This window comes from Argiope bruennichi, chromosome 5, assembly GCF_947563725.1.
Source record: "Argiope bruennichi chromosome 5, qqArgBrue1.1, whole genome shotgun sequence".
Taxonomy (NCBI): Eukaryota; Metazoa; Arthropoda; class Arachnida; order Araneae; family Araneidae; genus Argiope; species Argiope bruennichi.
The window spans coordinates 22,015,591-22,071,055 of NC_079155.1; the positions used below are offsets into that span (position 1 = coordinate 22,015,591).

The 55,465-nt window shown below is 31.6% G+C and overlaps 1 protein-coding gene across 2 annotated transcripts; it reads left to right on the forward strand.

Moving 5' to 3' along the window:
• Positions 1–1,546: 1,546 nt before the first annotated feature.
• LOC129969380 (retinal-binding protein-like) lies at positions 1,547–52,334 on the forward strand. Of its 2 annotated transcripts, none has more exons than XM_056083934.1 (13): positions 1,547–2,187; positions 19,596–19,639; positions 22,056–22,131; positions 22,258–22,301; positions 27,617–27,679; positions 30,090–30,183; positions 31,672–31,772; positions 33,905–33,989; positions 36,457–36,537; positions 39,969–40,055; positions 45,232–45,338; positions 47,712–48,024; positions 52,140–52,334. In XM_056083934.1, the coding sequence occupies exons 2-13, from the start codon at positions 19,598–19,600 to the stop codon at positions 52,235–52,237; spliced, it is 1,191 nt and encodes a 396-aa protein (XP_055939909.1). In that variant the 5' UTR covers positions 1,547–2,187; positions 19,596–19,597; the 3' UTR covers positions 52,238–52,334. The 2 variants fall into 2 exon arrangements, with proteins under 2 accessions (XP_055939909.1, XP_055939908.1); XM_056083933.1 differs by having other exon boundaries at positions 1,548–2,187; positions 19,571–19,639.
• The last annotated feature ends 3,131 nt before the right edge of the window (positions 52,335–55,465 follow it).

The window sequence follows — 55,465 nt, forward strand, 5'->3', positions numbered from 1 at the left end:
ATTTCGAAAGTATTCATAAAATTCTTTTAAAATAATGTTCATAACCTTGTACATCCTTGAGTAAAACTTGCCACCAAATTATTTATATTGTCATTTGTATAATATTAATAAATTGGGACGCAAGAACTTGGACTAAAAGCTTCCCGAAAAGTCAAAATTTCAATGTTTCTCAGCATGCGTAAAGTGCTTTTCAAAAATTTCACAAATTCAGTAAACCTTTTGCAAGACTCAACTTAAATATTTCAATGATATTTCTCGAATTACGAATTACTTGGCATGTATATTTCAAATTTATTTCAGCAATGAAAGTATTTGTATTTCACACGAAGATGCAGAATTTGAATATTTCGGAATTTGTCAAAAAAAAAAAATAATAAATAAAGCACCTATTAAAGAAGTAAAACCATTAAGTCTGTTTTCTAAAATTGCAACAGGCAGAAATCCGCCATTTCCAAATACCTCCAAAATAGTTCGCATGTCATGTTTTTTCGAATTGGCAGTATTTGTCACAGCTTATAATTACAATAATCATGGTCCATATATGGTCATGAAATCTTCATGTCTCATAAAAATTAAAAGTATTGATATTTCAATGTTTAAACTCAAACTACACTTATCTGACATTATATCATAAGCTGATTTGGTATTACATGTTAGGTAAAAAAAGAACTTTAAAAACTGCAGAAATGAATGCAGAACAATGAGATTTGTATCAGCCATTCTGAAGCACATTGACAAGAAAAGGTGAAGTTCGATTGTCCTTTTGCTACATTTATCAGTAAATTACTTATCAGGGAGAATAATTTTTTCCTTCTCTTTCTAGTTTTTTTACTTTTTTATCCGGATGTTCAAGCATCCGTGATGACAATCAGTATTGATGACATCAGGAACAGAAACTATTCAATTTTATTTTACATTTTTTATTTGTTTCACTACATTTTTCATCTGTTTTCTTTCATATTTTATTTATTATTATTATCGTTATTTCCTTCTTTATCAACTTTTATTATAAACTTTTGTGCAACATTTGTAATGAAGTCAATAGCATTTCCCATACTCTGTTTAAAATGAGCAAAATATTCAGCCTGTAAAGATACGCTATAGAAAAAAAAAAAGAATTAAAAATTGACCAATTCCTACATTTCGTTTCTTTTCTTGTGTCACAAACTCTTGGCAAAAATTATCATTTTTAACCATACTCTCAAATACTTTGATATTTATTTACTTTCAATTTTATTCCATTCCAATTCCCATAATATATAACTGTGAATTCAAATAATTTATTAATTAAAATAATTCTTTTTTGTGAAAAAATTTAATATGTTTTACACATCGCTTCATAATACTGATTGGGTTAAATATATAACACCAATTACATCTACAGCCTCGTCATTTTTTATCTTACAGCTCATATCTTGTTTTTTACTTATTTTTTTCATTTATTTATTTGGCGTCAATGAGTTGGCATCAATTCGTGACACGAAGAGATAACGCATAGTAAATTTCCATCTAATAAATTTTTGATTCATAATATTTTGCATTTTCGATGACGATAATGGCGATATAATATATGCGCTGAAATCTACTTTAATGTGCCACTTGAATTTGCTATCAATATGGATTACCCAAACAAAAAAGCGAAATAATTCTAGCAACCATAAGCATAACGTTGTTTACCTTGTCAGCCATCTTGATTTTTGCTTTTGGCGATCTGAACTTTTCAATATTCTTGGCGATTTGAAGGAACACATTAAAATAGATTTCAACTGATTTATATTGTTTATTTCCGGTACATGGCAAAATATGCTTTGAGGTTTATAAGTCCCTGTATCATAACTAATTTCAAATAAATACACTTTGACGACTTTCAGTTAAAAGCTGAGACAAGATATCTTAGTTTTTATCAAACTTTTGCACTCTTATCGAAAAAAACATACTTTAATCTTTTATTGTGAAGTTTATGTTTAAGATAAAATCCTACCTCAACTCTTTCAAAAGTACTTCAGTACAAACACAGCTATTCTTGCCAAGATAAGTAATTGTGCTACGCAAGGAAAAAAGTGACCTGGTTTGAACTATTTCATCAATTTCTTATTCAAATCAGAGGGATCATTTTGAAAAAAGTAACTGCCCTGTTGTTACCCTACAGATGCACTGAAGAACTATTGTTTTCTGAAGACCTCTTTGGTATGCTTTTTTTTATCATATTTAAACTTTTAAAAATTGATTTAGTAAATATTTTTGCAGTACATCTTACTTAATATTGGTACTTTTTGGTTGTAAAAGTGACCACAAAGTACCAAGAAATTTTTTTGCCAATTTGGTGATTTCAATCGTTAAATTATATAGCATGTGATTCGCACGTTCAAAGGATTTCATAATAATTAATAATAAACTTGAGTATATTTTTAGAATTTGACGAAATTTTTTCTTGGCTATTTTTTGTCACCGTTAAAACCGAATTGCACCTTAATATTTAATGTAAAACTTTAAAAAATAAATAAGAACTTCTTAATTATCCTTTTACATTGATCATTTAGTATTTACATATTAAAAGTGTACATTGACGAATTTTAAAGGTAACCACTTGGCATCTGGAATATTGTTAAATTTTAATTAATAAAGAACTTGATAATGTTTTGCGTCTGGCGATTTATCCCTGGCATGTAAATACCGAATATGATATAGTAATGTTTTTGTTACAATCTTTATATAGTATTCTAGTGAAAACTTGTTTTTAAACAATTCTTACTGAAATTGTTCATTAACAGTTAAGTAAATTTAACTGTTAACTTCTTTTTCTGTGGGGTTGTTTAAACATCACAATTCGCTTGGAGTTATTTTTTAAATTATTTATTGGAAATAATATTTTTTACAGATTTTTGATAAAAACAATTATTCTGAATTGAATTAAATTATTTGTAAACAAAATTGGTGAAATCAGTTGTTTAAGGTTTTCATAGCAAAGTCAAAACACACACACACACACAAATGACATAAATTTTTTTGGTAAAATTATATGAGGTTCAGACTGTGTTGTTATAAAATCAAAATTCTTTGTTTCAGGTACGAACTTCATATAATGCAGAGACAATTTATTGTTGTTTAATGTAACTTCAATTTACCTAGATAATTTTTTATGCTAAGGAGTAAATTGAAAAAAAAAAAAAAAAGGCTTTGACTGTAAAATTTCTGTACTCATTTTGATTTTCATCAACCGAAAAAGTAAAATACATTTGTCATCTTATAATAATTTACTAATGCGTTTCTTCTCAAGCGTGTGTCGAATGTATACTGTCGAAATGATCACGTAATTGACATCATTGAATATCTCAAAAATATTCAATTATATCAAGTGAATAACTTACTAAGAAAAAAAAAGTACATTATTTTTTAAAAATCTAACTCTACACTATACAGTTTGTGTGTGTGTGTGTGTGTGTGTGTGTGTGTGTGTGTGTGTGTGTGTGTGTGTGTGTGTGTGTGTGTGTGTGTGTGTGTGTGTGCGTGTGAGTGTGTGTGTGTGTGTGTGTGTGTGCTAGTGTGCTATAACATCTTTAGAAGTAAAAATCGCCAAAATCGAGCTTAACTTTTAATTAATTAAAATTTCATTAAACTCTCTCTGAGATGCAAACCATCCATATATTTATGGGCTTAATTTGTTGGCTTTAGGTCTAATCGTCTAACCTGTAGAATTCTAACTCACACACACAAACACACATTCAATTTTATTTTTAGTAGATACACTTTATTATTCTCTCTATTTTGTCTGTATTTATTGCATTACTGTAACGAATTAATGTTTCCTTTTATTTACTTACACATTTTTATATTATTATATTTTGTCATTAGTATTTTCACATGCTTCAGTTAAACAGGATTCTCATTGACATATCTGTAATGAACGAACGAATCTGTAATGTTGTTTCCCAGAACAGTTAATTCCTTCTTAGGAGAGATAGTTTCATTGACTAACCGTGTATTGTGAAATAATAATAGATATTTAATAAAGAAGGTTTTTAGTTCACAAAATTCAGGAAGTCTATTTTATATTTATATCTTAAGTGTACTACAAATAATAATATTTTCATTTCTTAAGCATTATGTCAATGTACTTCAGATTTTTTGAGATAACTGTTGTTAGTAATCTCTAACAGTCACATCTGAGATACTGATAACATCCTGTCTGTCTGTTAAGAGCCTGTCTAGCATATTATATAATCTAGTTTAACTATTTGTAGTGGAAAGATGTCACGCGCATATTGAGATGATTTAGTTTAACTACTTGTAGTGGAAAGATATCACGCGGTTATTGAGATGATTTTTCCACAGAACACTAAAGATGTTCTACAGACATCAGTAGCCAATTGTCACGGAAGTAAAAATGATATTCACCATCTTTCGATTCAGCTTACTTAATGACATATAATTTATGGCATCACGTTCTCAGCTGGAAAATTAATTTAATTAGACGAAACAAATCTTTTTTCTTTCGATATTTTGTAATGCCTCACGTAATTATAATGAACTGTTTTGACAAGCTGATCTGTGAATTTTTGCCACTGCAAGTGGTAGAAAGAAAAGATTCGGATAGTTCGAATCTGAAAATAAATTTACAGACAAAGAGAATTCGAATGATTATCTTAGAAAGGGTACATTGATCTGGATTTGTGGTTAGATACTAAATTAAATGCAATAAAACGGTGATTTTAGCAAAGAAATGCTTAAGATATCAACCGACTATTACAGTTTAATTGAATATGTCATAGTTCAGTCGAATATGTTATAGTTCAGTCGAATATGTCATAGCTCAGTCGAATATGTCATAGTTCAGTCGAATATGTCATAGTTCAGTCGAATATGTCATAGTTCAGTCGAATATGTCATAGTTCAGTCGAATATGTCATAGCTCAGTCGAATATGTCATAGTTCAGTCGAATATGTCATAGTTCAGTCGAATATGTCATAGCTCAGTCGAATATGTCATAGCTCAGTCGAATATGTCATAGTTCAGTCGAATATGTCATAGTTCAGTCGAATATGTCATAGCTCAGTCGAATATGTCATAGCTCAGTCGAATATGTCATAGTTCAGTCGAATATGTCATAGCTCAGTCGAATATGTCATAGTTCAGTCGAATATGTCATAGTACAGTCGAATATGTCATAGCTCAGTCGAATATGTCATAGCTCAGTCGAATATGTCATAGTTCAGTCGAATATGTCATAGTTCGGTCGAATATGTGTTCTCCCTAAAACTTTCCTGCATATTCTCTAATAAACATGTCATGCCACAGAATGCCTTAAATAGTATTGTCATACAATAGTTACAAATTATTATCTTCGAATTAATGTGAATTTAGCATTTTTAATGAATCTACTGTTATCTTTGGAATGTTTTTCGAAGATTATTCCCTGTCATGTCGTTAACAATATCCGAAAAATCGAATTTGTGACTTAGACACATTTTTTTCAAACGATTAAAACAAAGATTTGACACAGAATTACACTTGTAGTCACAAAATAAAAAATCACGACAAATTTGATATATTTAAGTCATTGCGTTTTTGAATCATCGTATTTATATGTTTCTGAAGATACAGACAGACAGATGGTCAACCCATTGTTGGATTTTGAATCGAAATTCACTAGGGGTTTGTACTATAGATGTTAAATCTGCCTGCTGAATCTCATCTATCTAGCTTTCTTAGTTTTTTACTTATCGTGTTGCCTATATTCGAACAGCCAGAGAGCCTAACATAAAGTTTACTCAAAATTTGATAGAAATCTGAAATTGTGGGGTTAAAACCCTATTAAATTTCAACTGTCTAGCTTAAACCGGTTTTGAGTTATCTTTGTCGCAGACAGAGAGACGGACATTTTCAAAAAATGTGGTTTCAAAACTCAGGGATGTCTAAAACGCTGAGATTTATCAAAATCTCAAGTTCGAATTTTTTGACGATTACTGTACTTTCTCTATACTACATATACTAGACAGTAACAACCAAGTAAGAAAAGACACAACAAAATTATAATATTTCTCAAGCGTAAATAACACGCATTGATTGGTTGCTCGGATGCAAAAAAAGAAATCAAGTAGATTCGAAGAGAAATTCTACTGAATGAGAGGATTGGATTTAATCCTATCTGGGGGCACGGCAGTGCCCCCGCCAAATCGAGCAAAAACAAGCGGCACGGCCGTATCATCCTTTTCTCGAAGCAGTTCAGGCCATTTTCGACTCCCTATAACTTCGTTGTGAATAAAACTAGAAGCCTGAATTTTCAGTAACCAAGCAGGCATTATATAAACACGGTATATTTCAAATTTCATTAAATTTGAACCAGTAGTTTAAGAATTATAACTAGTCAAAGTTTGTGAATTTTGTCACTGACTGACTGACTGATTGATTGACTGACCGATCATCAAAACTCTAAGGCACTTCTAGCAGACATAGAAGCTTCAAATTTAGAATACAATTAGTGTTTAGTGTATAAATCAAGGAAAAACTAAAATATGCGTGTAATAATGGACGGATCGATAAATTTCTCGAAGTTTCGAGCACTATCCATTTTGTCGGCAAATTCACCGCCAAGTCGCCAAATGGTCGCGAAGTTTGTCACCAAGCTCTGGCTCGTCATCCGACAGCATCCAGTAGAGATTACTGTAAAACGGTCTTTCTTATGATGACACTATTCGCTGCTGGGAAGCAAAATTACAGGTTTGTAATAATATCTAATTTGAAATAATTCAATTTGAAGCTTTGGAAGCTGCAAACGCAATGGGTGACTTTCAGAGAATCAATCTGGTAGAAGAAGAGCAAACTGATCTTCAAAGTATCATAGCAAAACTTAATGCCGATCAAAAAATGTGTTTTCGATATGATCACAAATAAACTGATAATAACGCTGACGTTTTACGCTGTTTTGTGAGTGGAACTGGTGGCACTGGAAAGAGCTTTTTAATAAAATACTCTGAAAGTTTGGGTTAAGACGTATTTAAACAAAAAAGTGGCAGTTAGTGCTCCGACAGGAATAGCTGCATTCAATGTGAATGCATTGACTATACATAGACTATTGCAGCTGCCTGTAGAACACAAACAAACCCCGAAGTACAAGCGGCGATCAGAATAGGCGGTTTGGAAAAAAAACATCTTGTAGTTTTCGGAGATCTCTTACAGCTTCCACCGCTAAGAGAAAAGTCACCTTTTGAAAAACTATCAACTGCTGAAACTAACAAGTTGTTAGGTTCCCTCGGTATACCGTATCTGTGGATTGAACTGTTCATATACAATGAACTTACAATTAACATGCGGCAGCTCAAGGATTCTGACTTTGTTGAAATGCTAAAGAGAATAAGATTAGGTGTGACTACACAAAAAGACCGCGACTTTCTCTCGACTAGATTAAGAACTCACAAATCCAATTCAAATGAAAACAGATTAATTGAAATAATTGAACACCTCTCGAAACTTCCTGATGATACCGTTTGCTTATTACCTACAAAAACCCTGTGTCAACAATTAAATACTGCAATGCTTAAATCTCTTCCACATCCCGAAATAAAACTTACAGCTGTTGATAGCATAGATTGCCCCAGATACCTAACAAAAAGAGCTCGTGAATGCATAAAAAAATATGAAGACGATGCTTCTATGACTGCAGGCCTGGAAGATAACATGATTATAAAAATAGGAGCAAAAGTCATGTTAAGGCGAAATATTGACGTGAGTCTTAGTTTAGTTAATGGTTCTATCGGTATAGTTCAAAGAGTAAAAGTTGATCCGGAAAATACAAAAGTAATTAAGAAAATATACATTACATTTAATAAAGAACATGTTTACGAGCTTAGTCAGGTCAAAACTAAATTTGAAATTATTAATAGAGCTTATGTTCATCGCGAACAGTTTCCCATATGTATATCCTATGTTATAACTATACACAAAAGTCAGAGCCTAAGTCTAAGTAGTGCAATGATGGATATCGGTTCTGCAGTATTCACATCCGGTCAAGCTTACGTGGCACTTTCGAGAGCTATAAGTCTGGACGGCTTACATCTAATTAATGTCGACTTTGGAAGTATTAAAACGCATTAATCCTTAATTTGTGAATCCAACAGACTAAGAAGCATTTACCGTCCAGACTTGTCAAAAATTGTAACATCAAAGCTTGCGAGAAAAACCCATAGAGACAGGGAGTGGACTTTGAGAAAAACTGCAGCTGAAGATCAAGAAGTAGTACCGGAAAAGAAAAAGATTAAGACTACATACAAAAATAAGAAAAGGACTATCTACAAAAAGAAATGAGATGCCATCAAAAACATAACTTGTAAAAAAAACGAAGAACAGTTGAGACAACGTCAGTGGGACAATGGCAAATGGTTGTCTCGACGGGACAACCATTTGCCATTGTTCCATTGTGGGCACGTGATTTTCCTGAAATAGACTAGACCTATTGCGCGCAATAGTTGGCCTCATGTGAACCCACCTTTAGAGCAAGTTTCAGAAGCAATACAAAATCATTCTATATTTCTTACTAGGCAGCTGCTGAAATCTAAGTTTAGAGAGGAAGAAGTGCAATTAAGAGGATTAAGAAATTTTTTTAGCTTAATTGTAAAATTTTTTGCAAATACAAATTTTATGAATAATGAAATATTAAGACTATAATGTGTGTTTATAGAGAACTATAAAAACATTAAATAAAATTTCAGAATAGATGGATAAATGAATTATTAAATTTTTTATATTATATCTCATTGGACAAATTCTTAAATAATTATATTAGAATCCCATTATTTCCTTACACATTCTTGTAACTAAATGCTTCAAAATTCGTCAATTGATAGTTTGTCCAGTATCTTTTTTGTTATATGATATAAATACTAAAAACAAAAACATTGATATTTGGACAAAACTACCAAGAAAAAAATAAACTAAAAAGTTGAACTAAGATAAATTAACATGTTAACTTGAAAGCTTGCTAAAATGTGAAATTAAATCAACTAGCGTTGAAAAGAGCCCTCAAGAGCATTGTTTGGGGCCTCAAGATACCCAATATCCACCATAGTTTAAAATCCAGAAATATTGATGCCATCAAAAACATAACTTGTAAAAAAAACCAAGTCTCGCAACTCAGTTCTTCTATAGTAAAAAGTTGTGAGATCCATGTAATACCAAATCGGTCCATTTATTCAGTCCCTACTTAGGCGTCCTTCTGTCTTAAGTTATTACGTAATTAGCTAACCTAACAACATCTTATAATGACCATATCAATATTAACAATCTTTTATGGTTTAAATAAATAGATTGACTTGGCCATCGCATGAAAAAACAATGTATCTTTACATTAAATTAGATTACATTAACATATTATATTAAATTAGATTGTTTAGTGCGATTGCTAAGTCAATCTATTTTTTTAAACCATAAAAGATTGTTAATATTGATATGGTCATTATAAGATGTTGTTAGGTTAGCTAATTACGTAATAACTTAAGACAGAAGGACCCTTAAGTAGGGACTGAATAAATGGACCGATTTGGTTACATTACATGGATCTCACAACTTTTTACTATAGAAGAACTGAGTTGCGAGACTTGGTTTTTTTTACAAGTTATGTTTTTGATGGCATTTTATGTTTTCTTAGTGTGTAGAATCCTCATCCTTAAACGCTCTAAAAGGAATTATTAATTAAAAGTGAATAAAAGGTAATTATTATTAAATTTCATTATTATTCATATATTCATTTTTTTATTTTTTGCTTCATGTTATCAGTAGTTTATGTAATTAAATTTGATAATTAATTCATTATACCTGTGTTCCATAAGCTTAAGAATAATATAAAATGAGCAAGCTGAATGAAGCTTATGTGAAATAAAAATGTTTCAAAATCACCTTTGACTTTTGAAATGTTCAAATCTTAATACGTATATTCAAAAGTTTTAAGTGATAAGATTTCATCATTAAAAGAAATTAGATGACCTAATGATTTTATTTTAAATTGATTCAAAATTTACATACATGGGGTTAATGTTTATGATATAAAAAGGTAAATGATCCAAAATGATTGTTTAAAATTATTTCAAATCCACCTTGGACTTTCCTGATATGCAGATTAATTTTATCATTTGAATATCAAAATATTACACATATTCCATTTACAATTCAGATTTCCGATTTCCTTAGAGGTAAAAAGCAAGACTAAATTTTTGCTAACATATTATTTGGTTACGTATTATTTCCTACATTGTTCTACAAAAGAAACTTTAAGGTGTGTATGATTATAAGATTTACTGATTTGAATAACGTATTTTACCTTGGAACACAATTCTCTCCTTTGTTTTCATATCTGAAGAATCAATCACTGATAGGGAAATTAGATAATAGCTCTTTTCTTATCCTTTAAATTAAGTTTTTATAAAGGAAATTTTAGTTATTTCCTTAATTTTTACCTTTACTTTACGAATTATATATTTATGTAGTACTTGTGTTCTTATATATTACGTAGTATTTGTGTTATTATATATTATATAATACTTGTTATTTAATCACCAAAATTTATCTCCGAAGATGTCATAGATAAAATTTCACAACTTTCGCCAATTCCGTGTTTAATCTTTTGTTCGCCAATGGCATGCAATTAATACAAAGGTACCGAAATTGAAAACCATCCACAGAAGTGAATAACTGTCAAAATTGTAGTATATTAGTGAAATAAAAAATGTCACTTTTAGATATTTTAATATTTATTTTTAACTTATTATGAAGTCAGACATAATTTAGGAAACATCGGTAATAGTGATTCTGAAATTTCTACAATATACTTTAATAAATAGATTGTACAATTTTTTTATTCAATTTTAGTACTATAATATGTATTCCTTTCAATTATTTAATCATATCGCTACTAGCCCAGCCCGAAGCCCGAAGTCAAGTTCTATACTTTTCCGTTTTCTATACTCATGTCCAAAATTAAGGTCACAAACATAAAATCTGCGAAAAAAGAAACACTATTCACTCTGTTGCCACAAAATTTGGCGCAGAGGTACACTACAATGGAAGAAAGAACATAGACACATAACAACATGGAAAAGATTTTAATTTGGAATTAAGAAACAGGTTATATCAAAAAGTGTTACATTACGAATCAGAGACAAAGCATTTATCTCGGGGAAAGCCTGTCTAATATGCAGTTTGACCACCGTGCACTGCTATACAGGCTTCACAACGAGCTTTCATACTGTTTATGAGGGTGTCAATTATGCTTGGGGCAACAAAGCCCATTCTTCCAAAAACGCGGCTTTAAACTCTTGGTGGGTATTAGGAGGAGTGTTACGCTGTTCAATGCTTCTTCCGAGACCATTCCAAACATGTTCAATAGGATTGAGATCCAGAGATCTCGATTGCCAGTCCATACGTCGAATACCCTCTTCCTCAAGAAAATCATCAACGATCTGGACTCTGTGTGGACGCGCGTTAGCGTCCATAAACATGAAGTCTGGGCCAAACGCACACCGGAACAACCTCACATGGGCTTCAAGGATCACATCCTAAAGCGATGTGCATTGACAGCACCCGCATCAAAAACGTGCAATGGTGCACAACTGCCCAACATTATGCCACCCCAAACAAGGATTCGTCTGCCATCAAATCTATCGATTTCTTTTACGTAGGAGGGATGATTGCGAGCTCCTCGCTCTTTTCAGATGAAGATTCGACGAGTGTCACTCTGTGTGGTAAATCTCATCACTGAAAAGAACACGCCCCCATTCTAGCTGTGCCCAAGACTGATGTGTTCGGCACCAGAACAACCGGGCTTTTCTGTTGGGTGCAGTCAAAGGGACGCACTCAACTGGTCGCCGGGTATAAAGGGCCCTCTCTGCTAAACGTCTATATACTGTTTGCATGGGAATTCTTATTCCAGACACAGCAGCAAGGTCACGAGCAAGTTGAGGAGCTGTTGTCAGTCTATGCCGTCGTGCGTTTAATGCCAAATATCGATCCTGTGCAGGCGTCGTTACTCTGTGACAGTATTGGCCGTCTTTCCTGGTTACAGTACCACTTGTTTGGAATTGATTCTACAACCTGAATACAACTTTCGGTGCAACTTGTAACTATCGAGCCACCTCCACCTGAGACTGCCCAGCTTCAAGCCTGCCAACGGCTCTCCATCTCAAGGAATCGTCTAAACGATTATGAGAACTCCTTCTCATTGGAAACAGGTTAAATTTTTTTTTAAATGAAATATTCACAAAATTGCAGGCAAAACTCCCAGATGCCTAAACGGTCGAATTTCAGTAGTTCCTCAAAAACTAATGCTAAACAACATTTTTTCCCGCAACAAAGGTTAATATCTTGTTACCGGTTCTTCACAATATACAAAATATAATTTTTTTAAAAAAAATTTTACTGGTAGCTATTTAGAATTACTTTGAAAAATTTTTTTGTGACCTTAATTTTGGACATGAGTGTATTTTAAACGACGGGGTGCAAGATGTAAGTCACAAACTGAATTATTTCGACGAGCATAACGGCTCGCTGAAGTAGTCAGTTTGAAAACTAAATGACCGGACCGCCGCGACAGCAACACTGGCGGGAATTGTTGTTACCCTACGAACCCTCACCGACCACGGCACAACTCTTCCCTTGGGAAGTACGTCCCATCATCGATGGGAAGTAGCCAATCCCCATCTCTTTCTGTACTCACCAGTGCGGCTAGAACCAATCACCATACCGGAAGCTTCTCATCCTCATTTCTTAGGTGCTCTCTGGTGGAAGGGGTGAAAGAAGTAAAGGAAGATCTTTCTTGGTAATAGATCGTTTTACATCATGTACACCTGCTTTGGAACAGAATATCAGCCCACCATTACAGGCCGCGGCAATATACTCTTTCAATAATCTTAAGATAAGTTTTATAGGTCAAAGTAAAATATTTTGTTCTAAAATTGAATATGATACGAATAATTAGTAAAACATATTTCAGCAGAAAGTGCAACGCATTCGATCATACCCATCCATTGCTGTATTTTATCTTAATGTAATAAAGATATCTAGTATCAAATTGATGAGATGTTTTATTTCAGCACCAGTCTTTATGTAGTATATCATCCATGGAATTAGGATGTTTTAGGCATGGTCTAATGCCTTTAGCATTATCATCTCAATCGTTTTGAAATCAAAGAAATATGCTTTTCAAACATTGATTGAATTACTTGTTTTCACTCTCTCGCTAATCAATTCACATCTAATCAATTGACAGAAAGTCCGTTCTTTTTCAAAATTATGAGAAGAATTTGAGGCAATTAATTATCATTTAAAATTTACATTCTTATGAAATTTTGTTTAAATCTGTCAAAGGGTCAACCATGTGTCGGTCTATACTTTTGCATATATGCATATTATGTAACTCTATAATGTATATCAAAGAAATTCAACATATGATCTTGAGACTATTGTAGTTCTGTGTCAAGTTTAGTCACACTCAATAACTCATAACGTTTAACAATGAAATGCGGCATTATTATCTTGAAACAATTATAGTTCTGTGTCAAGTTTAGTCACACTCAATAACTCATAACGTTTAACAATGAAATGCGACATTATTATCTTGAGACAATTATAGTTCTGTGTCAAGTTTAGTCATACTCAGTAACTCATAAGGTTTAAAAATGAAATGCGGTATTATGATCTTGAGACAATCAAGGTTCTGTGTCTAGTTTAGTCACACTCAATAACTCATAACGTTTAACAATGAAATGCGGCATTATGATCTTGAGACAATTATAGTTCTGTGTCAAGTTTAGTCATACTCAATAACTCATAAAGTTTAACAATGAAATGCGGCATTATGATCTCGAGACAATCAAGGTTCTGTGTCTAGTTTAGTCACACTCAATAACTCATAACGTTTAACAATGAAATGCGGCATTATGATCTTGAGACAATTATAGTTCTGTGTCAAGTTTAGTCATACTCATTAACTCATAACGTTTAACAATGAAATGCGGCATTATGATCTCGAGACAATCAAGGTTCTGTGTCTAGTTTAGTCACACTCATTAACTCATAACGTTTAACAATGAAATGCGGCATTATGATCTTGAGACAATTATAGTTCTGTGTCAAGTTTGCTTTGAAATGATCAGAAAAAAAGTGTCCAAAATTCGTATTTCCACCAGGAATTCTGAAAAATTATGGATTGATGCCATATTTCACAACTACTGTTTGCCAGTGCCGTGCAATGCATTCGCGGTTTTACAGAAAGTCCTCAATTTTATGCTGAAAAAGGGAATTAAAACCTTATTTGGAGAGAATAGGATTCGTCGAGACCGATTTCGGGGGCGTAACTTCAAGTCACAGTTGATTAAAAAAGTTCTTACATCAGAAAAAAAATTCAAAGTGAAGTCTTATATTAGAAAAAAATATATTTGCAGAGAACATATTAAATATTTTATAGAATATTTTATGTGGAGAAAGGGAAATAAAATCTTATTTGGAAAGACGAATAATTAATTGAGGAAATAAATGTATGTATTTAAATGTGCATTAAAATTCCTTTTTAAAACTAAATAAACTTTGCATAAAAAACAGCACGAGTGTATTTATTGATAAACATATTAGATAAAAAACATCTTGAAAATATTCTTATCTTCCAAGAATGAGGAAACTAGGTGATTTGATTAGACGATTGAATGCATTTTCAAAACCAGGTCAAAATTGTTATGTTAAATCTAGAAAAGGAACTTCGAACATGAATCGGCATTGCCGTAAAGGAATCGAGTGTTGGTAGAAAGTGAGTACACTCAAATCCAAATTAAGGTCACCGACATGTTTTTCGATATAATTCATATCTGCTATCAGTAAAATTGATAGAAATACTTTATATATTGTGAAGAATTGTAACACAATTTCAACCATCTGTTAATAAAAGAAGTCGTTTAGCGTTAGTTTTTGAGGAAACAAACGTTAAATCGTTTATGTATCTGGGAGTTTTGCTTGCAGTTTAATGAATATTGCATTAAAACAAACAAGTTAACTTATTTTAAGTGATAATAAGTTCTCATAAGCATTTAGATGATTGCTTGAGATGGAGAGCTTTTGGCAGACTTGAAGCTCACCAGTTTCAAGCGAAGGTGGCTCGATGGTTATGATTGGCAGCAAAAGTCGTATCTAGAGCATGGAATCAATTCCAAAAAATGATACTGTTACCAAGAAGGCTAGCCTAGACCGCCACAGAGCAATGACACTTGACATTAAGCACACGATAATGTAGGCTGACAACGGCTCCTCAGCTTGTACGTGGCCTTACTACAGCGTTTGGAATAATAACTTCCAAGCAACGTATGATTTTTTCTAAAGGATGATCATTCAGAGAGGGCCCTTTATGCCCAATGCCCTGTAGCATGTGTCCGCTTGACCACATCCAACAGGAAAGCCCAGATATTGTGGAGGCGAACCCATCAGTCCTGGTCACAACAAGAATGGGACCTTTTCTTTTCAGTGATGAGTCGAGATTCTTCATACAAAATGATTCTCATCAAATCTTCATCTGGGGAAAAGAGAAATTTTCTTATCATGCTTAATACGTAAAAGAAATCGACAGCATAATGTTGGATTTTCTGGGTGGCATAATGCTGCTAGTCATACACCACTGCACCTTTTCTATGTGGCTACCGTTTCTGTACATCGCTATAGAAATGAGGTCATTGAAGCCCATGTGAAGTTGTTCCAGGGTGCTACTGGCACAGACTTCATTTTTATGAACAATAATGCGCGGCCACACAGAGCTCAGATTGTCGAAGATTTTCTTAAAGAAGAGGTGATTTACCGTATGGATTGGTCCTAGAGATCACCGAATCCCAGTACTATTGAACATGTATGGGATGATATAGCAAGAGCCATTGCACAGCATAATCCCCCTCCCCAAACCCAACAGTAGCTAAATCCTAAATTTTTGAAGAAAAGTCTTTGTCGGCTGAAGCATTTGTTGACACCCTCATAAACAGTATGAGAGTACAGCTCGTTGTGAGCAGCAGTTTGTACAGCAGTGCACGGGGGTCACACTCATATGACAAACTTTTCCATAGATAAGATAGACTTTTCCACAGATAAATGCTTTATCTCATGATTAATAAATGATTCATGATTAATACTTTCATATACACCCTGTTTTTTAAATCACAATTAAAAAAATTTTCGTATTGTTATGTTGCTATATTCTTTTTCCCATATTCCTTGTAATATATCTCTGTGCCGAATTTCTTGGCAGCTTAGTGAACAGTTCATCAGTTTTCACTGATTTCCTGTTTATGACCTTAATTTTGGACATGAATGTATTAAGTAAGTATCACAGATAATGAAAAGAATTGCTCAGTAATATAGCAAGTTGATACAAATAAACCGAAAACCAATTCCCACATTAAAAGTGATTAACAATCACTGATTATATATATATTAGCTGGAACACAGAAGGGGTTGTTGTTGTTGCTTATTGCACTCGCCATGGACAAGCCCGCTGTTACGAAGACAGCGATTTTAGCTGTTAGGGGAGCGTCCCGCGGATTTTTAGTAGCGCCAACTAGGGCCAAGAGGACGACTTCGCTCCTCACGCATCACTCATTCGCTTGCACATCCCCTTTTTACAGGAGGGCACATTCACACATCCCACAAACAGAACAACCATGCCCAAACCGGGACTCGAACCCAGAACGCCCAGGTCATGGGGAAGACGCGCTACCCCTATGCCCGGACGCCAGTACCCAGAAGTGGTAGAATTTGATAGAATGTGACGAAGATTGCCTGGCTTGAGCTGTTTCAAAAGCTGATTAAACAGGATCTAGCTTATTTATCTCAAAAATAAAGCCATAATTTTTTTAACATTACAGCGTTTTCTTAACATAACATGCGTTTTCCATGTAACTAGAAAAATATTGAGCAGTTATAGCATTTTTAATTTTTCATACACAAAATTGAAAAAAATATTGTAATCTTCAAAAAATTGAATTTGAGATTATGTCGAATATCCATATTTTATATCTCCCCGAGTTCGGCGAAAACATTTTTTACATTATGTCTGTCAGTCCATCTGTGACAAAGATTTTTCAAAAATGCCTTGAGCTACACGGAATGAAATTTTATTTACGATCTTTACAATAAATATGTAGATTTCTGTGAAATATTGAGTGAAATCCATTTAAAGGAAGTCTATCTATTCAGCTGTACAAAAGTAAGCTAACATGTCAACTACAAAGCGAAGAGATCTAGACGGATAAAACTAATGTACATAGATTTAACATTAAAACTGTACATTTGCATAAAATCTTGAACCAAACCTATTAATAGACTGACTTCGCATGTCTATGCGTCTTTCATAAACGTATAAGTTAGATAACTCAAAAACTCAATGACTTAAATATATGAAATTTGGAATATGATTTTGCGACTACAATTGTAATTCCGAGTCAAATGTTTGTTTCATTCGGTTGAAAAATTCGTTTCTAAAACACGAATTCGATTTTTGAGTACTATTATCGTCATGTCAAGGACCATGTAACAAGTTTGCCGATGATCACATAATAGATTCAGTAAAATTGCTAAAGTCATACCGAAGGCCAACATTTCGTAACTGGTCTACGCCAACTCTATGCAAGACAATCTTTGCCTCACTCTAATTCGCAATTTGTACAAATAGGAGGGGGAGAGGGACACCTTTATCAGAAAGTATGCGGAAAGCTAGGGGTCAACTTTTACTTCCACTAGTTTAATAAATCAAAATTCCATTTTTTTTCTAAATATATTTACTAAATAATTTTTGTAATATATTTAATTATGAAATTTTAATTTTTTTTTTCTTATTTTCATTTTTTGATATACTTACAGAGTGATACTATTACGCTTGAGAATTTTACTGGGATACAGTTCTCCTTCTTATGAATTTCCTTTCTTTAGATAATTTGTGCATTTCACAACATCAACATTTATTCCATAAAGTTTGGACAAGCATTAAGGATGCAAAAAAAAAAAAAAAAAAAAAAAAAACTGTTACTTTGTATTTTTCTTTTTAAACAATGAAAAGGCTTAACAAGTTTTCTATTACATGGTCTACAACGGTTTCATAAAATCAATCATCAATCTAACTTCTTTATTTTCCTTCATGTTGGAAGACATCAAACATATATTTTGACCCAATATAAGGTGCTATTTTAAATTTCATTTCCAGGACTCTAGCATATAAATAGACTAAATATTTTCCTTGGAATAATTGTTTATTCCCCATTATGATTTGATACGCTTATTTAATTAAAATTCTGAAGATTTGAGATCCTAGAATAAATATGTCACCGTTTCTTTGAAACGAATTTATGCTTAAAGAAAAAGGTTTAGAGCTAAAGTCTCACATCACAAGTTACTTTTACAAATACCTTTAGAAAATAAAAGTTTAATTTATCTAAAGGTGAAGATTAATTCGTTTGAATTCATAAATCTGCATGGATGTAATATGGACTTTGTTGGCGTTTTTTTAATTTTACTCATTTTGAGCATGCTGAAAGCGAGAGCATTCTTTTTTTCCTAGCATTCTATTTCGCCTTTGAACATCTTTCATATTTATCCCCGTCTTGATTCTCGCAAAGCACTTCCATAATAAGGTATTGACATTTATCAATGAATTTTTCTCATTATCTCTATTAATAAGGAATCTGTGTGTGTGCGTGCGTGTGTGTGTGTGTGTGTGTGTGTGTGTGTGAGTGTGTGTGTGTGTGCATGCGTGTGCGTGTGTGTGGTGCATGCGTGTGCTTGTCGGCCCTCTACAGACCAGAGAGTTTATGTCTACCAATCTTGCAGATATATGCTTTGGTTTGCAAAGTGGGAATGCACGCCTTGGAGCTTTTGAAATTTTAATTAAAAATTAAGGTAAGAATTTCGTTTTCGGAAAAAAGTTTCAAAAATATTTTTGCATAAGGAATTTTGCACCATTTTAAAATTTAAAAGAATTCACTTATTACTAACATTAATTTAATAGTCATGTGAATTGTTCCTGAATTTTGTCAATTCTTTTTTAATTATATTTTTTGACAGATTGCACTGCTGCCCTGAAATTCAAAAACGTTTTTCATCGTTCCATCAAATATTTAATCGCGTGATTTTCTTCGATTGTGAAAGCTAAAGAAGAAATATTTTATTTTTAATATCTATGTAATTAACAAGAGAAATAAAACAGTGAAGATACAATATCACGAAATTTAGACGTTAGATGAACCAGACATTTACCATACATTTAATAGTGCTATGTTATGGAATTGATTTCCATTAGAAAGGTTAATGAACAGAATGAACAGAAGAGATATATGACAACTAACATGGCTAAATTTGCCGGAATCAAGGTATGAAAATATTTCAAATAATTAACTGAAATGAAACAGAAACAAAATCTAAGGTGGAAGAGATTTGGTTTCGCTAGGTACAGTAGTTGTCTAGTTGAAAATATATATAATTAATCTTCTTACTCATCGCATTTAGAGCTATGTTTTAGGAATTTTCTTGGTTTTAAAATATTTTAATACGTAATTTATTTTTCAGAGAAATTTCTTTTATTCCATTATAGCAATGGATGCCATAACCGATGACGAAAAGAAAGTAGTTGAAGAGGTAACGAATTTAATTTTTATTGTTTATTTTATTGAATAATCATTTTTTTAAATCTTTAATTTCAGATAGTTGCAAAATAAATAAATAACTAAAATTCTAAATTGACAGTAATATTTTAAGAATGTGCATTTCATACAGAAAGATTTTCAATCTGCAAAATAAATAAATAAATAAAATTCTAAATTAACAGAAATATTCAAAGAATGCGCATTTCATATATGAAGATTTTCAATCTGCAAAATAAATAAATAACTAAAATTCTAAATTGATAGAAATATTTAAAGAATGTGCATTTCATATAGGAAGATTTGCAATTTTCATAATAAATGATTAAAATACTAAATTAGCAAAAATATTTTAAAATGTGCATTTCATATAGAAAGATTTTGAATCAAGAAAAAAAATTGTTTTTTTTTTTTTTTTTTTTTTTTGAAATGCGATTAGACACATAAAAACTTTTGCAATAACAAAAAGCATAAAAATATGTATTTGGAGAACATTTTGTTCTTATAGAAAAGAATGAATTTTTTATGCGCACAACATATAACACATTTTAACACAAAAATGACTTATAATCTTTGGTACCGAGAATAATACACATACTTTAGTAGATGGAAATATGCACTTTGAGTCGCGTTTCAGGAAATCATATTGAATTGAAAAAAATTGAATAAAAAATTTGGAGTTTTTCTCAGATAACTCACGAAATTTATAAGAATATAAAAATTACCCTTTAAAAAAGGCTGATTTTTACACTGTTATAAAGTTCTAATAATTATCTCTTTGATAATAATATTCATTAATTATGAAATGCATTCGTTTGATTTTGAACAAATTCAAAAATATAATTTTTTCAGTTTCTAACAACAGATTCACAGTTGAACTACGACCTAAGCTATTTTTATTTATCCATCAAATATTTCACTACATAATTTTTTTTTTATTGTTCAAATTTTAAATATTTGTGACGTTTGTATGGGTATGCAGAAAGAAAAGTTGGGCTACCGCAAAAGTTAGAACAGTTAGGCTTGCAATACAATTATAAAGTAATATGATTTAGCTCTTATAGAATTGTTCATATGCGCAATAAATAGAACAGGTGTAAGGCTATTAAAATAACATGACTTAGATATCTGTCGCAATTAATTGCTTAACAATTTCTTGAGGGTATCTTAAACATTAATTCATGCACAGAAATTTAACTAAAACACAAAAATATCAATGTCTTAAATTGGGATTCCTTTATCCTCTCATATATGAGATATACAAGTTTATTTTAGTTATATTAACGTCCCGTTTGAAGTAACGCTAAGGCTATTTTGGGACGGACCTCGTAATTTTGAACATTGGTCAGATGCCGAGGACGACACCTGAGCTGGCATCCCCTCTCCACACCACGCCACACCAGCTGGAGGACGTTTGGTCATGAGGAATTTAACGTTCAACATACCCCCTTACACGACGGTTCTTCGGTAGAATCGGAACACGAACCTGAAACCCTCCGGTTCCGAAGCAACGAGATATACAAAGAAAAAAATACTGTAATAACCACTTCATCTTCTAGATATTAACGAATAATTGTGTTTCAGAGCTTTGGGAGTTCGAAAGCACATTTGTAAAATTATTTTTGTCTGTCTGAGGACGCGATACTCAAAGACGCTCTGAACTAAAAGAATTAAATTTGGTATATGGTCCAGTCACCAAATTTGTAAATGATTGCCAAATTTTGAATGAAAATCCACAAACAGGAATTTTTTTCTGCCCAAGAAAAAAAATGGACATAATTATGACATTTAGAACCAGATGAATGAAATTTAGTAAACAGTTTTAAAATCTCAAATGTTGACCCACATCAAATTTTGTGTAGATCCATTTAAAGGACGTCCGTCTATCGGTTTGTGCATTTACATGAATGTAAATATGGTTACTCAAAAACGCAGCAACTTATATAAATAAATTTCAGTAATATATTCTCGTCATAAAAATTGTGCATTTGTTTCAAATTTCTATATAAATTTGTTGAACAAAGATGACCAAAATGTATACTCGGTTTTTATTCACTATAATAAGAAACATGAAAAAGCTTATGTACAAAACACTGAAGATAAAAATCTGAGTGTTCGTTGCATTCTCGACATCCTCCAATGTTTATAGTTTTCATGTGAGATGATAACATCATTATTAGACAGTATACTAGAAAATATCAGAGGGATGACACCCAATCGTCGAAAAATCGAATGAATTACTTTTCGTAATTTGTATGGGAAAAAACTATAAATGTTTTCTGTTTTATGAAATAGATGAAGAGTTTAAACATATGATTATCTTCACAATTTTTATAACTTTTAAACTTTTCACTTTATATTTTTTTAATTTGAAAAGTATAATATTCAGTCCTTTACCCATTCGATTCTAGTTGAGGAAACGAACAATTGATGATATGACACCAAAATTGTTGAATGATGGTGCTGTCTTTTACAGATTCGCTAGAGGTAATTTTTTTTTTTCATTTCTTTTTCGTTTCCGTTAAAACATTAAAATTTAAGTAGAAGACATACATTCTTAGGTCTTACATAATGTAGACAGTAAATTTTCATCTGATTATCCTCTTTTTTTAGCCCGGGATTTTAATCTGGCGGAAGCTGAATCTATGCTGAGAAAAGTAAGTACAATTTATTTCATATATTTAAGTACAAAAAGCGGAACTGTTCGCAAAATCTCAAACACTAGCTTACCAAAAAACCGGGACAGCAATGATGAATTGGGACTGCTCCTTCAATAGTTTCATCAATATAGAGTTTTTATTTTTGAGACACTATAATCGAATCTGTAACATTTAATCCATTACTCTTTTATCTAACAATAGCCATCTTAGGCAACTGGTTAAGTCATTCGGTTTACTGGTTGCATTAATTTCAATAAAATGCATAAATTTATTATGATTCATTCAACAAGAAGTATTTATGTATCAAACTGATGATAGACATTAAAGTCATGTTATGTTCATAACCATATAAATGTTCTTTTTATTTTGTACATAAACAAACAAATGGAGTCATGTTCTATGATATCATATTCAGATTAAACATTTAAATCCCAGAAACAAATTTTAATTTGCCTTTCGTGACAAACTAATTCCATTTTTTTTTTCATTCATTCTTTGTCTAAAATCTGTAATTAGTAAACAGATTCTTTATTATTTAGCTTTCAAAAATAGTAGAAAATGACGCAATTAAATATTTGATTAAACAAAAAAAAATGATTTGAACTTCAGTTTAATAATGAAAACTAATGTTGAAAATCAAACAAAAAATATTAATTTTTTTTTTAAATTTTTATGTTTATTAAAATTTTTACTTTCTACTCATTTGTAAAAATTGTGAGTCCGATACTTACTTTAAAAATAGATTTTGGAAATTCATTTTCTAATAATAAGTTCTCTCTGCCTTCCTTATACCATATGCTTACTTAATGCTTACTTAAATGTCCGACCCCCGGAAAGGCACCTCGAAATGAGGATGAGATGCTTCCAGTATGGTGGTTGGATCTCACCACCCTGGTGGGTACATAAATGGGTGGGGGATCTGGCTCCTCCCATCAATGACGGGACGTACTTACTTCCTTCGGGAATGGTTGTACTGTGGCCGGAGATGGCCCTTAGGACTCAACCACAGTTCCCGCCAATGTTGCTGTTGCGGTGGTCCAGTCATTCAGTATTATTTGTCCGTGTGTCTTCGGGCGGGTCGGAAAGTCAGTGATATGACTTACTTAAATGTCCACCTGTACTTAAAGTATGTTTTGCTCTCAACAATCCGAATGTTTACACTTGACTTCATTACCTTGATAAATACAAGATATTTTCCAGGCAGAACATGGTAGGAATTGTTAAGCTTAATGAAAACAAGTTTTTCCCAGGCAGAATACTAGTATGATAGAGATTGTTATGCTTAAATACAGTTTTGTCGTCCTACAACTTCAGAGGAGAAATACGAATACAGTTTAATATGAAATCCTTTAAAATAACTTGTTATACTTTGTGAAAGTACTGTTATAAGGGATATGATAATGCATATAGCTATTCTATATTAGATAATGCATTTAGCTCTTCTATATTAGATAATGCATTTAGCTCTTCAATATTAGATAATGCATTTAGATCTTCTATATTAGATAATGCATTTAGCTCTTCTATATTAGATAATGCATTTAGCTCTTCTATATTAGATAATGCATTTAGCTCTTCAATATTAGATAATGCATATAGCTCTTCTATATTAGATAATGCATTTAGATCTTCTATATTAGATAATGCATTTAGCTCTTCTATATTAGATAATGCATTTAGATCTTCTATATTAGATAATGCATTTAGATCTTCTATATTAGATAATGTATTTAGCTCTTCAATATTAGATAATGCATATAGCTCTTCTATATTAGATAATGCATTTAGCTCTTCTATATTAGATAATGCATATAGCTCTTCTATATTAGATAATGCATTTAGATCTTCTATATTAGATAATGCATTTAGATCTTCTATATTAGATAATGCATTTAGATCTTCTATATTAGATAATGCATTTAGATCTTCTATATTAGATAATGCATTTAGCTCTTCTATATTCGATAATGCATTTAGCTCTTCTATATTAGATAATGCATTTAGCTCTTATATATTAGATGGCATATATCAGGCGACACCCTAAAAGAATGATAGTACGTTGGTTGTTCAATATTAAAATATCATTAAAGTAAAAAAAAGAGATATCCTCCAGATTTTGGTAGTCTCTCAAAAAACACACGCCATTACCTGCATTTTCTTTCTATATCTCCCAGTCTTCAAATGCATGATGGAAGCTATTTTATGACATGACCTGCAAAATCGCTTCCTTTTGTCACTGTCTTCGCTGACGGAAACCGCTTACAGCGGATATATTTCTTCAAATTCGTAAAAGGAAAATTATCACTATCCAAAATCAGAGCAATTAGAATGAAATCCACATCGAAAAAAGATTTTAGAATTCGATATACTTCCGGTACAGCAGTCACTGGTGCATTGAGACCAACTGTCTTTGAAATTAATTGCCTTCATTTTTCTTGCAATATAATTCACTTCTAGCCATATTATAAGAAAGGGCGGACTTCTTATAACATCACACAGGCTTCAAATGAAGATGTTTTAAGGCAAAACCAGTGTCATATCCAGTTTCGTCGAAGGCGAATATGAAGCAACTCTTACTTGGTTGGCTATTTATTCATAATATTAAGTTTATCTGAATCTTTAAATTACTTTATGATCATTCTTTTGTTAAACAGTCCTTGAATAATGTAATTCAATACACATAATCCTTTCTCTTTTAGTATATATAAAGAAACGCTTCTCTTTTGCATACATACTATATATATATATATATATATATGAAAAACGCATTTCCTCTTTTATATGCATATAAAAACGCGTATTCTCTCATACGCTTCAAGAAAAAGGACAGTTTTTTTTCTTATATACATAAAAAACCTCATCTTCTGTCTTATATTCAAATATTCAAACGCTTTTTCTCCCTTACATGCATAAAGAAAACGTTCTTTTTATCCCATATGCAAACATATTTTCTCTTCTATGTATATATAAAGAAAGTGTTATACCTCCATTAAATATTTAACCTCGAGAATTCAATATATTTCCCCATTTTAGACAAAAAAATAATTAAATAAAAATAAGATTTGCTTCTAAATGTTAATGAACTATTTCTTTGTTTATTGTCTATGCGCAAAGATAACTCAAAAATGAAATGTGCTAAATAGATAATAAACAAAGTAAGGTATATTAGCTATTAAACTCCAAAATGATAAATTACGTACGTTACGTACAAATGATTGATTACGTTTTGCACTTACACCAAAAATTATATAAAATTTCAGATTCTATTCTTCAGAAAATAGAAGTTAAAGTTCCATATCTATATTCGATTTATTTACTACCGCATTGCTACTTACGTCCAAAGTAATACTAGATGCATTTTGAAACTCCCAGTTGATATCAAAATCTGTTCTTTTCGAAGGAGGTTTCCTAACATATCACTGATAACTATAAGAAATGAAATCTGGGATAAACACTGATAAATTGTTAAGGCAAAAGATAATTTTGACTGTCTGTTGAACTCTTCTAATCAGTGGTGGATAGGTGCGTGGATGAGATATCTCAATTCATTTATGTTTTTATCATTTTTACTTTCTCTTATCCGAAGTATATAGGGGTATTTGTAAGGGGGGGGGGGGGTATTTGTAACAATATTTGGAAAAATGTTTCTATTTTTAAAAAAGATATTAAAAATTTCTTACTTGTAATTCATTATTTTTATAACATAACTATTCACTCAAGCATATGTGGAAAAGAAATATTCGACAATTATAATGTAGTTGTAAATGAGTATATAACAATGTTTTTTATCGTTGGCGTCCTGGCCTAGGGATAACGCGTCTTCCCCGTGGTTTAGGCGTTCTGGGTTCGAGTCCTGATTCGTGCATGGTTGTTCTGTTTCTTGTGTTCTCTCCTTGAGGCGCGTGAATGAGTTCCTCTGTAAAGAGGGGTTGTGCAAGCGAGTGTGTGTGCGTGCTATCTTCATTTGAGCTAGAAGTCAGACTTCCGCCCTCGGGTGATCAGGGGTCTTTACCCTCAAAAGCTACTGCGCAAAAATTTTGCTTAAAATAGTTACACGACAACTAATAATAATAATATTTTTTTTCAAAATAAATCAGCTGTTACAAATTGCCTTGCTCCTGTAACAAGTTGTAGCAATAATAACAACAGTATTTAAAAATATTTCTTCGTTCATACTCTCTTATTGAATGAAATAAAAAAGATATTTGCTAATTATTATTATATGACATTGTGTCCATGAATGATATCAAGTTATTTTTAGCAAAAGAAGAATATAATTATTTAAATAATCAACAAAAGTATATCCTTAACAGAATTGCAACTGAAGCAAGAAAGATTTGTGGAGACTTTTCCCATTTGGGGGGGGGATAAGAGGATAAAACCTTTCTTAAAGAGTTTGCATGAAAGTTTAGAGCGACATGTTTCACTGATTAAAATCAATTTTCTTCCAGAATATATAATATTTAATTCCAATATAAAGCTTTATAAAAGATTTTTTAACCCTTTAAAGGGCCATTTTTTTCTAGTCATATTGTATTAAAATATTTTTACGCTTGAAATGAGAATAAGAAAAGGGATTCATTTCGCTTATTTGATAAATTAAATTAAATTAATTAATAAATTTGGTTAATTAATAATTAAGTAACAAATCAAGAAACACCATTTTGTCTGAGATAAAGAACAGAAACCTCTAAATTTCTGACTTACTATAAAAATTTGTCAGAACTTATGCCAACCTACATAATTTCAGACAAAGATTGATACATTTGGTATGAATCATACTTCCCACGGCCCTAGAAAGGGTTAATCTAAAACATAGTTAAGTCATTTTATTGATTTTTTTAAATATTAAATTTCTGTATTCTCTCAAAATTGGAATTATTTATTAATTTTTCTATTTCTTCCTAATATGCTAGTATTTTGAGACAGAATAGACATTTCCTTCCTCGATGATAATAATTACTTTAAATATTTTTTTAGGCAAATACTAGATTCATTAATTTAATTAAATCTTATTTCTATTCTTATGGCACCATCGGACAATAAATTTCAAAAAAGTTGATTCCATAATATTTATAATGATGAAATAGAAACTAGAGATTAAAAAAAAATAGGAAATAAGTGAAATTAAATATTTCTTATGTATTGATGCGCTGATAAATATTCATTTTTGAAATCTATTATTATTAAATTTATTTAAGTAAATTTCGATACATGCACAAAGTACTTTTTACGCTGCAGCATAGGCTCATAATGTGTTAGATAATATAAAAATTTTCCCGCAATTTATAAACTTTCCTGTTTATTTTCAGCACATAATGTGGAGAAAGGAATTTGGTGTAGACACAATTTTAGAAGATTATAAACCCCCAGAGGTAAGTTTATTGTTGATCATATTGCTACAACACATGTATAAACAAATTGCTTGTAATAAATTACTATAAAATTCTTTGATATTTCATGATCCAATTATTAATCTTTCATGAAGTATAGACTTGAGGTTTCTAGTTGTTCACCCTAATGTGAAAAATTTCCTACAATAGATACAATGCTCCCCGAAATAGGATGAAATTATTACCCATTGATAAAGCTTAAGATGCAACCCCTTATATCAGCAGAAATTGTTCGTTTGATAATAATTCTTAAATTTGCCAGTTTTCTTTCTCTCATTGTCTGAAAAATAAATCCGTTTCAGGCCTCCAAGTTCGTCATACCTTGATCTCTTAGACATTTTTGTGGTAGACTTTATTCATACGATAAAAATATAATTATATTCGTGATTACCGATACTCAATTAGATCACCAAATATATGCTCCAAGTCATCGTCGGTGCTGGAGTCACCTTTAACGCATATGGTAGTTTCAGAATATCATCATATCTGGCCATCGGAAAATTATGTTATTGCAGACTCAGAAATTATATAGTAACATTTAACTTTATGCAAGTTAAAAAAAAATATATATTTAATTCTTACTTTTTCATATGCGAAGTGTACAAAGGGAAAATATTGTACAAAAAATGCAAGCTCGAAAAAATTGAAACACTATGTCCCTAAATCCGAAAGATATATTTTTGGGAAAATATTTTTCTCTCTATTAAAACGATAATGAAAAAAAATATTTGAACTGAAAAGATGAAATTTGGCATATATCTTTGCATTAAATCTATATTTCACTATCAAATTTTGAACGAAATCTGTTCAGACAAAGTCTGTATATCCTACTGTCAAAATTCATGTTAAAACTACAAAAGAAAAGCAACTAGAAAATTAAAAATTGATTCAAATTGTTACAAATCTGTGAAGTTGCTGTTCATCGCGGTTAGTTGAATCACTAGAAAGACCGTTTTACGATCAGCCTTGTTGGGAGGTCTGTCAATACTGCTACGTTGAGTAATGGCGGGGGGGGTCGGCTGTACACAAGAAGAAGCCCTGTTGAGTGCTGATCGGGTAACGCGTCATTTGGCGACTTGACGACGAATTTTGCGACTTTCGCGACAATATAGATTTTACTGGAAACTTCGAGAATTTTAACGATTCATCCAATAGGAACTGAGATAAGTCTGAAAGGGTTCTCGGACCGCCTCCCGGGCTATAAAAGAATATCAGTCAGTCCTCTATAAAAGGATGTCAGTCTCAAACTGCAATTAATCAGAGTTGGAGTCAAGTAACGAGTCGTCGAGATAACGAAGCAACGACGGAATAGTCCAGCGTTGTGTGAATCTCAAGCGATTGCTGAACTGAGCTGTGTGCTGAGTCCTGGCGTTTATTATAGAAGCAGCGTCGTGTCGTGTGAGGAGTATCCAGTCGTGTAGTAGTGAGTCGGTAGCTGGTGACTGTCATCGTCTCGGCTGTATATATTTGTCTTATGTCTATTCGTCGCCTTTGTGTATTCGTGTCCTTTGTGTTAATGTCGCTGTTTTCTAATAAAGGACTGTTTGTTTGTACATCGACCAACAAATCTTGAAAGAACCCCCAAACAGAAGTAGTAAATCCGTAACAATATATTTAGTATTTAAAGTGTAGAATCGAAAGTGTAATTTAGAATTCGGACCAAATCTGTGAAGGAATTGACCGTCTACTGGTATATATTGTCTCATGCATGTAAGCACTGTAACTTAAAAATGCAATGACTTAATTCAGTAAAATTTTGTAGATTATCGTTTGATTACAATTGCAGTAACATTTTGGTTTTCTTATACTTATTTATTAACCACATCCAAGCTGTTAATTGCTAAAGATCACGCAAATATATGGTAACTATTGTCCACTAACAACACACCATTAATAATACAAATGTACAGGTTTACTTTTTTTGCAGAGTATTCAATTTTTATGTGAGGGTCTCTGGAAATAAAAATCTGAGCATTCATGGAGTTCTTAACTTTTCTCAATGTCCGCATTTTACTGCAAGTGTGATGAGTAGAACAGCACCTCTATTTGAGAGTATGCGATATAGTTTCAGGGAGACCTCTCCTCCTGGTTTCATATAACTCTCTTTATTTTTTAATCTTTCCAAAATCGAACTAAGAACATTAAATTCTTATAAATATTAAATAAATCTTATTATAGATAGTATTTTACCTCATTCAAATCAGATTTTATGTCATTAATTTACAGATTAAATGTTATTTCAAGGACTGTCTTCCTTTTTAATTTCTTTTGGTGCTTCCTTATACTTTTTTTTACAATTATGCTAGCATCTTTGCTAAGTACTCTGTATATATCACAAAAAATTTGAATTTGAATATGTTACATGTAATTGAATTTATATTTCTTTTTTAAGTTTTTAGTTAAATATGCTCCTGTGAGTTTTATATGCTTCGATAAAGATGGATGCGTTGTTCGGGCACATGATTGTGGTCGGGTGGACTCAAAAGGTATGCATATTGTTGATGTTTCTAAAAGGAAAAATAAACACTACGTCAATAATAATTGTAGTTCAATAACTAGTTTCTGAACCATAGTGACTCCTACTCTTATTTAGTAATAGGAGCATAGGATTAATTTGTTTTAGTTAGCATTTAGTTTTTGCTCCTATTACTTTTATTTAGTAAAATATTCTTGAAGCATTAACATTTTATACGTAAAAGTCCTTTTAACCACGATTTAAACTGTCTAGAAGTCTAGATACAGCCTTCTGTAGGATTTCGATAATTTTTATTCTATAATAAATCTCGGGAAATCTAGATATGTATCAACATGCACTGATTCCCTATTTTTGAAAGAAATCTCAAATCATTTGTTCAAATCGTTCCGAGTTTTGGACTTCCATGAGTTCGAAAAAAAACATTTAGGGGAAATGGCCGTCTATCTATGGCAAAAGATAACTCAAACATGTCTTGAAGTATGTGAACGAAATGCGATATATAGTTTTTACACTTAATTTGGAGATTTCTATCTAATTGCGAGCAAAATCATTTCATGGGAAGTTATGCCCGGCTGTTTGAATATTAGATAATACGATAACTACAAAACGAAGAGAGCTAGATAGATAAAATTCGATATGAAGAATTAACATCTATAGTCAAGACACCTATCCAATTTTGAGTCAAATCCAACAAAGGGGTGGTTGTCTGTCAGTCTAAACCTCTAGAAGTATTTAAGCAGACGTTCTGGCATAGGTGCAGCGCGTCTTCCTCGTGATCTAGGCGTCCAGGGTTCGAGCCCTGCTTCGGGCATCGTTGTTCTTCATCTGTTTTCTATCTGTGAGGTGAGTGAATGTTCCCCATTGTAAAAAGGAGTTATGCAAGAGAATGGGACGCATGAAGTAGCTAAGTCGCGCTGTTAGCCCTAATTGGCACTACTGAAAAAACAAGAGACGTTCACTAGGCTTAAATCGCTGACAGATAACTGTCAGTGGGCTTGTAAAGTGTCATAAGAACAGAAGTATTTAAACGCGATAATTCAAAAACGGAATTATTTAAATACATCAAATTTAGTGCAGGATTTTGTGACTACAAGTTAGTTTGGGGTCAAATTTCTGTTTCAATTGAGTTTCAAAAACGTATCTAAGACGCAAATTTCGTTTTCGGATACTATAAACTGCATGACAAGGATAATTCACTCAAAAATTCGCCGACGATCACACAGTGGATTCACTAAAAATGCTAACTTTACGCCAAAAGTTAATATTTCGTAACTATCGTATGCCAATGCTATGAGAAACAGGATAACATCTTTGTCACGAAAAAATTTGCGGAAGGCCATTCCGCTGGTATTAACTAATTATTGTTTCCTTTTTGTGTTCTCTTTTGACTCACAAGAATTTAGATTTTGTTTACATGGTCTTTGTTAACATTTTATAATGAACAAATTTTTCTGATTGTGTTTGATGTGTTTTTCAATGCGTCTTCCATGTTTTTTAGGTCTTGCAAGTGCAGTGAAGCAAACGGAAATCCTGAAGTACATGATTTATATTACTGAGCTGGATAAAGAACGCATGATCAAATTAGATGGAAAAGGAAAAGTACCGTAATAACTTTATTTTTGTGATCTAATTTTAATTCCAATTTTTATTATTAGATGCATAATTTGCTCTTACAATGCTGAAATTTTATAAAAATTATTTTCCTTTATTCTTTAACGCAATTCACATTATTTATATATATAACATATCTTGACAATTAATTTTATTTACTATTGGGGTATCCGTATATACAAAATTTATTAATAGATACATAAGAAGAGGATTTTAATAAGTAATAACAACGATAAAAGCATAGTTACAGTCAGCAAATGAGTCTAAAAAAATAAAAAAATAATTACATTAAAAATCTCAACTTCTTTCATAGGAAGTAGATAAATAACATACAAGTAAAAAATTTTAATAATATGAACGAAATTATTATATTATTATTCATTTTTAATATTTTTCCTTGAAATAAAATTAGAATTTTTGCTTTGAAATAAAAAACAATTAACCATTTAAATTGCCATTTTTTTCAAGTCATATTATGTTAAAATATTTTTAGGCTTGAAATTAGAATAAGAAAAGAGATTCTTTTAGCTTATTAGATAAATTTAATTTGATCAATTAATTAATTTGGTTAATTAATAATTAAGTAACAAATCAAGACACATCATTTTATCTGAGATAAAGAACTAAAGCATCTGACTTACTAAAAAAAATTTCAAAAAATTTGTCAGAAATTTGTTTGGTGGGAAGCATATTTCCCAAGGCCCTAGAAAGGGTTAATTTGATATCAAGTGTTTCAGTTAGGGATAAAAAAAAAAGACTTAAAATTTGTTCTGTCAAATATCATTATAGCTTTATAAGGTGAGAAGTAAATTCTTTAAAAAGTAAAAATTTGGAAAAAATATTCTTCACTTAAAAAGTAAAAAAACGAACATTTTGAAATTCCACTTCAGTGAAGGGTTATATGGAAGGAAAAAAGTGCTAAAAAGTTCAGACTGACATTTATTTTTTAAGTATTAGTACTATCTAGAGTACTTTTCTATAAGTTAGGAATCGTGATTTGTTAAAATGTTATTTTAAATGTGATTTTCTTGATCCAGATGGTATCATGAAGTTTTATTTTCAAAAGAAAAAATCCTGAAAATTAAATTAAATGTTGACATATTGTTTCAATCATCCATTTGGAATTCATTTTCCAATGACCGTTATATTCTCAAACACTCATTTTTAAAGTTATTAAAGACTTTTTTTTTTTCTAAATTTATTCTTCAACACGTTTTTTTTTTTTTTTTCCTTTTGTTTTTTTAATTGACGTTTATGATACCTTTGACGTTTTGAGATTTTGAAACTACTGCTTTAGAAAATGAATTCTCGTTCGCTGCTCTAATTGGGACAAAATAGAAATGCACTTCTAGGCATTTTTCAATAATCCTACTTTTTCTTGAAAAATCGAATTTTTCAAATTTTTACCAACATACTTAAGTGGAATTCCTAAAATATTAAACAAATTTTTAAAAATATATATTTTTCAAATTTTCATTTTTTTAAAATTACTTTTTAACTATTTAAATATTTCTAACCCTCTCCGAGTAATAGTTTGAAACAAATTTTTAAACAAATTTTAATTAAACAAATTTTTAAAAACCTCTCCGAGTAATAGTTTTTGATTTTAACCCTAAAACCCAATGTCTCAAAAGATAGATGATAATAAGAGTTACATTTACAAAGAAGATTCTTTAATAAAGCAAAAAATCTTAAAACCTTCGAATTTACTATATATTGTTTCATTTTCTTGCATTTTACTAGTATATCATATTAATATTTTACTAGTATTATGTAGTTTATGTACGTTCAGTAGTATCGTTTTATGTTTATTCAAGGCATTACAATATTTTTATAAAGTTATAAAGCCAGAATAATACTTACAAGTAGAGTTTTACTCACATAATATTTGAAGGCTAAAATAATATATCTACTTATTTAATCGTTTTATTTTTTTTGTTAAAAATATGATTGGTAAAATTCTCATGTTTATTTCCACGATATATTTATTTTCCTAATTTTTTTATTCGTTACCAACAAGTTTTTTTTTTTTTTTTTTTAAATATACACAAACAACTTGTCAATTACTTAACACAAGCGATTTTGTGTTAAAAAAATAGCAATATATCAAACATTTTCAGAAACGTATGGAACTTGGAAAACCTGTACTGTCACCAATTTATGATTTTGACGAACTGACATATGCAAAAGCTGTAAGTGTGAAAAGTAAGTAATATTTACCATTCTGAAATATTAATATTTATTTATAGTTGGCCATATAATTATAATATCATTTTTATTAATGTCTACTTACTTTGTATCATTGAAAACTATTTATTTAATATGAATAATTATTAGAAAAAAATATATTTATTTGTTTATGCCAACATTATGATTATTGGGTTTTTTAGAACAATTGTAAAAATTCCTTATAACATATTCATATGATTTATATATATATATATATATATATATATAGGTTCGAAGCAGTGAAGAGACTTGATATTTTTAATTTCGTTTTATTCTCTCTTTAATATCCATCTCGGGAAAGCAATTTATTTACAAGCAAACGCAGTGAGACACAAAAGCAGAAGTAAGAAAAGAAGAAAAAAGGGGACGAAACAAATTATCACTAGTCTTATATAACATTGGATTTCTGGCCATGCACCAATTCAATACACGTGGTGACCTTTGACACCTTTTCGAGGGCACCAAAGTATCATTTTCATTTGAAATGCAGTTCTGATGGCGCATTAGTTTTACAGAGGAATTAATTAAACCAAAAGTGGAATTGAATCCCGAAATAAGAGAATGTTTTAGAATGAAGTTACTATGGGCTAAATTAAGATAAATTCTTTGAAATTAATTAAATTGAAATTAGAATTAAAATGTCATTACATAAGAATAAAAATTATAAAATTAATTAAGATTTAGGTGAGATCTACACGTACCCATATTAACTCTATTTTGCAACATTCACCTATTTCCTGATATTTATATATATGAGGCTGCTTCAAAAATAATAGCATCATAGCTTACCTTCTTATTATAGTGTAACTTCGGGACCATAAACGCTATTTTGCTTTCTAAAGATAGTTGAGATTGACTTTATTAATTGAGTGAGTTGAGTTGAGTTGAATTAGACTTTATCCTGTAAAATCATTTTGAGGCATTTCTTTATCTTTTTCTCAAATTGAGAAAGACAAAACATTGAAGATTCTAAAACAAATCATCATCGAAATTTTAATAATTTTCTAGTTTTTCACACATTTCTAAGTACATTTTGTAGTGATATTTGTCTATTCACATTAAATTTCAAAAACGAAAAAAGTAGATGAACAAAATTTCAGATCATGTTTGCATTGAAATTGCAACATGATCTGAAATAGCCGTGTGGATATTGGAGCGGAGTTTTGGCTTCAGTTCTTGAAGAGTACGGGTTTGAGGATAAACTCCACGAAAGACCCTCTGTCTTTATTTACAAATTTCATGTTTATTAAATGCATCGAAAATGAAACTTTGTATTTTGGACATGGCCCAGAAATTTAGAAAGGAAATTATGAATCGAGTACCGTTTTCTCTATCAGACAACAGTGCAAAATTACGAACTTTAGTACCGTTTTCTCTATCAGACAACAGTGCAAAATTACGAACTCTAGTACCGTTTTCTCTATCAGACAACAGTGCAAAATTACGAACTCTAGTACCGTTTTCTCTATCAGACAACAGTGCAAAATTACGAACTCTAGTACCGTTTCCTCTATCAGACAACAGTGCATTACGAACCGCGAATTACGTTAATGTAAATCTAGTTATATATCTCACCGAATTCTTTCACAAAGTTTATAAACCTGTATATAAACTGATGATTGAATATCGCTTTCTCACTCTGTATGTGTATATAGGCGAACGCGATACTCAAATCCGTGTTGTTGCTGGTTGGAATTTGTATATGATTCAGACTTTCCAGACGAAAAGATTCCTTTTTTTCAAATATTTTTACAAGTAAAGTCTCCACAGACATTCACACAGATATTATAGATATTTAACCGCTAAAGTATGTTTTTTGTCTTTGAGAATTGGATGAAAGTACTTGTCTTGCTATACGTAATTTTTACGAATGTTGTTGTGACTTATGGCACTTTACAAGCTCGCTGACAGCTATTTGTCAGCTGTTTAAGCCGCGTGAGGGTCTTTTATTTTTTCAGTAATGCAAACTAGGCCCAAGAGTCAGTCACTTCACGAGCCACATTCGCTTGCACAACCCCGTTTTGCAGTGGGGACACATTCACACATCTCACAGATAGAACACAGAGGAAGGACAATCATGCCCGAACTGGGACTCGAATCTGGAAAGCTCAAATAGCGGGGAAGACGCGCTACCCCTTTGCCAAGATGCCGCCAATTTTTAAAAATTAATTACATATACGTTTTATCGAAATATTAAATTTTAGTAAGACAATTTCAAGTCATAAATTTCCGATTAATAGTCAGATTTATAAGTAACTAAAGATATACGAAATTTAAGGATAATTAAAGGATTGAATTAATAATACATTGTTTGCTTCATTGATATTTCTTTGTGTTTACACCAAATCTATGTACTCAAATTTTGAATACTTTAAATTGTAATTGTTAGAAAGATACTGGTATGTTTTTTTTTTTTTCATTTTAATATTTGTTATTTTTTTAGGTTTACAACTTATAACTGCCTTTCTGAAATTGTTTATTGACAATTATCCTGAACTTTTAAAAGTTATAACAGTCATAAACGGTAATTAATTAATTTATTATTTATTACTGCAACATTTTTTTATTAAATTTATAATAATGTTTAACGTTTGTACATAATATTCAATATACAATATGCATTATATATAGATTAATTAATTAAATTTTTTTTTCATAAAATTGGTAACGAAATTACTATTGTTATTGGTCGGGCTTCTTTATCTTGAATATATTGATCATCAGCTAAGGAAAAAATTGTGGAAGAAGCATTTGTAGCAACAAAGAAAATGATTTGAATTTCACTCCAACAATTAAACTTTATTGCAAAATGCATTTTTTAAGATAGTTTGTAAATAGGTAATAGAAAATAGGAAAAAAAATATGCCTGAAATTACACTAGATAATTATTGTAAGAATTAGAAATAATTGAAATCATAAATTTCTAATTTTTATGCCATGCAAAAAAATTTTTTGCTGTAATATTCTCGGAATCACCGCCGACAAATACCAAAATTTTGCTTAACTTTTAATTTATTAAAAATTAATCCTAGTTAAAATTTCAAAATAATTCTTCTTAGGTGCACATTTTTTACGTTCCACAGTATGTATATAATGGATTTGACAGTTGTAGATTAAACAGTCTGATCTGTAGAGCGACAATACATACATAAAGTTGAACTTTTTTTAACGATTTCTCACCAAATGTGGTAATTCTAATTTTGCTCTGTCATTCAAATTGGCGGACTTTGGCGAATTCTTTTAATGTTGATGCAATTTGAGGGTTCTTGAGAAGAAATAGGACATTATTTTTAAGTCTTGCCTTTGTTTTCTTTTCATTTATGGTTTATTTTGCCTATGTAATGTCCAGGAATTCAGAAAAACAATTGATGCAACACTCATGATGAAAAATGAATTTGGCTTAATCTACTGTATGACAACCCGTGATTAAAACCTTATGCTGTGCTTCAAACATTTTAGCAAACTCTGTTCAATCTCAAATCGTTTACAAATACGGCTTTTAAATGGAAACTGTTAAATCATTCTGATTAATCTTAAAATCAATCTATAAAGTTTACGAAATGCCTGCTTTAAATGAAAGTTTACGAAATGCCTGCTTTAAATGAAAGTTTACGAAATGCCTGCTTTAAATGAAAGTTTACGAAATGCCTGCTTCATTTAACATATTAAATGAGCTAAAATCTACATTAAAGTGTCTCTTAAGTTTCTCTTTTATATGGTAACCCATAAAAAGCAAAATAATTGTTTTAATAACTCTATTGCTCAGTTGTTTACTAATATGCACCTAATACTTTGACAAATTTTCATTGTTGTCATACTTGGTTGTTTGAAGTGGCTCATCAAAATATATTTTTAACCAGTTTTTGATACCTAAAATTACATTTACGATAATATCGATAATAGATTATAACTCCATTGAATCGATGGAACATTCACCAATCCTGACGAAATATCTATTTCTTAGATTCTTAAGAGATCCGCCATACCATAATTACCAAACATTTGGTTTAGTTTAGTTTAGTTATATTAACATCCCGTTGTAAGGCAACGCCAGGGCTATTTTGGGACGGACCTCGTCATTTTGAACCGCGGTCAGTTGGCGAGGACGACACCTGAGCTGGCACCCTCCTACCCACTCCACACCAGCGGGAGGACGTTTGGCATAACGGATTTAAAGTGCAACAGATCCCCTTACACGATGGTTCTTCGGTGGAATCGGGTCTCGTACCTGAAACCCTACGGCTCACAAGCCGAGACCTTACCATCAGGCCACCACGGCCCACCAGACATTTGGAAAAAACAGAAATGAAAACATTATAAAAGTGACACCATTTTCATAAGGATATTTTGATTTAAATGCGAACTACAAATAATGAAACAATGGTGATTTGCAAAGTGAGGAAGCGATAGCAATTTACTAAGCGACGAAACAATAGCAATTTACCAAGCGATGAAACAGTTCATGCTTCAGACCTAACGATTTTTTTATGAATCATATCTATTTGGCAATCTGATTCAAATGTTCGGGATGACTCAACACTTTTTGAAATAGAAGAACGAAAATTTGGAGGTCTGAAAAAAAATTGAAAGAATAAGAATTTGAATAAAATCCATCAACAAAAAAAAATCTCTCCCACTGCCTCTCCGAGTAAGGATAGCAGATAGAATAGCTAAAAAACGTAAAGAATTAAATCCATGGAATTTGGCACACAGTTTTAGCATCTAAATACAAGTCTATATCCGATTTTAAATGAAATCTGCCTATGGGCTGATGATTTGTTGGTCTGTTCATTCGCACGCATGTAAACGCAATAATGAAAAAGGCAAGATAAAGGAAATTTGGAAAACATTTTAGCCCCTAAATTGCAGAGAAACATCAAACTGGAATTAAATTAATCAAGGAAATGACCATATATTGGTCTCATATACATAAATGCGTTGCCCTGAATAGGCACTAAATTAGATAAATGAAATTTGGTGTGCGTCCTTGTTACTACAATTTTAACTATATGCCAAATTAATTTCAGTTGGTTAAAAAAAAGCATCCAAAATTCAAACTTCTGTTTCCTCTCTTTTCTACGAAGCATATAACATAACATTTATATGTAGTACATTTTGAGCAATTGCACCTGTTACAATTTTTACCAAGATTTAAACTGTTTAATGTGGGGGGAGGGTGGAATGAGCCTATTTTTGAGAGGGGAGAGAGCGGTTGAAAAAAGTTTGGGAGAAATCACGGTCGCTAATTTCTTTTGAATTTTAATGGCTGAAGTCCATTAATGAAAAGAAAACTCTTTTATCTTTAACGCTATTTTATAATCTAATCTGCATATTTCATAATATAAACTGCATATTTCATAATTTAAAGTGTAGAGAAAAAAACTAGCTTGAATCAAATTAGTCAAGGATTTGAGCATCTATTGTTCTCAATATTATTTTATCTCAAATACTCAGTGAATTATCTAAACAAAATTTGGTGTTTAAAAACTTGCTACTAAAATTTTAACTCTAATGCCAAAATTAATTTCAGTTGGTTGAAAAATAAAATCGTCCAGAATACAAACTTGTTTTTCCTCTCTTTTCTACGAAGCATATAACATAACATTTATATACAGGACACTCTGAGCATTCGTATTGATTACAATTTGGCTCAAGATATACATAAAATGTTAAGGTGTGGAACGGATTTTGCCTATTTAGAAGGGGGCAGGGGGAGTGTTGAGAAAGTTTGGAAGAAACCATTGCCGCTGGTTTCTTTTGAATTTTAAGCCTGAATGTCATTAAAAAGTAAACGCTTTTATCTTTCTAAAATACTTTATTTATTGCAAACTAAAATTCAATAATAAGCATTTTATAATTTTTACTCTTAAATTATAGCTAACAAATATTCTAATTAAAACGCTATTAGCTAAAAATGTTATTTAATAAGTGTTTCTTATTATTTTATATTTTTAGCCCCCTTCTATTTCTCATGGATCTATGCCGCAGTGAAACCAATCCTTCCGCCTAGAGTCATTGACAAAGTGCGAATCTATGGCTCAGGTAGTGTTCTTTTAGTAACTGTCTTACATGTATTTATTTGTTTGAAAGGTGTGAATTCATGCTCATTTACTATAAAATAAGCCGTTCCGCCATATTTTTGAAATCCATTACACTTAATAAGGAAGGAGAGAATATGGCGTAACAAGGCATAATAATATAACCTGCATTTTATTATTATATGGCTCATTCGATATTTAATTTCACTATTCATTTACAAGCATAATCTGTATGGATTATGCTTGTAATGGATTTTATGCTTGTAATGGCGCAATTATGACACGGATCAGTTCTTTTTTCTATGGAAATATAATTATTTTAAATATCTTGTCTCAAAGTCAGTCTAGAAAATCTAAATGAAAATAAAAGTTTTTAAATATTAATATAAATTTCCAAATACTTGCATGAATGTGGGTCTTAAAAGAAAATGAATTTTCTTAATTTTAAAGTCATTTGATTGAATAAGTCAGAGCAAATGAAAAAAGAATGGTAATATAAATTTCAGAAAATTATATTAGTTAAAACTCACTTTGATGTAATGTTTATGAAAGCAATATTTTGTGGATTCTGTATAATTGGTCCAATTTGTTTCTTAACAGTGAAACAAATGCTTTTAAAAAATCTCATGAAATTAATTTAAGAAATGTTTCTTCATTCTTCAAAACAGTGATTTATGAGTTGAATACTTGAATTAAAATTGAAATGAAAGAACAAGTAATGGTCCCATGGAGAGAAATCCAAGCTATATGAAGGATGCAACGCACATTCAATATTTAGTTCCACCAGTACATCCTTTCAGAAATGATCAGTGCAACAAAAAATATTTCTCAAGAGAAGTTAATTAAAATGCAATTCTTAGAAGAAGAAACATCTGCTTTATCTTCAAATTACCTGAGTTTTAGGTAGATTCCAATAGGAAGAATACCTATTAGAAAGGTTCTCATGACAAGACTTTGGGAAAATTTCTTTAGTTCTTCACCAATCATGATTCCTAGAACCCCAAACCGTCCTTCGATCAAAAGTTTGCATATATGTATAATGCTTATATAAACGTATAACATTTATATAAGCGTAACATATAACGAACTCAAAACCACCTATCATTCAAAAGTTTATGCGTATAATCCATATATATGTGCATAACGCTTTGTCCATGTTATCTTGTGAACATGAGTGCAATTTTGTTTGGATTTTAACTGGCTTGGAACATATTGTTAGGAATGTAAAAATGTTAAACAAGTTCGTAAATGATCCATCTAGCTCAAAGGGGGTGGAAATAGTGGGGAATTGTTATTTTCATTTTACTATAACTTTCTGACCCTCGGGGGGGGGGCACCTCGAAATGAGGATGAGATGCTTCCGGCATGGTGGTTGGATCTCGCCACCCTGGATTGTACACTAATAGGTGGGGAATCTGGCTCCTCCCATCGATGACGGGACGTACTGCCTTCGGGGAGGGTTGTACCGTGGCCGGTGACGGCCCTTAGGACTCAACCACAGTTCCCGCCAATTGCTGTTGTGGCGGTCCGGTCATTCAGTTTTATGGTTTAAATCCGTGTGCCTTAGGGCGGGTCGGAGAGTTAGATGGTTGCTATAACTTTCTCAATATTGAAGATAGAAAAATAAATCCAAACAGCCAAATTAGCGCCTTATTAGATGAACTACTTTTGAATTTTCGATAACTGCAATTTCTTAGAAGTTAAGAGCTATCAGAATTTCTTTTTAAAAAAATATATATGAGTTCCTTTTTCTTTTCTCTTATACAAAGCGTGCCAAAAAAAAAAAAAAATAATAATAATAATAATAATTTTCAAAAAATTCTGACTTTAGTTTTTTTACAAATTTTTTTGAGCGCGAAGCATTTTTGGAAACATATTTTTTTAAAGTGTGACGTCTATCGACCTGTTTTCTTATGAACATGATAACTTCAAAACCCTTTAAACTAGATATATGAAATTTGGAATGTCTTCTTGAAATTTAATTTGTAGATTTCTTGCAAATTCTGAGCGGAATATTTTGCATGCTTTCTAGAAAACTACCCGTTCTCTTAAGCTTCAAACTATAGCTTGCAGAGCATCTTAAATTCTTAAAACTAAAATAATACTCCAAGCAATTTAGAATTCCATCGACTTGTTTATTTTTTCAACATAACAGCGTATATTACAAGCATTGCCAGATTCCAGAAGGTTTACAATTCCTCATCAGCTATTATACAAAAAATAAACAAAAGAATATTAACAAAATATGTTTACCAAAGAAAAAATCGTTTGCTTTTACTTTTTAATAATATTTTAACAGAATAAAAATAGTAGCAGTTATAAAATGTCTGAAAAAGAATCGTCTGCTAAATGTCGATTAACAGATTTAGATTATGATATTTACCGAACAGAATACTTCCGGATGAAGTCTATTTGCCCGACTGTCCAAATACATTTGAGGACAGTTTCTAAGTACAGTGAACTTCAAACTGCAAAGAACCAGTTGAATAAAATTTAGTACATAAATGTAGCTTATGGAGTTCGATCTGTATCAAATTCTAAACGAAATTCGACAATAAGTAACATTCTATTGGTATATCCATATACATATAAACGCTGGGACTCCAAAACTCAGCGACTTAGATATCAATGAGATTTGGTATTGACTGAAATTATAGCTGTATATCACATACTGATTTCATTTGGAACTTTAAAAATAAAAATCTGAACACTTATGTAGTTTATGACTTTACATAAGTTCCAAAATTTTATATGAATCCATTACACCTTTATAAAGGAGTACTATACAATAAGGTATTGGAGAGATTATTCTCGCTGATTCAGTTCTATCTTCAGCTAATATAAGTTGTAAATTAGATAAGACGGGAAGTCAGCCATTTGACTCCGACCTCTCACGAAGACACACGGATTTAAACCATAAAACTGAATGACCGGACCTCTGCAACAGCAACACTGGTGGGAACTGTGGTTGAATCCTAAGGGCCATCACCGGCCACTGTACAACCCTCCCCGAAGGAAGTACGTCCATGGGAGGAGTCAGATCCCCCACCTATTTGTGTACCCTCCAGGATGGCGAGACCCAACCACCATCCCGGAAGCATCTCATTCTCATTTCGGGGTGCCCCGCGGGGGTCTAGATAAGACGAGAAAAATTTAATATGATTAGAGGGAAAGCAAACAACCTGCATGAGATGGGTAATTTCAATGACCTAGTGATACAAATGTACGGTGTATAAAAAAAAGTGTCATGATTTTTTATTGTTCATAATCTAAAAAGATTAAAATAAAGTACTTTTAACCAGCTAATCTCACTTGTCCGAAGCCACATGGAAAAATCTGAATGACCGCACCACCGTAATAGAAACACTGGCTGGAATCATGGTTGAGTCCTAAGGGCCAACACCGTCCACGTAAGAAGTATGTCCCGTCATCTATGAGAAGAAGCCAACCCCCACTTTTTCTGTATCCACAAGAGTTATGAGAACCAACTACCATACCGGAAGCTACTCATCCTCGATTATGAAGTACCCTCAATGGTAGATTATCTATACTTATATAAAGCTCAATGTGTGTGTGTTTTGGCGCTCTACAGGCCAGACCGTTCGACCTACAACTACCAAATTTGGCACATGCACACCTTGGAGATCGGGAATGTGCACCTGGGGTCCCGTTTTTCAAATTTTTAATTAGAACTTTAATTATTAATTAAAAACTAACTTTCCCGCCAAAAAAATCTTTTCATTTCCCCACCGTCAAATAAGTAAGGCATCAGTTTTTTTCCCACGCTAAAGAGGCTAGGCTTAAGAAATTTTCGGCAGATTATTTCAAAGGATTCTGTTTATTTTCTTAATGTTTGATGGATTTAAAATTAAACATTGTTAGTTAATTGATCTTTCAGATTCATTCTGAAGTACTTTTGAATTAAAATAAAACACAATAAAGGACATTAAAAATTTCTAATCTGCATAGCGTTATCCCAACTGGAGTGGAAAATTCACGCATTTGCGTTACCATAATTGGCGTTGAAAATTCACGCATGCGCATTGTGTTCTGATTGTTGACAACGGATACGGACTTGGTTTTGAAGGTTTAATATGTTTTCGACAGATTATTTCAAACGATTCTGTTTATTTTTTTTAGTGTTTGATGCATTTAAAACTAAACATTGTTAATGAATCGATCTGTTCACGATGAATGTGAGAAAATTTTGTTGAAATCTTCTTGAGATATTATATAAATTTAAAAAAATATTCTTTAATGCCCATAAGGTTTAAATACTCAGCGACTCTGTTTTCAGTACTCATATCTTAAAAGAAATGCTTCGTTTCAGTAATATATATATATATATATATATATATATATATATATATATATATATATATATATATATATATATATATATATATATATATATATATATATATATATATATATATATATTGCAGTTTAATCATTTCCACTTTAAATCATAAATTCTACTGGAGCTAACAGAAAATGAGAGAGATACATATTACGTTATGGATGAAGGCCTTTATAATATTTTGAGTGAATTATATCACTATCAAAATTTGAAGTTTTAAAATATTTTAATGAAGAAGCAATTAAAATGGGAGTTCCATAAAATATTTATATATTAAAATTTTAACGTGCATTAAGATTGGCGAACCGGCTGGTCGCCAAAGGAGGTTAATAATGAAATAAAATAATATGTGTCTTTAATCTATAATGTGAATCAAATATTGCTCAAAATGTCGACTTCAAATTTATTTTAATTTTAATTTCGAATTTCGCAAATGCAGCCATCACTTTTCTTTCTTCTTTTATTTATTTCTGCTCACCATTATCCCTTAGAATGTCAAATTTTAGATAACTGAACTCAAAATAGTTAGAAATAACCTAGAAATCAGATTTAGAAGATTTATGAACAGTTTTAATATGTATAAATGTATAAACAAAATTGTTCTTATATCTCTGTGTTTTACACTTTTAATTTTTATGTATTCATAACAAAGATATGCATCGAAGTATATAAGATTAAGATATTTGCAAAAATATGCGGTCAAACCTTTAATTTTCCTGTCATAACAAACCATGTATTCTATGGCTTGTTCCGTATCAAATCGATTCAGAATGACATGTTTTCCTTAAAATTTTTTTTATTAATCTTTCACTTGATACAGATGGTTGGAAGGAGGTACTGTTAGAGGACAGTGATGCCGACGATCTGCCCGCATATCTTGGCGGGACCAGAACGGATCCGGATGGAAATCCTCTATGCGAAACTTTTGTGAGTATTCAGATTCATCCATAAATAGTTTTCGGTTCAGTTCAGTTATATTAACGTCCTGATTTAAAACAACACTAGGGCCATTTTGCGATTAACCTCGTATTTTTGAACCGCCATCGGATGATGAGGACGACATTTGAGCTGACAAAATTTGAAAGATTTTTGATGAATGATTAGAGTTATATTTCCAACAGAATGTTCCAGGTCTTCAAACTATCCTAATATATTTCTAAAACGATTGATTACATTGTCTAGTCTTTCCATAATGCATTTCGTCCCAAGTTTAGTTATATTAACGTCCCGTTGTAAAGCAACACGAGGGCGATTTGGGGACGGACCTCGTCGTTTTGAACCGCGGTCAGACGACGAGGACGACAACTGAGCTGGCACCCCCCTCTCCACGCCACATCACACCAGCGGAAGCACGTTTGTCATGACGGATTTAACGTGCAACAGACCCCCTTACACGACGGTTCATCGGTGGAAACGGGTGTCGAACGTGAAACCTTACGGCTCACAAGCCGGGACTTTACCACCAGGCCACCGTGGCCTTCATTTTGTCCCACGATAATATATAATTTTATGTAATAGAAGTCTTGGCTCTTATTTTACAATACATGAGTGTTTTAGAAGTAAATTATTAATGGTTCACTAATCTTTAAATATGAACAATGAAAGGAATCAACGCCATGACACAGTTATATGACAAACTTTATTATGCGTTTTCTTAGATAGATACTTATAGGAAGACTACCTATTGCATTAGTTCTCATGACAAGAAGTCGGGAAAATTTCTTCAGTTTTATTCAACGATCATGGACCTAAGAACCAAAAACCACTGTGAAAATCTCGGAGGAATTCATAAATGACCCATCTAACTCAGGAGGGAAGGGAATGGTGGGGGGAGTGGAATTTTGCATTTCACTGTAATTTTCTTAATATTGATGATAGAAAAATAGATTCAATTAGCCAAATCAATACTCTATTTAAACGAACAATTTTTGTATTTAAAGTTTTTCCAATTAGCCAAATCAGCATTCCTTTAAAACGAACAATTTTTGTATTTAAAGTTTTTCCATAACTGCAATATCTTATAAGTTAGGGATTGAAAGTTGATTTTTATACCCCAATTTCGACTGTTTCTAACATCAACAATTTAACAATTTATGTTGTTAGGTAGTAATTCAAATATAAAGGAATCTTACCTATGCTTTCCAGCTAGCCGAGAGGAATTTTTTAAAGCCTACAACTAATGTCGCTCTCTATTACACAATATGCATGTGTGTATCAAAAAATTCTCATTGTTTTTGTATTTTAGCAGGATAGATTTTAATCATTTTTCTTTATTTAGATGATTTAAAGCAAAAGAAAAAAATGTTTACAAGAGAACAAGTCTGTATTAAAAAATCCTGGATTATCAAAAACTAGGATTGTAAAAATTTAGAAAACATTTCATAAGCTGTAAATAAAATTGCATGATATTTAATTTAATTTTTTTCTTATAAACTATTGCTTTTATTAACCAATTTATAAGAATTTTTCAAACAAATAGTTTTAGCTCAATTAATTAATTATATATTAAAATGCATCGTTGTAGTTTACATTATATTTTCCTAATAATATTATAATATTAACCAGAATGACGGATTCGATTCAAAAGTAAATAGAAAAAAAATGTTAAATAAGCGATAATGTATTGAAGCTTCAGAAATAGTCTATACTAATAATACACATGAATTTGTCTGTGTGTATGTTGGCACTCTGCAGGCCAGACCGTTTGACATACAGATATGAAATCTAACATTTATATACTTTATAGGAAGAAAATGCTTAGCTAGAAGTGATTTTTTTTTTAATTTTGATTACTTAAATATTAAGCTAAACTATGGAATTTTTTAAAATTTATTTATTTATTGTAATAATTTGGGAAAATAAAATAACGGAAAATTAAATGTTATATCGTTTTAAAATTTAAGAAATTTTCTTCTAAATAGCTGCATTATTTATACTATTATATTACATTTAATAGTGCTGCTTGTTTTTTATTACATTTAAACAATTTAACGAATTTGCTCGAAGAGCTACTTAGGCACCAAATATGACTAGTAAATAATAAGATAAAATATTTTCATTCGTGTTCATAAATTTGTAAAATGCTCACGCTGTCCAATTGCTTTGAGAGAAAGGAAATATAATAAAATTGAAAAGAAACGTCCAGTTAATTTACGACAAGTGATCAATGTTAGATATCCACAAATAATTTTTGAAGATCAATGCACATGCATATCTTTTCTAAATGATCTTTCAAAAAAATGTTCCATTTTGTTTCACGTCACTTTGCTGCAATTTATGATTTTTCATTTCTTTATGAAGATAATGCGTGGACAGACCATCCCAAAAGACTGTTACATGCAAAAGGGAAAGAAGAAATTAGCTCTGGAACCCGATGTACAAAAATTTACGGTGATGCCATTCTCCAAAGAAGAAATAACTTTCAAGGTGACGGAAGAGAATTCGTATCTAGAATGGGAATTCGAAACAAAGTCCAGGGACATCGATTTTTCTGTGCATTTCAAAGGAGAATCTGAAGAAGATTCAGAGCCCATAATGATCATTCCCAAACAAAGAATAGACACCTGTTATGAAACAGAAAAAGGATGCTTCAAATGTGAGAAACGAGGCAATTGTGAGTAGAATTCAATTTCACCTTTTTACTATAGTTTGAAGAACAGAAAATATTAATGTTATGTTTGTTTGTTTCTTATGGCACTTGCCACTGACAAGCCCGCTGTTACGAAGACAGCGATTTAAGCCTGAGGGGGAACGTCTCTCATTTTTTATAGCAGCGCCAACTAGGGCCAAGAGTACGACTTTGCCACTCACGCATCATTCATTCGCTTGCACAACCCCTTTTTACAGGAGGGCACATTCACACATCTCACAGATAGAACAACAGAAGAACAACCATGCCCAAACCGGGACTCGAACCCGGGACGCCCAGATCACGGGGAAGACGCGCTACCCCTATGCCAGGACGCCGGCATTAATGTTATAATTTATATAAACATTTATATTAGGCTCGCGTCCCTTAGGTAGCGAGTTCGAACCCCGCCGGCCGAAGAGTTCCCGCGTGTTTGGTGGCTGACGCGCGTATAAATCCGTGGTGGTCACAAAGTCCTCCATGTCGAGAGTAATACCACGAGGGGTACTGGATCAGGGGTGATCGTTCTCTGATTCAGGTCTAAATTACGATCTGTAGATAAGTGAATGAAGTGCGTTATTGATGTCCACCCCGTAAAACGGGTTGTGACGTGTGTGTAGCTAAGTCGTTCTCTTGGCCCTAGATGGCGCTACTATAAAAAAAGAGACGCCTCCCCACCGGCTTAAAATCGCTGTCTTCGTAACAGCGGGCTTGTCCATGGCAAGTGCCATAAGAAACAACAACAATATTTATATGAAAATACGTAATCTACATGCATAAAATTCTAACATACATAGCGCAGAAATGGAGCTTATTACTAATTGTCAAATTTGAACACTCGTATATAAGCAAAATGCCCTACAAATTTCAGGCTGCAGTCGTTGAACATCTTTACAGCTGCACTAAATCAAACGCTTCCCTTAGCTAATTAACAGGACTTCAAAATATTATTAAAACTGTGTTGAATATACTTTACCATATCACCAAAGAGGATATCCAGTTAGAGGAAAGACTATATAAAAAAATCATCTAATTGGCTTCAAACAGTGAAGCGCAAAAATAGGCTTAACCTTTGCTGGATAACGTGGCGGATTGTGATGAGCGAGGATAGAACCTGGGATCTTGTGGTTCGCAGCTCTGTAACATGGCCACAATACAAAAGCAATTGCCCGGGTAGCTTTGTTGTTAACTGGCTTACAAGCTTTCACCACAGACTCTTCCTCCAGTGAGTCGGAGGTGAGACGAACGATATGATTGTTGAGTGGTGATGTATTAGCTATTGATTCTAATGCGCCTGTACCCATTTGAGTAGCGCCAAGCGTTATGGCGAGCGTGTGTGGGTGAGTGTTTGCTGATGCTGCGTCAACTGAGTTTGACGACTTTGATAGCGGGTACATGGCGCCACAACATCTGTACGAAGGTTGATGGTTCATCGTCCAAGGTCACCAATGTGGCGGATTGTGATGAACGGGGATAGAACCTGGGACCTTGCAGTTCGCAGTTCAGTAACATGACCACAATACAAAAGTAATTGCCCGGGTAGCGTAGTTGTTAACTGACTTATAAGCTTTCAGCACATTGATAAGACTTAAGATTAATGTACTGTTTCTCGCCAAGCACGTTAAAATTATGCCAATAGTCCAAAAACTCCCTAAAAATCTACAATCCTGGGAGTGTACCAGAAATATTAATAAATGGTTTTTTAAAGTTGAAATAAAAAATGGGAACGATTATATTTGGCGAGAAATCACTCCAAATGTTTTCAATTTTGGCGCCGTATTTAAATCTTAAATCTAGCAGTAATAGTTATGACTTACCTATGACAAGTAATTGATACTAATATCTTCGAAAATGATTATATTATTAAAAAGGCTTTATGTACTATCTTAATATACAAAAAAGAGCCTTTTTAATGATATAAATTTCATTTCCATGTAATTTTTCATTTAATTTCAATATTATTTTTAATTGAATTTGATATACAATATTTGAAATAACATTTTTGAAAGCTATGATGGGATATCAACTCATCATAAAAACATTCAACCATGTGCTTTTGCCAATTATTAAATCCTGAGTCAGATTTTATTTCCCCTTTTATATCGTAAAACGTACATTTTGTATCGTAATGTACATCAGTAAGCTGTTTTAATTGAATTCATGCGAAATAGGCGTAAGAAATTATAAAGTGAAATGTTGTTTTAAGGAAATTCATCCTATATTAATAAATCAACAGTCTAAAAATTAAATAATCTAGGCGAACAAACTGATCGCCAAAGGCGGCTGATACGAATAAAACATTTATGGAGAGCCAATATATGAACATTTCCTTTTATTTTGTTATTATTATTTATTTAGTTATTCTTTAAAAGATTTCAATTGATATGAATATTTTTAAAAAATAAATTAATAATTTAATTTTAATAATCACCCCTGGAGTGATTATTCAGGGAAATCATATTCAAGACAAGTCTGGCAAATGTTGCCCATTGATCGCAAAATCTGAAATTCAGCACAGACTCTTGTGACTTACTGGACACAAGTATTTGCTTCAGATTAGCGGCTCTACAGTAACGTTATGAGAATTTGGTTGTGAATTGTTGTTCCCCGTTTACGAGTATGTCTCACCTTTTGGTATCATAAAAGTGTTTTCTGTTTGATTGAGTTTAAGGGGCCAGTAGACTTTGAAATAAGCATAAATAAACAGAAATGTGAAATTTTTTTTTATTATCAAATATATATTTATATTCAACTGAAATAGCTTTATAAAATATATTGTTCAATAAAATATAGACTTAAAGAGCCTAGAGAAAAAACAGTGCATTTTAATGGCTTTTCACAAAATTATATTCTAATTAGATTTGGATATTTTTCAAATGCTCCAGGTGTCTCAATTTTTGAGGATATTAAACAAAATTGATAATAAAGATTTCGGTTAAACTTGAAAAAAATAGAGTATATATTTTATGTTTCAAATTTTTTTTAGATATTTAAAAGTCAATTTTAGTTCAGGAAAGCATAAAATTCTTATGAAAATATATATATTATGCGTGTGCATAAAAATATTTCTAAAAAATTAACTATTACAATTAATTTCTTAAAAAATTAATTGTAATTAGAAAATTAAATACAGTTTTCTTCTTCGAAATAAATTTATATAAGATAATATGGTAAAATTTAAAGTCGCCAGAAATATTTTAAAAATTATTTTTAAAAAAATATATATGGTAAAATAATATGGGGATAATATGGTAAAATTAAAAGTCACCAGAAATATTTTAAAAATTAATTTTTTTAAAAATAATATATTTTGTTTAAAAAGTTTTTTGTTAGATATGTTGTTGTGTGTGTTGTGACTTATGGAATTTACAAGCCCGCTCATGGTTATCTGCCAACGATTTAAGCTGAATGAGCGTCTCTTGTTTTCTCAGTAGCGCCAACTAGAGCCAAGAGTATGACTTAGCTACTCATACGTCACAACCCTTTTTTACGGGGCGGACATCATTCATGCATTTCATTCACTCATCCACAGATCGTAATTTAGACATGAATCAGAGAACGATCACCTCTGAACCAGTACCCCCAGTGGCATTACTCTCGACATCGATGACTTTGTGACCACGGCAGATTTATACGTGGGCCAGCCACCACACACGGGGAGAGTCTTTGGCCGGCAGGGTTCGATAGATAGATATTTGACGTATATATATTTCAATACATGTGCATAAGAAATTCCATTCTATGAGAATGGAATTCCATTCCTAACTTAACAGAGTCCATCGTTCCCTTAAAAGCATATTCAAACAGAAATGGTTGGAAACAAGCAATGAATTTTGAGGGCAACTTAAAATTTAATTAGGAGTAATTATGAAACAATATAGGAAAGAAAGAGAAGAGATAAATGATTGAAAATACAACAGTATATTAGAGATATATAATTTTATCTATATTTACTATATTTATAATAAAAAAGAGACTTACAACATACAAGTTTCAGTTGTTTAGCAAACTGTAGCTTTATAAAAATAATAAAATAAGCATTTTTAAAAATCTTATTTTCGAAATCAATACACTTGAATAAAATATTATTTTTCTTTCAGATATAATTGTTTTCAGCAACACTTTCAGTTGGATCCGATCAAAGGAAATTTATTACAGAGCTGGAATCAAAAATCAAAAGAACAGCTCAATACTCTAATCGACTGAACATCCATTTCAGATTATTCGACTTCAGTCGAAATGTTGAAAAGTGTCCTTGTATAGTTTTGTTTTTAAATAAATATATACTAAGTGTATTTAGTGTATTTTAACTGGTATATTAATTTTGCGGTTTAGAGAAAATAAACGTTTGAACTACAAAAAAAATCATTAAAATGCGTTGGAAATTTTCAGTTAGTCCGACATCTTAATGGAATGAAATTATTACGCATGCAAATTAAAAAAAATACATGTACTGCGAAAAAACATGTTAAACTGAAGAACATACCACGAAATTAATCTTTAAAGAGAGACATTTTTTTAAATTTTATTTTTATTGGCAAAATATACGTGATTGAATTATTTGATGAAACAATGGAATAAATTGAATGAATTTGAATTTTATCTTAATAAAAACTTTTTTGTAGATTATCTGTCGAGTTAAATATAAAACGCTGTTAAAATTAAAGAAAAAATTGAAGGGAAATGATGTATCATTAAAATAAGAATTTTTTTTTATGTTTAAGGTAGTTTATTACATTAATCATATTTGTGAGATAATATTTTCAGAATATATAAAGATTATTTACATATTTTAGAAAGATTTCCAAGAATAATTTTCAAAAACAACAAATACTTTGAAATAAAAATTTGTGGCAACAGCTTATTATTGGAAGTAAGAAATATCGCCTGCTACTTTTAAATTTATTCTTTTTGCAAAATATTGCATTTAAACAAGCGGTGTGTGAAGAGATATTTTTTGCGTTTTCTGAAGAAAGATATTCCTATTCCATAGTTTAAAAACGTTTCGAAATGCATGGAATTATAATTTCAAAGAGCGAAATAAACAATAATATTAACGGAAAACGAGAAAAACTGTCAGTCATTATTTCTACATACAAAGAAGACACCGAACAAATATACGAAAAAAAAAAGGTAAGTTTGTATTGTTTCAAATGCACTGAAAATGAAATTTCTGGTAACAAAAAAATATATATATATATATCTGCCAAAGTAAAGATGAATGGTAAAACCTGTAAATACATCTGTAGCAAAAATAAATCTAATATATAAAAATCTCGTGTCACGGTGTTTGTGTCCGTGCTCCTCCAAAACGGCCCGACCGATTTTTATGAAATTTTTTATGTGTATTTGATAGGTATGAGAATAGATCGTAAAGTATTTCTCATAAGGCTAGGTAATTAGAGTGTCCGTGTCCGCGTTCAACGTACGCTGATGAGATCAACGCTTGCTTGTAATCCTCGCCACTGTGGCGTAATGTTGTAAAAGTTCAGCTAAAAATAAACTTGCGCGTCCAAATGTTACAAGATCCATCTGCTGACATATTCTCGGACCGATTTTTAGATATCGGCAATGGGAAAGTTGCTGTCTATGAAAATACTGGATGCATAAAATTACCTACTTATCCTACAGAGTTTTTGAACTCACCGGATTTGCAAGGCATGTCACCACACCTTCTAAGACTGAAAGTTGGATCTCTGGTTATTTTACTTCGGAATTGGAACCCACCATTGCTGTGCAATGACACGCGATTGGTCATTGAAAAATTAATGAAAAACGTTATCGAAGCCATCATTTTGAATGGCAAATTCCGAGCCGAAAATGTTTTGGTGTCACGAATTCCAATGATTCTCACAGACGTGCCAATTGAATTCAAAAGCGTTCCATTTCCTATTAGATTGGCATTCGCAATGACAATCAATAAGTCGCAAGGCCAAACGATGTCTGTTTGCGGCTTAAATTTGGGCACAACATGTTTTCACGAGGACAATTAATTATACGTGGCATGTTCTCTCTCGAGTGGGCAAACCATCGAACGTATTCGTGTTAGCTAAAGACAGACTGACAAAAAATATCGTACACTCCATTGCTCTTGGAAATGAATATTGATTTTCTTTATTTCATTTTTATACTTTAGGATAAAAAATATATTACTTTTTTCACTTTACCTTTATCATTTGAGAGATCAAACAATGTATAAGTTCGTGATAAGAATGAAATACATTGTATTGAGAAAATGAATGGTTGGTGTTTTTATCGACGATCATCGTCTACAGCGCTCGATTCCTCTTTCTGTCATAGATCCCATCCCCACACACTTACAATGCATTCGTTATTTTTTCATTAACAACCAAACTATTCATTAGAACTGATTTATATGGCAGAACAACGTTTTCCGGGTCAGCTAGTAAATAAATAAAATAATAAACTAACTTTATATATATATTAGGACTATCAGTCTTCTTTCTTATTCCGTTTCTGTTTGGATTTTTAATAAAGTTAGCAACTCTGTTGGGGCTGACGTGGAAGTATACAAGCGATCTCTCTAATACTTTTTTTACCTTTATTTTTATATGCAACAATTTGACCCTTTTAAAAATCATTTAAGGGTATAAGGATATACCTCTAGGCATTTTGAAATTAAAGTAACAGTGAATTTTTTTAACAAAATACGTTTTGCTGATAAAAAACAATTTAAAAAATGTATAAACTTGCTTTTCTACTCGTGCACATTCCACCAAAAAAAAAAAAAGAATATAGTAGGTGTCCTTCTTCTTTTTTACACACTGCAAATCATATATTCTCGTATTTCTAATTATAGTGGTAGCTATTTTATTTTATCATGGAAATAAAGTAAACATTGTTAAATAAAATCTATATATAAATCTATTAACCAGGATAAAAAATATAAAAGAAAATTACAGAAAAAGAATGTCCTTCTGCTTGTTTTACGCAGTGTAAATGGACATTTAGCAAAATCGATTTAGAGAAAGTCTATCTATTTGGCTGTTCGAATATAAATTAAAATGATAAAAACAAAACGAACAGAGCTAGATATATAAGATTTGTTACACCGATATTTAATATCTCTAATATAAACACCTACTAAATTTTTAACCAAATCAACACGAGATCTGTACTTTTACAAGCATGGAAAGGATCTCATTCAAAACGCAATGACTTAAATAGATCAAATTTGGTATGTGATTCTCTGACATTTGTAGTCTCTTTATGTCAAATTTTTGCTTCCATTGTTTGGGAATAACGCGGCTATAAAACATAAATTCGATTTCCCAATACTACTTACCGCATTCCAGGAATTAGTCACCAAATAACTCGCCAAGGATGACAAGATAAAGCCATTAAGAAAGCTAAATTGACGCCAAAGATTAATATTTTAAAACTATTCTATACCAGTACCATCAAG

Bases quoted from the DNA above. Each gene is read 5' to 3' on its own strand.
- LOC129969380 (XM_056083934.1), top strand. From the start codon at position 19,598: ATGGATGCCATAACCGATGACGAAAAGAAAGTAGTTGAAGAG. The intron at 22,132-22,257 runs GTAATTTTTTTT...CTCTTTTTTTAG, and splicing joins CTTTTACAGATTCGCTAGAG to CCCGGGATTTTAATCTGGCG. The intron at 36,538-39,968 runs GTAATTAATTAA...TTATATTTTTAG, and splicing joins AGTTATAACAGTCATAAACG to CCCCCTTCTATTTCTCATGG.